The sequence below is a fragment of the Phyllobates terribilis genome, unplaced genomic scaffold (assembly GCF_046119375.1).
Source record: "Phyllobates terribilis strain yellow unplaced genomic scaffold, ASM4611937v1 Scaffold_42__1_contigs__length_11168841, whole genome shotgun sequence".
NCBI lineage: Eukaryota > Metazoa > Chordata > Amphibia > Anura > Dendrobatidae > Phyllobates > Phyllobates terribilis.
The window spans coordinates 5,311,564-5,383,652 of NW_027362802.1; positions in this window are offsets into that span (position 1 = coordinate 5,311,564).

Sequence of the window (72,089 nt, forward strand, 5' to 3'; positions counted from 1 at the left end):
TAACTATTTTTTTTTAAGTAAACTAAGAATTAAATAAAATGGTGTGTTTTATTTCAAATAAATTATTTTTTTCTGGGTGTAGTGTGTTTTTTCTTTTTAACACTTTGTAGGTTAGTAATGGGGGTGTGTTATAGATGCCCATCATTACTAACCTGGGCTTCATGGCAGCTGGCGCTGACATGAACCCCACCACTATTACCCCCTGCCACCGCTACAGGGCAGTGGGAAGAGCGAGGCTAAGTGCCAGAATTGGCGCATCCTATGGATGCGCCATTTCTGGGGCGGCTGACGGCTGGTGTTTCTAGCCTGGGAGGGAGCCAATATTCATGGCTCCCTTCCTGGGCTATTAATATCAGCCCCCAGCTGTCTGCCTAGCCTTTGCTAGCTATTAAATTAGGGGGAACCCCACATCATTTTTTGGGGGGGTCCCCCATTTTAATAGCTAGTAAAGGCTATGTATTCAGCTGGGGGCTGATATTAGTAGCCTGGGAAGCTCTGTGGGTATTACCCCCTTCCCAGGCTTCAAACATCTGCCCCAGCTGTCTGCTTAACCTCCGCTAGAGACTAAAATTAAGGGGAACCCCAAGCCAATTTTTTTTTAAATAAATCCTTTATTTTAACACTAAATAACGTTTGAGGAGTTAATAAAGATGCAGTCCCTAAATTATTATTTATTTTTTAATTAATTTTTCCCAAAAATTTTGACGTGGGCTTTGCCATATTTTTGTATGCCAGCCAGGTACAGCATCCAGCTTCTACGAACGTGCCTTTTTCTGGGGTGGCTGCGGACTGGAATTTGCAGCGGGGGGGGGGCAGAAAGCTTGGGTCTCCCTGCGCTGCAGATTCCATCCCCCAGCTGCCTAGTTGTACCTGGCTGGACACAAAAATAGGGAGAAGCCCCACGTATTTTTTTTTTAAATTATTTCATGAAATTCATGAAATAATAAAGAAAAAAAGGGCTTCCCTATATTGTTGTGTCCGGCCAGGCACAAATAGGCAGCTGGTGGTTGGGGGCAGCCCGTTCCTGCCTGCTGTACCTGGCTGGACACAAATATAGTGCGAAGCCCCACGTCAATTTTTTTAAAATTATTTCAGGAAATTCATGAAATAATTAAAAAAAAAATTGATGTGGGGCTTCGCCCTATATTTGTGTCCAGCCAGGTACAGCAGGCAGGAACGGGCTGCCCCCAACCACCAGCTGCCTATTTGTACCTGGTTGGACACAACAATATAGGGAAGCCCTTTTTTTAAAAAATGATTAAATGATATAATTTTAAAAAAATTGACGTGGAGCTTCGCACTATATTTGGGTCCAGCCAGGTACAGCAGGCAGGAACGGGCTGCCCCCAACCACCAGCTGCCTATTTGTTCCTGGCCGGACACAACAATATAGGGAAGCCCTTTTTTTCTTAATTATTTCATGAATTTCATGAAATAATTTAAAAAAAAAATACGTGGAGCTTCGCACTATTTTTGTGTCCAGCCAGGTACAACTAGGCAGCTGGGGGCTGGAATCCGCAGCGCAGGGAGGCGCAAGCTTTCTGGGCCCCATCCGCTGCAAATAATAATAAATCCTTTATTTTAACACTAAATGACAAGTACAGTAATCAATACTGTCACTGTACTTCATATATATGTGACTGACATGTTTCTATCTATCTAATCTATGTATGATTCTCTATTCCTTCTATTCTAAATTGTCGGGTACAGATGCTGAATTGCCGGCCGGCTTTCTTAAAGAGACGGTGCACGAAAACACTATTATTTTTTTAAAGAAATCCTTTACACTAAATGACAAGTACAGTAATCAACACTGTCACTGTACTTCATATATATGTGACTGACATGTTTCTATCTATCTAATCTATGTGTGAAGCTCTATTCTGTCAGTTATAAATTGTCGGGTACCGCTGCTGAATTGCCGGCCGGCTTTTTTAAAGAGACGGTGCACGAAAACACTATTATTTTTTAAAAAAATCCTTTACACTAAATGACAAGCACAGTAATCAACACTGTCACTGTACTTCATATATATGTGACTGACATGTTTCTATCTATCTAATCTATGTGTGAAGCTCTATTCTTTCTGTTGTAAATTGTCGGGTACCGGTGTATGCGCTGATGAATTGCCGGCTTTTCGCATAATACATTCTACATGATTCTTAGTTGTTTTACTTCATGTAGAATTAACCTACAAGGAAAGAAAGGGTTTATTTTCATTCCGATATTAGTGTCCCATTGACTTGCATTGGTTTCCGGTATCGGAATCGGCGATACCTGATACTTTTTGAGTATCGGTCCGATCCAATCCGATACGATATTTCCTGATATTGGAAGGTATCGCTCAACACTACTTATAACAACTAAATATCAAGGAGTCATGTGTCGAATTGCTCTGGAACTGAAATCGGAACGCTCACTGATATTTTCCCCTCTGAAAATCTCAAAAATGCCGGAAAAACGACTAAGTCCAAAAAAATTTTTCTTAAACTTTTTTCAATTTTACCTCGATGGGATATATATTCTACCCACACACATTTGGAACTCTCCTGGGGTACCCTCACACATATTTTTCCTTCATTTAATGGATGTTTTCACTTAAAAGTGAAATTTTCAAAAAGTCAGAAAATTGGCTGAAAACGACTAAATATCAAGGACTCATTGGGCGAATCGCTCTGAAACTGAAATCGGAAAGCTCACTGACATTTTCCCCTCTCTGAAAGGCTGAAAAATGCGGAAAAATGACTAAGTTCAAAACATTTTTTTTTCAAATTTTCAATTTTAGGCCCATGGGATATATATTCTACCCACACACATTTGGAACTCTCCTGGGGTACCCTCACACATATTTTTCCCTCATTTAGTGGATATTTTCACAAAATAAATGAAATTTTCAAAAAGTCAGAAAATTGGCTGAAAATGACTAAATATTGAGTACTATTCGGGCGAATCGCTCTGGAACTGATATCGGAACGATCACTGATATTTTCCCCTTTCTGAAAGTCTTGACAAATGCAGAAAAAAGACTAAGTCCAAAAAAAAATTTTTCAACTTTTTTCAATTTTACCCCCGCGGGATACATATTCTACCCACACACATTTGGATCTCTCCTGGGGTACCCTCACACATATTTTTCCCTCATTTAGTGGATATTTTAAAAAAAAAAGTGAAATTTTCAAAAAGTCAGAAAATTGGCAGAAAACGACTAAATATCAAGGACTCATCGGGCGAATCACTCTGGAACTGAAATGGAAATGCTCACTGACATTTTCCCCTCTCTGAAAGTCTGAAAAATGCCAGAAAAATGACTAAGTCCCCAAAAAAAATTTTTCAACTTTTTTCAATTTTACCCGCGTGGGATATATTCTTCCCACACACATTTGGAACTCTCCTGAGGTACCATCAAACATATTTTTCCCTCATTTAGTGGAAATTTTCACAAAAAAAGTGAAAGTTTCAAAAAGTTAGAAAATTGGTTAAAAACGACCAAATATCAAGGACTCATCAAGCGAATTGCTCTGGAACTGAAATCGGAACGCTCACTGACATTTTCCCCTCTCTGAAAGTCTCAAAAATGAGGGAAAAATGACTTTGTCCCAAAAATTTTTTTTTACATTTTTTCAATTTTACCCCCATTTTATATATATTCTACTCACACACATTTGGAACTCTCCTGGGGTACCCTCACACATATTATTCCCTCATTTTGTGGATATTTTCACCAAATAGTAAAATTTTCAAAAAGTCAGAAAATTGGCTAAAAACGATAAAATATCAAGGACTCATCGGGCGAATCGCTCTGGAACTGAAATCAGAACCCTCAATGACATTTTCCCCTCTCTGAAAGTCTAAAAAATGGTGGAAAAATGACTACGTGCAAAAAAAATTTTTTTCAACTTTTTTCAATTTTACCCCAGTGGGATATATATTCTACCCACACACATTTGGAACTCTCTTGAGGTACCCTCACACATATTATTCCCTCATTTAATGGATATTTTCACCAAAAAGTGAAAATTTCAAAAAGTCAGAAATTTGGCTGAAAATGACTAAATATCAAGGACTCATCGGGCTAATCACACTCGAACTCAGAGAGGGGAAAATGTCTTTTAGCTTTCCGATTTCAAAGTCTGAAAAATGCCGGAAAAATGACTAAGTTCAAAAAAAAGTTTTTTAAACTTTTTTAAATTTTACCCACGTGGGATATATATTCTACCTACACACATTTGGAACTCTCCTGGGGTACCCTCACACACATTTTTCCCTCATTTAGTGGATATTTTTACAAAAAAGTGAAATTTTCAAAAAGTCAAAAATTGGCTGAAAACGACTAAATATCAAGGACTCATCGGGCGAATCACTCTGGAACTGAAATCAGAATACTCACTGATGTTTTCCCCATTTTGAAAGTCTGACAAATGCCGGAAAAATGACTAAGTGCAAAAACATTTTTTTTCAACTTTTTTCAATTTTACCCCCGTGGGATAGATATTCTACCCACACACATTTGGAACTCTCTTGGGGCACCCTCACACATATTATTCTCTCAATTAATGGATATTTTCAACAAAAAGTGAAATTTTCAAAAAGTCAGAAAATTGGCTGAAAACGACTAAATATCAAGGACTCATCGGGCGAATCACTCTGGAACTGAAATTGGAATGTTCACTGATATTTTCCCCTCTCTGAAAGTCGGAAAAATGACTGTCCAAAAAAAAATTTTTTTCAACGTTTTTCAATTTTACCCCCGTTATACATATATTCTACCCATACACATTTGGAACTCTCCAAGGGTACCCTCACACATATTATTCCCTCATTTAGTGGATATTTTCACCAATAAGTAAAATTTTGAAAAAGTCAGAAAATTGGCTGAAAACGATGAAATATCAAGGACTCATCATGCAAATCGCTCTGGAACTGAAATCGGAACGCTCACTGACATTTTCCTCTCTCTGACAGTCTCAAAAATGCCGGAAAAATGACTTAAGTTAAAAAAAAAAAATGTTAAAACTTTTTTCAATTTTACCCCCGTGGGAGATATATTCTACCCACACACATTTGTAACTCTCCTGGGGTACCCTCACACATATATTTCCCTCATATAGTCGATATTTTCACAAAAAAAGAGAAACTTTCAAAAAGTCAGAAAATTGGCTGAAAACAACTAAATATCAAGGACTCATCAGGCGAATTGCTCTGGAACTGAAATCGGAACGCTCACTGACATTTTCCCCTCTCTGAAAGTCAGAAATATGCCGGAAAAATGACTATGTCCAAAAAAAAGTTTTTTAACCTTTTTTCAATTTTACCCCCGTAGGATATATTTTCTACCCACACACATTTGGAACTCTCCTGGGGTACCCTCACACATATTATTGCCTCATTTAATGGATATTTTCACCAAAAAGTGACATTTTCGAAAAGTCAGAAAATTGACTGAAAACGAATATATATCAAGGACTCATCAGGCAAATTGCTCTGGAACTGAAATCAGAACGCTCACTGACATTTTCCCTTCTCTGAAAGTCAAAAAAAACTTTTTTCAACTTTTTTCAATTTTACCCCCGTGGAATAGATATTCTACGCACACACATTTGTAACTTTCCTGGGGTACCCTCACACATATTTTACTTTCATTTAGTGGATATTTTCACAAAATAAGTGAAATTTTCAAAAAGTCAGAAAATTGGCTGAAAACAGCTAAATATCAAGGACTCATCGGGCGTATCGCTCTGGATCTGAAATCGGAACGCTCACTGACATTTTCCCCTCTCTGAAAGTCTCAAAAATGCCGGAAAAATGACTTGGTCCAAAAAAAATTTTTTTAAACTTTTTTCAATTTTACCCCCGTTATATATATATTCTACCCACACACATTTGGAACTCTCTTGGGGTACCCTCACACATATTATTCCCTCATTTAGTGAATATTTTCACCAAAAAGTAAAATTTTCAAAAAGTCAGAAAATTGGCTGAAAACAATAAAATATCAAGGACTCATTGGGCGAATCGCTCTGGAACTGAAATCGGAACGCTCACTGACATTTTCCCGTCTCTGAAAGTCTGAAAAATGCCGTAAAAATGACTAATTCCAAAAAAATTATTTTTAATTTTTTTAAACTTTTTTCAATTTTACATCCGTGGGGTATATATTCTACCCACACATATTTGTAACTCTCCTGGGGTACCCTCACACATATTATTCACTCATTTAATGGATATTTTCACCAAAAAGTGAAATTTTCAAATAGTCAGAAAATTGGCTGAAAACGATTAAATATCAAGGACTCATCAGGCGTATCGCTCTGGATCTGAAATCGGGACGCTCACTGACATTTTCCCCTCTCTGAAAGTCTCAAAATGCCGGAAAAATGACTTTGTCCAAAAAAATTTTTTTTCAACTTTTTTCAATTTTACCCCCGTGGGATATATATTCTACCCACACACATGTGGAACTCTCCTGGGGTACCCTCACACATATTTTCCCTCATTTAGTGCATATTTTCCCCTCTCTGAAAGTCTGACAAATGGCGGAAAAATGACTTTGTCCATAAAAAATTTTTTTTTCTTTTTTTCCTTTTTTCAATTTTACCCCCGTTATATATATATTCTACCCACACACATTTGCAACTCTCCTGTGGTACTCTCACACATATTATTCCCTCATTTAGTGGACATTTTAACCAAAAAGTGAAATTTTCAAAAAGTCAGAAAATTGGCTGAAAACGACTAAATATCAAGGACTCATCGAGTGAATCGCTCTGGAACTGAAATCGGAACGCTCACTGACATTTTCCCCTCTCTGAAAGTCTCAAAATGCCGGAAAAATGACTTTGTCCAAAAAAAAATGTTTTAAACTTTTTTCAATTTTACCCCCTTGGGATATATATTCTACCCACACACATTTGGAACTCTCCTGGGGTACCCTCACACATATTATTCCCTCATTTAATGGATATTTTCACCAAAAGCTAAATTTTCAAAAAGTCAGAAAATTGGCTAAAAACGACTAAATATCAAGAACTCATCAGGCAAATTTCTCTGGAACTGAAAGCGAAATGCTCACTGACATTTTCCCCTCTCTGAAAATGTGAAAAATGCCGGAAAAATGACGAAGTCCAAAAAAAATTTTTCAACTTTTTTCAATTTTACCCCCGTGGGATATATAGTCTACCCACACACATTTGGAACTCTCGTGGGGTACCCTCACACATTATATTCCCTCATTTAATAGATATTTTCACCAAAAAGTGAAATTATCAAAAAGTCAGAAAATTGGCTGAAAATGTCTAAATATCAAGGACTCATTGAGTGAATTGCTCTGGAACTGAAATTGGAAAGCTCACTGACATGTTCCCCTCTCTGAAAGTCTGACAAACGCCAGAAGAATGACGAAGTCCAAAAAAAAAATTTTTAAACTTTTTTCAATTTTTCCCCGTGGGATATATATTCTACCCACACACATTTGGAACTCTCCTCAGGTACCCTCACACATATTTTTCCCTCATTTAGTGGATATTTTCCCAAAAGAGAGAAATTTTCAAAAAGTCAGAAAATTGGCTTTAAACTAGTAAATATCAAGTCATCAGGCGAATTGCTCTGGAACTGAAATCGTAATGCTCACTGACATGTTCCCCTCTCTGAAAGTCTGACAAACGCCAGAAGAATGACGAAGTCAAAAAAATTTTGTTTTCAACTTTTTTCAATTTTACCCCCGTGGGATATATATTCTACCCACACACACTTGGAACTCTCGTGGTGTACCCTCACACATATTATTCCCTCATTTAATGGATATTTTCACCAAAAAGTGAAATTTTCAAAAAGTCGGAAAATTGGCTGAAAAGGACTAAATATCAAGGACTCATCGGGCGAATCGCTCTGTAACTGAAATCGGAACACTCAATGACATTTTCCACTCTCTGAAAGTCTGAAAAATGCGGGAAAAATGACTAAGTCCCAAAAAAAATTTTTTCAACTTTTTTCAATTTTACCCCCATGTGATAGATATTCTACCCACACACATTTGGAACTCTCCTGGGGTACACTCACACATTTTATTCCCTCATTTAATGGATATTTTCACCAAAAAGAGAAATTTTCAAAAAGTCAGAAAATTTGGCTGAAAACTACTAAATATCAAGGACTCATCGGGCGAGTCGCTCTGGAACTGAAATCGGAATGCTCAGTGACATTTTTCCCTCTCTGACAGTATGAAAAACGCCAGAAAAATGCGGAAATCCCCAAAAAAATTGTTTTAACTTTTTTCAGTTTAATCCCCGTTATATATATATTCTATTCACACACATTTGGAACTCTCCTGGGGTACCCTCACACATATTATTCCCTCATTTAATGAAAAGTTTCACCAAAAAGTGAAATTTTCAAAAAGTCAGAAAATTGGCTGAAAATGACGAAATATCACGGACTCATCATGCAAATTGCTCTGGAACTGAAATCAGAACACTCACTGACATTTTCCCCTCTCTGAAAGTTTGACAAACGCCGGCAAAATGACTAACTCCAAAAAAAATTTTTTCAACTTTTTTCAATTTAACCCCCATGGGATATATATTCTACCCACACACATTTGGAACTCTCCTGGGGTACCCTCACACATATTATTCCCTCATTTAATGAAAAGTTTCACCAAAAAGTGAAATTTTCAAAAAGTCAGAAAATTGGCTGAAAATGACTAAATATCAAGGACTCATCGGGCGAATCGCTCTGGAACTGAAATCCTAATGCTCACTGACATTTTCCCCTCTCTGAAAGTATGAAAAACGCAGGAAAAATTACTAAGTTCAAAAAAATTTTTTTAAAGGTTTTTAAATCTTACCCCCGTGGTATATACATTCTACCCACACACATTTGGAATTCTCCTGGGGTGGCCTCACACATATTTTTCCCTCATTTAATGGATATTTTCACCAAAAAGTGAAATTTTCAAAAAGTCAGAAAATCGGCTGTAAACGACTAAATATCAAGGAATCATCGGGCGAGTCGTTCTGGAACTGAAATCGGAACGCTCACTGACATTTTTCCCTCTCTGACAGTCTGAAAAATCCCGGAGAAATTACTAAGTGCTAAAAAAAATTTTCAACTTTTTTCAATTTTACCCCCGTGGGATATATATTCTACCCACACACATTTGGAACACTCCTGGGGTACCCTCACACATATTTTTCCCTCATTTAATGGATATTTTCACCAAAAAGTGAAATTTTCAAAACGTCAGAAAATTGGCTAAAACCGACTAAATATCAAGAACTCATCATGCAAATTGCTTTGTTAATTGAAATTGGAACACTCACTGACATTTTCCCCTCTCTGAAAGTATGAAAAACGCCGGAAAAGTGACTAAATCCAAAAAAATTTTTTCAACTTTTTTCAATTTTACCCCCGTGGGATATATATTCTACCCACACACATTTGGAACTCTCCTGGGGTACCCTCACACATATTATTACCTCATTTAATGGATATTTTGACCAAAAAGTGAAATTTTCAAAAAGTCAGAAAATTGACTGAAAATGACTAAATATCAAGGAGTCATCAGGAGAAACTCTCTGGAACTGAAATGGGAATGCTCACTGATATTTTCCCCTCTCTGAAAATCTGAAAAACGGCGGAAAAATGACTAAGTCCAAAAAAAATTTTTTCAACTTTTTTAATTTTAGCCCCGTGTGATATATATTCTACCCACACACATTTGGAACTCTCCTGGTGTGCCCTCACACAAATTATTCCCTCATTTAATGGATATTTTCACCAAAAAGTGAAATTTTCAAAAAGTCAGAAAATTGGCTGAAAACGACTAAATAACAAGGACTCATCAGGCGAGTCGCTCTGGTTCTGAAATTGGAACGCTCACTGACATTTTCCCCTCTCTGAAAGTCTGAAAAATGTCAGAATAATTACTAAGTCCAAAAAAAATTTTTTCAACTTTTTTCAATTTTATCCCCGTTATATATATATTCTACCCACGCACATCTGGAACTCTCCTGGGGTACCCTCACACATATTATTCCCTCATTTAATGGATATTTTCACCAAAAAGTAAACTTTTCAAAAAGTCAGAAAATTGGCTGAAAACGACAAAATATCAATGACTCAATGGGCGAATCGCTCTGGAACTGAAATCGGCAGGCTCACTCACATTTTCCCCTCTCTGAAAGTCTGACAAATACCGGAAAAATGACTAAGTCCAAAAATTTTTTTTACCCCTGTGGGATATATATTCAACCCACACACATTTGGAACTCTTGTGGGGTACCCTCACACATATTATTCCCTCTATTAATAGATATTTTCACAAAAAAGTGACATTTTCAAAATGTCAAAAAATTGGCTGAAAATGACTAAATATCAAGGTCTCATCGGGAGAATCGCTCTGGAACTGAAATCAGAACGCTCACTTACATTTTCCCCTCTCTGAAAGTCTGAAAAATGGCGGAAAAATGACGAAGTACCTCCAAAAAATGTTTCAACTTTTTTCAATTTTACCCCCGTTAAATATATATTCTACCCACACACATTTGGAACTCTCCTGGGGTACCCTCACACATATTATTCCCTCATTTAATAGATATTTTCACAAAAAAAGTGAAATTTTCAAAATGTTAGAAAATTGGCTGAAAACGACTAAATAACAAGGTCTCATCGGGAGAATCGCTCTGGAACTGAAATCAGAATGCTCACTGATATTTTCCACTCTCTGAAAGTCTGAAAAATGCCGGAAAAATGACTAAGTCCAAAAAAAAATTTTTTCAACTTTTTTCAATTTTACCCCCGTGTGATATACATTCTACCCAAACATTTGGAACTCTCCTGGGGTACCCTCACACATATTAATCCCTCATTTAATGGATATTTTCACCAAAAAGTGACATTTTCAAAAAGTCAGAAAATTGGCTAAAAATGACTAAATATCAAGAACTCATCAAGTGAATTGCTCTGGAGCTGAAATCGGAACACTCACTGACATTTTCACCTCTCTGAAAGTCTGATAAATGCCGGAAAAATGACTAAGCCCCAAAAAAATGTTTTTCACCTTTTTTAATTTTAGCCCCGTGTGATATATATTCTACCCACACACATTTGGAACTCTCCTGGGGTACCCTCACACATATTATTCCCTCATTTAATAGATGTTTTCACCAAAAAGTTGAATTTTAAAAAAGTCAGAAAATTGGCTGAAAATGATTAAATATCAAGGGCTCATTGGGCGAATCACTCTGGAACTGAAATCAGAAAGCTCACTGACATGTTCCCCTCTCTGAAAGTCTGACAAACGCATGAAAAATGACGAAGTACAAAAAAAATTGTTTTCAACTTTTTTCAATTTTACCCCCGTTATATATACATATTCTACCAACACACATTTGGAACTCTCCTGGGGTACCCTCGCACATATTATTCCCTCATTTAATGGATATTTTCACCAAAAAGTGAAATTTTCAAAAAGTCAGAAAATTGGCTAAAAATGACTAAATATCAAGAACTCATCAGGCGAATTGCTCTGGAACTGAAATCGGAATGCTCAGTGACATTTTCCTCTCTCTGAAAGTCTGACAAATGCCGGAAAAATGACTAAGTCCAAAAAAATTTTGTTTTCAACTTTTTTCAATTTTACCCCGTGGGATATATATTCTACCCACACACATTTGGAACTCTCCTGGGGTACCCTCACACATATTATTCCCTCATTTAATAGATATTTTCACCAAAAAGTGAAATTTTCAAAAAGTCAGAAAATTGGCTTTAAACAACTAAACATCAATGACGCATCAGGCGAGTCGCTCTGGTACTGAAATCAGAATGCTCACTGACATTTTTCCCTCTCTGACAGTCTGAAAAATCCCGGAGAAATTACTAAGTCTCAAAAAATTTTTTCAACTTTTTTCAATTTTAACCCCGTGGAATATTTATTCTACCCACACACATTTGGAACTCTCCTGGGGTACCCTCACACATATTATTCCCTCATTTAATGGGTATTTTCACCAAAAAGTGAAATTTTCAAAAAGTCAGAAAATTGACTGAAAATGACTAAATATCAAGGACTCATTGGGCGAATTGCTCTGGAACTGAAATCGGAAAGCTCACTGACATGTTCCCCTCTCTGAAAGTCTGACAAACGCCAGAAGAATGACGAAGTCCAAAAAAATTTTTTTTAAACTTTTTTCAATTTTTCCCCGTGGGATATATATTCTACCCACACACATTTGGAACTCTCATCAGGTACCCTCACACATATTTTTCCCTCATTTAGTGGATATTTTCCCAAAAAAGAGAAATTTTCAAAAAGTCAGAAAATTGGCTTTAAACTACTGAATATCAAGGACTCATCGGGCGAGTCGCTCTGGAACTGAAATCGGAACGCTCACAGACATTTTTCCCTCTCTGACAGTCTGAAAAATCACGGAAAAATTACTAAGTCCCAAAAAAAATTTTCAACTTTTTTCAATTTTACCCCCGTGGGATATATATTCTACCCACACACATTTGGACCTCTCCTGGGGTACCCTCACACGTATTATTCCCTCATTTAATGGATATTTTCTCCAAAAAGTGAAATTTTCAAAAAGTCAGAAAATTGACTGAAAACGACTAAATATCAAGAACTCATCAGGCGAATTGCTCTGGAACTGAAATCGGAACGCTCACTGACATTTTCCCCTCTCTGAAAGTATGAAAAACGCCGGAAAAATGACGAAGTACAAAAAAAATTGTTTTAAACTTTTTTCAATTTTACCCCCGTTATATATGTATTCTACCGACACACATTTGGAACTCTCCTGGGGTACCCTCACACATATTATTCCCTCATTTAATGGATATTTTCACCAAAAAGTGAAATTTTCAAAAAGTCAGAAAATTGGCTGTAAACAACTAAACATCAAGGACTCATCAGGCGAGTCGCTCTGGTTCTGAAATCAGAACGCTCACTGACATTTTTCCCTCTCTGACAGTCTGAAAAATCCTGGAGAAATTACTAAGTCCCAAAAAATGTTTTCAACTTTTTTCAATTTTACCCCCGTGGGATATTTATTCTACCCACACACATTTGGAACTCTCCTGGGGTACCCTCACACATATTATTCCCTCATTTAATGGATATTTTCACCAAAAAGTGAAATTTTCAAAAAGTCAGAAAATTGACTGAAAATGACTAAATATCAAGGAGTCATCAGGAGAATCTCTCTGGAACTGAAATCGGAATGCTCACTGATATTTTCCCCTATCTGAAAATCTGAAAAACGGCGGAAAAATGACTAAGTCCAAAAAAAATTTTTTCAACTTTTTTAATTTTAGCCCCGTGTGATATATATTCTACCCACACACATTTGGAACTCTCCTGGGATACCCTCACACATATTATTCCCTCATTGAATGGATATTTTTACCAAAAAGTGAAATTTTCAAAAAGTCAGAAAATTGGTTGAATACGACAAAATATCAAGGACTCATCGGGCGAATCGCTCTGGAACTGAAATCTGAATGCTACTGACATTTTCCTCTCTTTGAAAGTCTGAAAAATGGCAGAAAAATGATTAAGTCCAAAAAAAATTTTTTTTCAACTTTTTTCAATTTTACCCACGTGGGATATATGTTCTACCCACACACATTTGGAACTATCCTAGGGGTACCATCACACATATTATTCCCTCATTTATTGGATATTTTCACCAAAAAGTGAAATTTTCAAAAAGTCAGAAAATTGGCTGAAAACTATTAAATTTCAAGGACTCATCGGTAGTGTTGTGCATTCCGATACTGAAATATCGGGTATCGGCCGATATTCGCGGTATCGGAATTCCAATACTTAATTCCGATACTTTTGCATTATCGTATACCGGAATCGGAAGTTCCCATAATGCAATGAGCCATTTTCATTTTATTCAGCCAATGAGGATCCTAAGAAGTGTGGGCACATCCTGTTAGGCATGTAGGCATCTTAACTAATGGCATGGCTGTGATTGGCTGCTGAAATGATGTCATGATGCACTATAAAAGTCGCCGCCGCCATTTTGAGCTCACTCTGCTGTGAATTCAGTTAGGGATAGGACGCTGTTGTTCTGAGGGACAGTTTTAGCTACCTATTTGGTCTATTCTGCTTTACCCAAGCTACTTTATAAATCGCTGTGCCTTGCAGTTGCTGTTCACCGCTTTCTGCAAGGTCTCTGTGTGTGAGTGCAGCTCACCCTGTAGTGTGTGCTTCAACCACGTCTGGCTGTAGTGCACTCAGTGTGTGTCACTGCCTCATACATTGTCCTTTTTTGCCAATTCATAATTTTTCCTGATTTCTCCTATTAGTGTGGTGGTTCCATCCGTATTCAGCTAAATTGGTTCCAAACACACTATATAGGAGTAGTTAGAGGAGCCTTTCTGCAGCATTGGGCCCTGCAGCCCCAGCCAGATTAGTATTAGCCTATTTTTTGCAGCCTCATCTATTGCATTGTAGGTTACCTTCCTACATTGTAATAGATACAAAAAGTTTGTGATACTATCGTTATTACATCTTTAGGCACATCCAGTGTCTTTTTGTGACAAAAAAAACCTAAATAAAGTTCACCAAACACTCCACTTTACAGTTGTGTAGGCCACATTAGCTCATATTAAAGTCTAGTCCACACTTTATAAAATTAGTGTTTCTTATACCTGTTAGCAGCTGTTCAGGAATAAGCACACTAAGCCCTTAGTACTTTTCTGCCTAACTTTATCAGTCTACCAAGATGAAGAAGGCAGGGAGTAAGGCATGTGGTCGTGGGCGTGGGCGTGAAGTTTCTGCAGGGAGAGGACGTGAGGATTCTGTGCCTGCAGGGAGAGGACGTGGGGATTCTGTTCCTGCTGCGGGCACCAGTGACTCAGCATCCCCCAGTTTTACCAGGGAACAGTCCTTTATGCGCAGCTTTGTAGGAGCTAGCCGTACCCCACTGCTGCGCGAGGACAAAATTGAAGCCGTTGTCGGATGGAAGGCAGCTAACGCATCGACTTCAATTAGTTCCAGATTAGTTCCAGATGCAAAATAGGAGTTAAAAAGTTCGGCTTTCTCAACATCCTTTCTTAACATTTCTCCATTTTCATCCTGTAAAAATCCTATAGCATCTTTGACATTTCTTTTACTTTTTACATACCCCCAAAATCCTTTTTTATTGCTTTTGACATCTCTTGCAAGCCTTAATTCATTGTCAGCTTTAGCTAACCTGATACGTGCCCTGCAGGATCTGCAGACTGCATTATAATCTTCTTTAGATATGCCTCCCTCTTTCCATTTAATAAACATTTCTTTCTTTCTTTTTAGCATGTGTTTAAGTTCTGTGTTCATCCATCCTGGTTTCATTAAATGCTTCCCATTCTTCCTACTTTTCGGGATTGTTAACGATTGTGCTTTGAGAATCTCATTTTTAAAAATTTCCCATCCTTCCTGGACATTTTTGTCCTTAAGGACATCCAGCCATTGGATCCCTCCTATTCTCTTTCTGAGTCTCTTAAAATCTGCCTTTCTAAAATCTAACCTTGAAGTTTGAGTCTTCACATGTCTTCCTCCTCTAGTTATCCAAAATTCTATAATAGCATGATCGCTGTCTCCTAGGGTCCCAGCCACCTTTACCTCCTCAACCATTTCCTCCCTGTTTATAAGGATTAGATCCAAAGTAGCAGATCCCCTTGTTTTCTCCCCTACCTTTTGGAAGATAAAGTTGTCAGCAAGAGAGGATAAGAATTTGCTTGACCTGTTAGTTTTACTTGAGAGAGATTCCCAACAAATGTCTGGATAGTTGAAATCGCCCATGACCACTACGTCATTTTTTTGGAGAACTTGGTAATTTGATACATAAAGAGTTCATCCATATCTTCAGCTTGCCCAGGTGGCCTGTAGTAAATGCCTACAATGGTGTCCTTTCCGTTGTTCTCTCCTTGTATTCTTACCCAAACAGTTTCCACAGAACTCCCAGTCTCTGAAGCTTCAATCTCTGTGCAGATATACGCTTTTCTAACATACAATGCGACACCTCCTCCTCGTTTATCAAGTCTGTTTCTTGCAAATAAGTTGTATCCTTTTAGCCTTTTATTCCAATCATGTGTATTGTCCCACCAAGTTTCAGTGATTCCAATGACATCATATTTCTTTTCCTGCATTAGTAGTTCCAATTCTCCTTGTTTGTTGCCCATGCTTTGTGCATTTGTATAAAAACATTTTAGTTTGTGATTGGTTTCTCTTCCTCCCATATTTTTATTATTTAAATTGTTTTGTCTTTGTTCTTCCTTTCCACTTCCAGTAGCAGAGATCTCAATAGTATTTGTCAGCTGTATGGCTTTTTCTGGCCTTTTGCTTCCCTTCCCACATTGTTCTAGTTTAAAGCTCTCCTGATGAGTGTAGCAAGGCGACTTCCAAGTACATGTTTTCCAGTCTTCGTAAGGTGCACCCCATCTCTAGCAAGTAGTCCATCGTATAGGTAATTCATTCCATGATCCAGAAATCCAAATCCTTGTTGATGGTACCATCGACGTAGCCAGTTGTTCACCTGTAGAATCTTACTCCACCTCATTGTTCCATGGCCATCCATTGGGAGGATGGATGAGAAGACCACCTGCGCTCCCAATTCTTTCACTTTCTTGCCTCATTTAATAGATATTTTCATCAAAAAGTGACATTTTCAAAAAGTCAGAAAATTTGTTAAAAATTACTAAATATCAAGAAGTCATCATGAGAACTGAAATCAGAATGCTCACTGACATTTTCCCCTCTCTGAAAGTCTGACAAATGCCGGAAAAATGACTAACTCCCCAAAAAAATGTTTCAACTTTTTTCATGTTTACCCCCGTGGGATGTATATTCTACCCACACACATTTGGAACTCTCCTGGGGCACCCTCACACATATTATCCCTCATTTAATAGATATTATCACCAAAAAGTGAAATTTTCAAAAAGTCAGAAAATTGGCTGAAAACGACTAAATATCAAAGACTCATCGGGTGCACCGCTCTGGAACTGAAATCGTAAGGCTCACTGACATTTTCCCCTCTCTGAAAGTATGACAAATGGCAGAAAAATGACTAAGTCCCAAAAAAAATTTTTCAAGTTTTTTCAATTTTACCCCTGTGGGATACATATTCTACTCACACAAATTTGGGGTACCCTCACACATATTTTTCCCTCATTTAGTGGATATTTTCACAAAAAAATTTTCAAAAAGTCAGAAAATTGGCTAAAAATGACTAAGCATCAAGGACTCATCAGGCGAATTGCTCTGGAACTGAAATCAGAATGCTCACTGACATTTTCTCCTCTCTGAAAGTCTGAAAAATGCCGGAAAAATGACTTAAGTCGAAAAAATGTTTTTTTCAACTTTTTTCAATTTTACCCCCGTGGGACATATATTCTACCCACACACATTTGGAAATCTCCTGGGGTACCCTTACACATATTAGTCCCTCATTTAATGGATATTTCCACCAAAAAGTGAAATTTTCAAAAAGTCAGAAAATTGGCTGAAAATGACTAAATATCAAGGACTCATCGGGAGAATCACTCTGGAACTGAAATCGGCACACTCACTGACATTTTCCCTTCTCTGAAAGTCTGAAAAATGCCGGAAAAATTACTAAGTCCAAAATTTTTTTTTTAAACTTTTTTCAATTTTACCCCCGTGGTATATATATTCTACCCACACACATTTGGAACTCTCCTGGGGTACCCTCAAACATATTTTTCCCTCATTTAATGAATATTTTCACCATAAAGTGACATTTTCAAAAAGTCAGAAAATAAGCTGAAAACGACTAAATATCAAGGACCCATCGGGTTAATCACTCTGGAACTGAAATCGGAATGCTCACTGACATTTTCCCCTCTTTGAAAGTCTGACAAATGCCGGAAAACGACTAAGTCCCAAAAAAATTTTTCAACTCTTTTCAATTTTACCCCCGTGGATATAAACCCACACACATTTGGAACTCTCCTGGGGTACCCTCACACATATTATTCCCTCATTTAATGGATATTTTCACCAAAAAGTGAAATTTTCAAAAAGTTAGAAAATTGGCTGAAAACGACTAAATATCAAGGACTCATCGGGCGAGTCGCTTAGAAACTGAAATCGGAATGCTCACAGACATTTTCTCCTCTCTGAAAGTCTGAAAAATGCCGAAAAATTATTAAGTCCAAAAAAAAAATTTTTTTCAACTTTTTTCAATATTACACCCGTTATATATATATATATTCTATTCACACACATTTGGAACTCTACTGGGGTACCCTCACACATATTATTTCCTCATTTAATGGATATTTTCACCAAATAGAGAAATTTTCAAAAAGTCAGAAAGTTGTCTGAAAACGACTAAATATCAAGAACTCATCATGCGAATTGCGCTTAAACTGAAATCAGAACGCTCACTGACATTTTCCCCTCTCAGAAAGTTTGACAAACGACGGTAAAATGACTAACTCCAAAAAAAAATTTTTCAACTTTTTTTAATTTTACCCCTGTGGGATATATATTCTACCCACACACATTTGGAACTCTCCTGGCGTACCCTCCCACATATTATTCCCTCATTTAATGGATATTTTCACCAAAAAGTGAAATTTTCAAAAAGTCAGAAAATTGGCTGAAAATGACTAAATATCAAGGACCCATCTGGCGAATCGCTCTGGAACTAAATTCAGAAAGCCCACTGAGATGTTCCCCTCTCTAAAAGTCTGACAAATGCCGGAAAAATGACGAAGTCCCCAAAAAATTTTTTTAAACTTTTTTCAATTTAACCCCCGTTATAAATATATTCTATTCACACAAATTTGGAACTCTCCTGGTGTACCCTCACACATATTATTCCCTCATTTAATGGATATTTTCACCAAAAAGAGAAATTTTCAAAAAGTCAGAAAATTGTCTGAAAACGACTAAATATCAAGAACTCATCATGCGAATTGCTCTGGAACTGAAATCAGAACACTCACTGACATTTTCTCCTCTCTGAAAGTGTGAAAAACACAGGAAAAATTACTAAGTTCAAAAAATTTTTTTTAAAGTGTTTTAAATCTTACCCCCGTAGTATATACATTCTACCCACACACATTTGGAACTCTCCTGGGGTACCCTCACACATATTATTCCCTCATTTAATGGATATTTTCACAAAAAAGTGAAATTTTCAAAAAGTCAGAAAATTGGCTAAAAATGACTAAATATCAAGGACTCATCAGTCAAATTGCTCTGGAACTGAAATCAGAATACTCAGTGACATTTTCCCCTCTCTGAAAGTCTGAGAAATGCCGGAAAAATGACTAATTCCAAAAAAAAAATTTTTCACCTTTTTTCAATTTTACCCCCGTGGGATATATATTCTACCCACGCACATTTGGACCGCTCCTGGGGTACTCTCACACATATTATTCCCTCATTTAATGGATATTTTCACCAAAAAGTGAAATTATCAAAAAGTCAGAATATTGGCTAAAAATGACTAAACATCAAGAACTCATCAGGCGTATTGCTCTGGAACAGAAATCGGAATGCCCACTGACATTTTCCCCTATCTGACAGTCTGAAAAATGCCGGAAAAATTTTTTTTTCAACTTTTATTCAATTTTACCCCCGTGGAATTTATATTCTACCCACACACATTTGAAATGCTCCTGGGGTACCCTCACACATATGTTTCCCTCATTTAGTGGATATTCTCACAAAAAAATTGAAATGTTCAAAAAGTCAGAAAATTGGCTAAAAATGAATAAATATCAAGAGCTCATCATGCGAATTGCTCTGCAACTGAAATCCGAATGCTCACTGACATTTTCCCCTCTCTGAAAGTCTGACAAATGCCGGAAAAATGACTAAGTCCAAAAATAATTTTTTATCAACTTTTTTCAATTATACCCCCATTATATATTTATACTACACACATTTGGAACTCTCCTGGGGTACCCTCACACATATTATTCCCTCATTTAATGGATATTTTCATTAAAAAGTGAAATTTTCAAAAAGTCAGAAAATTGGCTGAAAACTATCAAATTTCAAGGACTCATCGGGCAAATCGCCCTGGAACTGTAATCGGAACACTCACTGACATTTTCCCCTCTCTGTAAGTCTGACAAATGCCAAAAAAATGAGTAAGTCCAAAAAATTTTTTTTTTTTACTTTTTTCAATTTTACCCCCGTAGGATATATATTCTACCCACACACATTTGGAACTCACCTAGAGGTACCCTCACACATATTATTCACTCATGTAATCGATATTTTCACCAAAAAGTGAAATTTTCAAAAAGTCAGAAAATTGGCTGAAAACTATCAAATTTCAAGGACTCATCGGGCAAATCGCCCTGGAACTGTAATCAGAACGCTCACTGACATTTTGCACTCTCTGAAAGACTGAAAAATGCCGGAAAAATGATTAAGTCCAAAAAAAAAATATTTAAACTTTTTTACATTTTACCCCATGGGATATATATTCTACCCACACACATTTGGAATTCTCCTGGGGTACCCTCACACATATTGTTCCCTCATTTAGTGGATATTTTCACCAAAAATTGAAATTTTCAAAAAGTCAGAAAATTGGCTTAAAGCGTCGAAATATCAAGGACTCATCGGGCAAACTGCTCTGGAACTGAAATTGGAACACTCACTGACGTTTTCCTCTCCCTGACAGTCTGAAAAAGGCCGGAAAAATTATTAAGTGCAAAAAAAATTTTTTTAAACTCTTTTCAATTTTACCCCCGTTATATATTTATTCTACCCACACACATTTGGAACTCTACTTGGGTACCCTCACACATATTATTCCCTCATTTATTGGATATTTTCACCAAAAAGTGAAATTTTCAAAAAGTCAGAAAATTGGCTTAACATGACGAAATATCAAGGACTCATCGAGCAAATTGCTCTGGAACTGAAATTGGAATGCTCACTGACATTTTCCCCTCTCTGAAAGACTGACAAACGCCGGAAAAATGACTAAGTCCCCAAAAATTTTTTTAAACTATTTTCAATTTAACTCCCTTGGGATATATATTCTACCCACACACATTTGGAACTCTCCTGGTGTACCTTCACACATATTATTCCTTCATTCAGTGGATATTTTCACAAAAAAAGTGAAATTTTCAAAAAGTCAGAAAATTGGTTAAAAACGACTAAATATCAAGGACTCATCAGGCGCATTGCTCTGGAACTGAAATTGGAATGCTCACTGACATTTCCCCCTTTCTGAAATTCTGACAAACGCTGGAAAAATGACTAAGTCCCCCCCAAAATTTTTTCAACTCTTTTCAAATTTACCCCAGTTATATATATATTCTACCCACACACATTTGGAACTCTTCTGGGGTACTCTCACACATGTTATTCCCTGATTTAATGGATATTTTCACCAAAAAGTGAAATTTTCAAAAAGTCATAAAATTGGTTGAAAATGACTATATATCAAGGACTCATCGGGCGAATGGCTCTGGAACTGAAATCGAAGCGCTCACTGACATTTTTCCCTTTCTGAAAGTCTGACAAATGCCGGAAAAATAACTAAGTTCCAAAAAAAATTTTTCAACTTTTTTCAATTTTACCCCCATTATATATATATTCTATCCACACACATTTGGAACTCTCCTGGGGTACCCTCACACATATTTTTCCCTCGTGTAGTGGATATTGTCACCAAAAAGTGAAATTTTCAAAAAGTCAGAAAACTGTCTGAAAGCGCCTAAAAAGCAAGGACTCATTGGGCGAATCGCTCTGGAACTGAAACCGGAACGCTCACTGACATTTTCCTCCCTCTGAAAGTCTGACAAACGCCGGAAAAATGACTAAGTTCAAAAAAAAAAATTTCAACTTTTTTCAATTTTACCCCCTTTATATATATATTCTCACTACAAACATTTGGAACCCTAACCCTAACCCTAATGAATATTTTCACCCAAAAGTGAAATTTTCTAAAAGTCAGAAAATTGGCTAAAAACGACAAAATATCAAGGACTCATCAGGCGAATTGCTCTGGAACTGAAATTGGAATTCTCACTGACATTTTCTCCTCTCTGAAAGTCTGACAAACACGGGAAAAATGACTAAGTCCAAAAAAAAAAATTTTCAACTTCTTTCACTTTTACCCCCCGTTATATATATTCTACCCACAAACATTTGGAACTCTAACCCTAACCCAACCCTAACCCTATCCCTAATGGATATTTTCACCAAAAACTGAAATTTTCAAAAAGTCAGAAAATTGGCTGAAAATGACTAAATATCAAGGACTCAGCGGGCGAATCACTCTGTTACTGAAATCGGTATGTTCACTGACATTTTCCACTCTGTGAAAGTCTGACAAACACCGTAAAAATGACTAAGTCCAAAAATAATTTTTTTCAACTTTTTTCAATTTTACTACCGTTATATATATATTCTACCCACAAACATTTGGAGCCCTAACCCCAACCCTAACCCTAATGGATATTTTCACCAAAAAGTGAAATTTTCAAAAAGTCAGAAAATTGGCTGAAAATGACTAAATATCAAGGATTCATCAGGCAAATCGCTCTGGAACTGAAATCGGAATGCTCACTGACATTTTCCACTCTCTGAAAGTCTGACAAACACCGGAAAAATGACTAAGTGCAAAAATAATTTTTTTCAACTTTTTTCAATTTTACTACCGTTATATATATATTCTACCAACAAACATTTGGAACCCTAACCCTAACCCAACCCTAACCCTAATGGATATTTTCACCAAAAAGTGAAATTTTCAAAAAGTCAGAAAATTGGCTGAAAACGACTAATTATCAAGGACTCATCGTGCGAATCGCTCTGTTACTGAGATCGGTATGTTCACTGACATTTTCTCCTCTCTGAAAATCTGACAAATTCCGGAATAATAACTTAGTCCCAAAAAAATTTTTTTCAACTTTTTTCAATTTTACCCCCATTATATATATATTCTACCCACAAACATTTGGAACCCTAACCCTAACCCTAATGGATAATTTCACCAAAAAGTGAAATTTTCAAAAAGTCAGAAAATTGGCTGAAAACAACTAAATATCAAGGACTCATCGGGCGTATCGCTCTGTTACTGAAATCGGTATGTTCACTGACATTTTCCACTCTCTGAAAGTCTGACAAACACCGGAAAAATGACTAAGTCCCCAAAAAATTTTTTGCAACTTTTTTCAATTTTACTACCGTTATATATATATTATACCCACAAACATTTGTAACCCTAACCCTAACTCTAATGGATATTTTCACCAAAAAGTGAAATTTTTCAAAAAGTCAAAAACTTGGCTGAAAACGACTAAGTAACAAGGACTCATCGGTCAAATAGCTCTGGAACTGAAATTGGAATTCTCTCTGACATTGTCCCCTCTCTGAAAGTCTGACAAACGCGGGAAAAATGACTAAGTCCAAAAAAAAATTTTTCACCTTTTTTCACGTTTACCCCCGTTATATATATATTCTACCCACAAACATTTGGAACCCTAACCCTAACCCTAACCCTAATGGAAATTTTCACCAAAAAGTGAAATTTTCAAAAAGTCTGAAAATTGCCTGAAAACGACTAAATATCAAGGACTCATCTGGCGAATCTCTCTGGAACTGATTTCGGAACGCTAGCTGACATTTTCCACTCTCTGAAAGTCTGACAAACACCGGAAAAATGACTAAGTGCAAAAATATTTTTTTTCAACTTTATTCAATTTTACTACCGTTATATATATATTCTAGCCACAAACGTTTGGAACCCTAACCCTAACCCAACCCTAACCCTAACCCTAATGGATATTTTCACCAAAAAGTGAAATTTTCTAAAAGTCAGAAAATTGGCTGAAAACGACTAAATATCAAGGACTCATCGTGCAAATCGCTCTGTTACTGAAATCGGTATGTTCACTGACATTTTCTCCTCTCTGAAAATCTGACAAATTCCGGAAAAATAACTTAGTCCCAAAAAATTTTTTTCAACTTTTTTCAATTTTACCCCCATTATATATATATTCTACCCACAAACATTTGGAACCCTAACCCTAACCCAACCCTAACACTAACCGTAATGGATAATTTCACCAAAAAGTGAAATTTTCAAACAGTCAGAAAATTGGCTGAAATGACTAAATATCAAGGACTCATCGGGCGAATCGCTCTGGACCTGAATTCGGAACGCTCACTGACATTTTCCCTTCTCTGAAAGTCTGACAAACACTGGAAAAATGACTAAGTCCAAAAAAAAAATTTTTTCAACTTTTCTCACTTTTACCCCCGTTATATATATATTCTACCCACAAACATTTGGAACCCTAGCCCTAGCCCTAACCCTAACCCTAATGGATATTTTCACCAAAAAGTGAAATTTTCAAAAAGTCAGAAAATTGGCTGAAAACGACTAAATAACAAGGACTCATCGGTCAAATAGCTCTGGAACTGAAATTGGAATTCTCACTGACATTGTCCCCTCTCTGAAAGTCTGACAAACACGGGAAAAATGACTAAGTCCAAAAAAAAAATTTTTTAAACTTTTTTCACTTTTACCCCCGTTATATATATATTCTACCCACAAACATTTGGAACCCTATCCCTTGCCCTAACCCTAACCCTAATGGATATTTTCACCAAAAAGTGAAATTTTCAAAAAGTCAGAAAATTGGCTGAAAATGACTAAATATCAAGGACTCATCGGGCGAATCGCTCTGGACCTGAATTCGGAACTCTCCCTGACATTTTCCACTCTCTGAAAGTCTGACAAACGTGGGAAAAATGACTAAGTACAATAAAACAATTTTTCAACTTTTTTCATTTTTACCCCCGTTATATATATATTCTACCCACAAACATTTGGAACTCTTACCCTAACTGTAACCCTAACCCTAAACCTAATGGATATTTTCACCAAAAAGTGACATTTTCAAAAAGTCAGAAAATTGGCTGAAAACGACTAAATATCAAGGACTCATTGGGCAAATAGCTCGGGAACTGAAATCGAAATTCTCACTGACATTTTCCACTCTCTGAAAGTCTGACAAACACGGGAAAAATGACTAAGTCCAAAAAAACAATTTTTCAACTTTTTTCACTTTTATCCCCGTTATATATATATTCTACCCACAAACATTTGGAACTCTAACCCTAACCCTAACCCTAATGGATATTTTCACCATAAAGTGAAATTTTCAAAAAGTCAGAAAATTGGCTGAAAACTACTAAATATCAAGGATTCATCAGGCAAATCGTTCTGGAACTGATTTCGGAACGCTCACTGACTTTTTCCACTCTCTGAAAGTCTGACAAACTCCAGAAAAATGACTAAGTGCAAAAATAATTTTTTTCAACTTTTTTCAATTTTTCTACCGTTATATATATATTCTACCCACAGACATTTGGAACCCTAACCCTAACCCAACCCTAACCCTAACCCAAATGGATATTTTCACCAAAAAGTGAAATTTTCAAAAAGTCAGAAAATTGGCTGAAAATGACTAAATATCAAGGATTCATCAGGCAAATCGCTCTGGAACTGAAATCGGAATGCTCACTGACATTTTCCACTCTCTGAAAGTCTGACAAACACTGGAAAAATGACTAAGTCCCCAAAAAATTTTTTGCAACTTTTTTCAATTTTACTACCGTTATAAATATATTCTACCCACAAACATTTGGAACCCTAACTCTAACCCTAATGGATATTTTCATCAAAAAGTGAAATTTTCAAAAAGACAGAAAATTGGCTGAAAATGACTAAATATCAAGGACTCATCGGGCGAATCGCTCTGGACCTGAATTCGGAAATCTCCCTGACATTTTCCCCTTTCTGAAAGTCTGACAAACACGGGAAAAATGACTAAGTCCAAAAAAAAAATGTTTTCAACTTTTTTCACTTTTACCCCCGTTATATATATATATTCTACCCACAAACATTTGGAACCCTATCACTAGCCCTAACCCTAACCCTAATGGATATTTTCACCAAAAAGTGAAATTTTCAAAAAGTCAAAAACTTGGCTGAAAATGACTAAATAACAAGGACTCATTGGTCAAATAGCTCTGGAACTGAAATCGGATTGCTCACTGACATTGTCCCCTCTCTGAAAGTCTGACAAAAACGGGAAAAATGACTAAGTCCAAAAAAAAATTTTTCACCTTTTTTCACGTTTACCCCCGTTATATATATATTCTACCCACAAACATTTGGAACCCTAACCCTAGCCCTAACCCTAATGGATATTTTCACCAAAAAGTGAAATTTTCAAAAAGTCTGAAAATTGGCTGAAAACGACTAAATATCAAGGACTCATCTGGCGAATCTCTCTGGAACTGATTTCGGAATGCTCACTGACATTTTCCACTCTCTGAAAGTCTGACAAACACCGGAAAAATGACTAAGTGCAAAAAAATTTTTTTTCAACTTTATTCAATTTTACTACCGTTATATATATATTCTAGCCACAAACGTTTGGAACCCTAACCCTAACCCTAACCCAACCCTAACCTTAATGGATATTTTCACCAAAAAGTGAAATTTTCAAAAAGTCAGAAAATTGGCTGAAAACGACTAAATATCAAGGACTCATCGTGCAAATCGCTCTGTTACTGAAATCGGTATGTTCACTGACATTTTCTCCTCTCTGAAATACTGACAAATTCCGGAAAAATAACTTAGTTCCAAAAAATTTTTTTTCAACTTTTTTCAATTTTACCCCCATTATATATATCTTCTACCCACAAACATTTGGAACCCTAACCCTAACCCTAACCGTAATGGATAATTTCACCAAAAAGTGAAATTTTCAAACAGTCAGAAAATTGGCTGAAAATGACTAAATATCAAGGACTCATCGGGCGAATCGCTCTGGACCTGAATTCGGAACGCTCACTGACATTTTCCCTTCTCTGAAAGACTGACAAACACAGGAAAAATGACTAAGTCCCCAAAAAAAATGTTTCAACTTTTTTCAATTTTACCCCCGTTATATATATATTCTACCCACAAACATTTGGAACCCTAACCCTAATGGATATTTTCACCAAAAAGCAAAATTTTCAAAAAGTCAGAAAATTGGCTGAAAATGACTAAATATCAAGTACTCATCGGGCGAATCGCTTTGGAACTGAAATCGGAACTCTTCCTGACATTTTCCAGTCTCTGAAAGTCTGACAAATGTGGGAAAAATGACTAAGTCCCAAAAAAATTTTTTTCCACTTTGCAATTTTACCCCCGTTATATATATATTCTACCCACAAACATTTGGTACCCTAACCCTAACCCCAACCCTAACCCTAATGGATATTTTCACCAAAAAGTGAAATTTTCAAAAAGTCAGAAAATCGGCTGAAAATGACTAAATATCAAGGACTCATCGGGCGAATCGCTCTGGACCTGAATTCGGAACTCTCCCTGACATTTTCCACTCTCTGAAAGTCTGACAAACACCGGAAAAATGACTAAGTCCCAAAAAAAATTTTTTCAACTTTTTTCATTTTTACCCCCGTTATATATATATTCTACCCACAAACATTTGGAACTCTAACCCTAACCCTAACCCTAATGGATATTTTCACCATAAAGTGAAATTTTCAAAAAGTCAGAAAATTGGCTGAAAACTACTAAATATCAAGGATTCATTAGGCAAATCGCTCTGGAATAGTGTTGAGCCACCCCCGTAGTGTTCAAGTTCGGTTCGTCGAACACCCGTGTGTTCGCCGAACTGTTCGTCGAACACCTTCGAACACCGTTAAAACCAATGGCAGGCAAACAAAAACACATAGAAACACATAGAAAACACCTTCAAAGGTGTCCAAAAGCTGACAAACTGCTCAGAAGACACAACTAACACATGGAAAAGTGACAAGTACATATAGTCATGCGAAAAGAAAAGAGGTGGAGGAGTAAAAGGAGGGGGAGACACAGATATAGGCATGTCATGCCCTTCTAAAATCCAAAAAGTGAGAAGCCGACACGGCCAGTCCGCTCCTGCCCGTGCCACCTCCGGGTCGCCGGGTTTGTGCCAGAGCCGCGGTGAACCCTGACGGCCAGCCCCCCTCTCCCAATACTGGTGCCTGTCCGCTGGTGGGTCGAGCGAGCCCCCCTGTGGTGGAGGCAGCTCTAAGCTTTTTAATTTAAATTGTCTCTCTAATTTGAATGAATACACTTTAAATCCATTTACAAGGATCTATTGGAGGGCAAGTCTCATGCCTGCAGCCGCGTAATTCCAGCTCCAGTAGCATCCACTAAAGCTGCTGCAGTTAAAAAGCTTTTATAAGGATCGAGCTCGGCTGTCCACTGCAAGGCATCCTGCTGCCAGTCCCAGCCCCTATGCCTTGGGGTGCCTCCTGATGCTCTTCACTGAGTATCCCGTGGTCCCGAAGCATTTCCTTTGAAAAAATTAAGTGTCCAAACTACAGGTGGTGTAGCTTGCTTAACAGCCGGGATAATCCGCTGACTAGCAGACACTGCTACTAGGCACAAAGTATTTCCTGGGCTAGATGCAGTTAAAAATTTGTAAGTAGATACTCTTGTTGGATGCTGAGAAAGCATTCCATAGAGTCTCCTGGCACGCCATATATGATTCTCTTAAAAAGCTTGGGGTAGGGGTCTAGGGGACCCTTTTATAGCCAAAATCACGGCCCTGTATCACAATACGTCACCTAGGCTGAAGATAAATGGAACTGTAGCACCCTGAGGGCTCGGTTGCTACAGACGTATTGCACCTCACCCAGAGGTGTGATATCTCACTCTCAGATAAGGATGGAGTGTGGATCAGGACCCGACACCTGCATGCATTACACCACATTGCCGTGGGGCAGGGCGACCAATATGCCCCTGAGATGGGCACGACAGTCCCTGTCCCTGGCTGGAGTGGGGGGAGGGAACACTGAGGAAGGCGAACCCTGCAGTGCAGGAGCAGGGAGGAAGCAGTTCCTGGGTGCATTGAGAAGGGAGTATAAAAGGTGGGCACCATCTTAGTTCAGTGCAGAGAAGTCTGAGCAGAAGTGGCAGGGAGCAGGGGCTCTGCATGAGCTCTGCTCCGGAGGCAGGCCTAGTAACAGAGGCCCAGGCCTGCAAGAGGGAGAAGGAAGGAAGAGGAGCGGAGAAGGCTCCAGGAACGAGGAATGAAGGGATCCCAGGGGTGCGGACGGGCGAGTCGCCACCGCACGCCCGAATCCACCTGCGTGGAGGGGTCAGGCCAAAGGGGGAGACCGGTCCCCGAACTAGTGGAGGCAGGAAATGACCCTCAGCTAGAAACCGGAGGCTCTGACATTTTATGTGGCGCAGCCCCTTGCTACACCCGCTAGGAAGGCACCACATAGGGTCAGGGAAACTGGCGCCAAGTTTACCAAGAGGAGGCCCGAGGCAGCCGGACAGAAGTGTTGGTAAGAAAGGCCAGACAAAGGACACACAAAGGGGGTCCTGTGAAGCGCTCCAAAGTTATCTGGGAGTCCCTCACCTGGTGAGCACAGTACGACGTGGGCAGCCGTTACCTGCAGACGTGGTCTGGATAATAAGAACTGTGAGTAAAGGCCCTGAACTGCATCACTGACTCCGTGTCGTTACTGCTGCTGCCCTGCACCATCACCCCCATCCTCCGCATACACTGCCCTGAGGCTATACTCCTCCCATGGGGAGTTATGCTACGCTCTGCTGCACCCACAACACCAGCCTTAGCGGTCTGCCCTGTAGCGGCGGTTCACTCTGACCGCAATCCACGGGTGGCGTAGTCGGACATTTAAGCATCAAAACCACATAAATAGTTCCGCCACTGGTTTGACCACCCTGAGCCACGGAACCGGATCGCCGCCACGAAGACTACAACCACCAGCATCCACCAAAAAGGATCCGGCTCCGGGTGTCCCAAGGCCCAGGGGGTGCGTCAGAACATTTTCATCACCTTTCACAATCACCAATGGGACAAGGCAGGGATGTCCTCTGTCCCCTCTCTTATACATCCTAGTGATGGAGCACCTGCTCTCATCAATTCGCCATAACCCCAATATTAGGTGGATTGAGGTGGGAGGCACCGAGTACAATTGCTCTCTATTTGCTGATGATGTCCTAGTATATATCACTCAATCACATATATCCATCCATGCTGTTATGGCTGAAATAGATCACTTTGTTACATGGTCAAATTTTAAAATCAATGCAGCGAAGTCTGAGGCCCTTGATGTCTCCCTCCCCAAATCCATATAGGATTCCATCCAGTCCAACTTTCCCTTTGCCTGGCCCTCACAGGGTATCAAATACTTAGGAATTCCTATTCATAGAGACCTCTCCCATCTATGTTATCTTAATTTTGGGCCCTTTATTGAACAACTCCATACAGACCACGGTTGGCAAGTTAGAACTGTAACATTCACTACGTGAACCACTGGTGTTTTGTGGAAAAGCACATGTACACTGCGTTCCAAATTATTATGCAAAAAGTGTTTAGGAGTGATAAGGGAAGAATTTGTTTGTTTGTCAGTTAAACTCATTGATGGTGATGTGTGTCAGGGCTCTTTATATCACTGTAAGCAATTGCAGACACCTGTGCTAATTAGTTTGGCAGGTGTGTCCAATGAAAGGCAAGACTACTTAAGAAGGCTGTCTCACATTATTAAGCAGCCTACATTTTCTGCCAAAATGGGAAAGAAAAAGGATGTGTCGGCTGCTGAGAAGCAACAAATTGTGGAGTGTTTAGGTCAAGGCATGACTACAATCAACATTGTGCGATGATCAGGATGAAGTGTCTTGGCAATCAAGAAGTATGTAGCTGATTCACAGTACACACGTGTGCGTGCTGATAAGGGCAAATTGAGGACTCTTTCCTACAGGCAATTACGTCAGGTTGAAAGAGCAGCGGCAAAAAAGCCTTGTCATAGCAGCAGACAAGTTTTTGAAGCTGCTTGTGCCTCCAACGTCCCCCGAACAACAAGATGCAGGGTGCTTCAGAGGTTTGCAGCTGTGCATACGCCATCCTGTCGACCTCCTCTATCCACTTCACACAAGCAGAAACGGCTCCAGTGGGCCAAACATTACATGAAGACTGATTTCAAAACTGTTTTGTTCACGGATGAGTGCCGTGCAGCGCTCGATGGTCCAGATGGATGGAGTGGAGGATGGCTGGTTGATGGACACCCCACGCAAGCACGACTACAGCGCCAACAAGGAGGAGGTGGAGTAATATTTTGGCCTGGAATCATGGGGAGAGAGATTGTCGGCCCCTTTAGGATCCCTGAAGGCGCTAAAGATGAACTCCATAATGTTTGTGGATTTTCTCAAACAGCACTTCCTGCCATGGTTTAAGAAGAAGAACCGTGTATTTCACAGCAAGATCATTTTTCTGCATGATAATGCACCATCTCATGCTGCACATAAAACATCTGCATCTCTGGCTGATATGGGCATAAAAGGTGACAAACTTATGGTGTGACCCCCATGCTCCCCTGACCTGTACCCCATTCAGAACCTTTGGAGCATCATTAAAAGGAGTGTCTATGATGGCGGGAGGCAGTTCACATCTAAGCAACAGCTCTGGGAGGGTATTCTGTCCTCATGCAAAACAATTGAAGCAGAAACCATCCAAAACCTGACAAATTCAATGGACGAGAGAGTTCAGAAGCTCCTTTCGAACAAGGGGTCCTATGTGAAAATGTAACATCACCTAGAATAAAGTTTTGAGTTGAAAACTGTTTGATTTCAGTTTCTAACAACCTGCTAATGCTTATAATTTCAAAAATGACCATTTTTTTGGTCTTTATTAAAATGAAAAGGTTGATCGAAAAGTTTGGGGGATCTAAGAGTGTGGCAACCCAGTAGTCATGATTACTTCGAATTCTGACAATATGAGGGTCATGCTGCAGGTAGTGCAGCAAGAAGGCACTTATGTGTCTTGCGCATCTCGGAGCCCCAAAATTATTTTCCGGGCTAGATGCAGCTGAAAATTATTATTAATTTTAAATCTGGTGAAGCTTTAGTATAGATGGCCTAATAGGATCAGTGCTGCACACTGCTACAAAGCCCAAATTATTTTCCAGCCAAGATACAGATAAACATGATTAGTAATTTGAAAGCTTAAAACGGTTGGTAGGGTGATTTTAACCAATCATCTAGCTTTTACTCTCCCCAGGATGACACAGGGGTAGAAAAGTCATTTCGGATCCATGATTTGTTCATCTTTATGAACGTGAGTCTGTCTACATTATCAGTGGAGAGCCGCGTGCGCTTATCTGTCAGCACACCACCAGCAGCGCTGAACACACGTTCAGACAGAACGCTGGCTGCGGGGCATGACAAGATCTCCAAGGCGTAAGTGGCTAGCTCCGGCCATTTATCCAGATTGGAAGCCCAAAAAGAGCAAGGGTCCAGTGACACAGTCGTGGCTTCAATGTTTACTTGGAGATACTACTGTACCATCGTCTCTAGGCATTGACTATGTGTCAGACTTCTTGTCTCCTGTGGCCTTGCAAATGATGGGCTAAAAAAGTGGTGAAATGATTCCGCAAAATTGATGTTACCAGCAGATACTGTGGTTCTGTTACGGTTTGAGTGCTGAACACTTGACGGTCCCACGGTTGGCAAGTTGGAACTGTGAGATTCACTACATGCACCACTGGTATTTTGTGGAAAAGCACATGTAAGATTCTGCAACAGTCTCTGCTGATACTCCTGCATGTGTGCATCCCTTTCTATGGCAGGAATAATTTCTGCAAATTTACTTTTGTACCGGGGATCTAACAGTGTGGCAACCGAGTAGTCAGGATTATTTCTAATTCTCACAATTCGAGGGTCATGTTGCAGGTAGTGTAGCAAGAAGGCACTCATGTGTGTTGCGCATCCAGGAGCACCAAGTCCCTGTTGTGTTGGTGGCGAGGTAACAATCATGCTTCCTTCCTCTGTCCTCTCCCCCCAACCTCGCACAACAGAAATGTGATCAAGGTCTCCCTCATCTGATGAGTCTTCCATCAGTTCGTCCTCCACTTCTTCCTGGGCTCCTGCACCTTCCTCACTAGTTTGGCTGCTACCATGCGCCCTGGTAAAATCATCTCCCCCACCCTCACATGCCTGCTGCCTTGGTGCTGCCGACCGTCTGGACCTTGCAGATGTTAGCCCTTCCGCATACAACTCCTCCTCCTCTACTTCCTCCACCTCCTCTTGTGCCACCACCTGACTCCGAATTCTGTTTAACATGTGCTCCAGCATGTAAATCACCGGAATAGTCATGCTGATAATGGCATCGTCAGCACTAAACATCTTCGTCGCCATTTCAAAACTGTGCAGAAGGGTGCATAGGTCCCTGATCTGAGACCACTCCTCCAGCGTGATTTGCCCCACCTCTGAATCTCGTTGGCCCAGGCTATACATCAGAACGTATTGCACCAGGGCTTGTCGGTGCTGCCACAGTCGCTGCAACATGTGCAGAGTTGAATTCCACCGGGTAGGCACATCACATTTTAGCCGGTGAAGTGGCAGGCCCAACGACTTCTGTAGAGATGTAAGTCGCTGAGCTGCGGGATGCGAACGGTGGAAGTGAGCACACAGTGACCGTGCCCTATGCAGAAGGCCATCTAGTCTGGTTCAACACGTGAGCCATACAAGGCACGTGTGTGACATTGCCCCGGCGAAGGGCCGCACCCAGGTTTGCAGCATTGTCGCACACGGCCTTCCCTGGTTTAAGGTCCAGTGGAGACAACCATTCATGAAATTGGTTCTCCAGAGCTGACCACAACTCCTCAGCTGTGTGACTCACATTTCCCAGACATTTCAATGTAAAAACCGCCTTATGACATTGAGCCCTACTGCCAGCATAGTAAGGAGGTGTGCAGGATCCCTTCTGCGCAGTTAGAAAGCTTGTGGCATGACCAGACAGGCTTTGGGTGCAGGTGGAAGACCGAGAGGAGGTTGAGGAGGCAGAAGCAGTGGAGGAACTTTGACATAAAGAGGATTGACGCACAACTCGTGGGGACGGCAAGACTTGGACAGCAGCCCCTTGTCCTGCTGTCACCATAGTTACCCAGTGCCCAGTCAGCGACATGTAACGCCCCTGTCCATGCCTACTCGTCCAAGTGTCTGTGGTGAAATGCACCCTGTCACACACAGAGTTTCTCAAAGAAGCGGTGATGTTGTGTGCGACATGCTGGTGGAGCGCAGGCACACCTTTCTTTGAGAAGTAGTGCCGACTGGGCATCTGGTACTGGGGCACTGCGACGGACATAAGGTCTCAAAAATCCTCTGTGTCCACCAGGCAGAAAGGCAGCATTTCTGTAGCCAAGAGCTTGCAGATGGTGAAATTCAACCTCTTAGCTTTCTCATGGCTAGGAGGAAATGGTCTTTTACTTGTCCACATCTGAGGGACCGAGGGCTGGCTATTGTGCTTAGACGGGGTTGATAAGGGTGTCCCCGGCAAACTGCCGGTCTGTGAGGAAGATGCAGGCGGACATGTTAGGTTGCCTTGATCCAAAGGTGGTGCTATCGATGTCGGACAGCGCTCAACACCAGCTGGTGTTACCACCTCCAAAGAAAATGATGACCTGCCAATCACGCTGGCTGTTGCAGGTAAAGAGGTGGCAGGTCTGTGCCCCAAAACAGGTGTGACTGCTGTCCCCCCAGTCACAGAGGATGAAGAGGCCGCGGATGCACAAGATATGGCAGACGGTGGTTGGCCCGGCCGGCTAGGCCGCATTGTAGCACACTGAGCTTCCCACTGCAACTTATGCTTCATGTCCATGTGCCGGTTCATGCATGAAGTACTCAAACTATGTATTTTTTGGCCTCTACTTAGCTTTTGCTGACAAATGTTACAGATAACACGAGTTGGGTCATCTTTATCGATCTGAAAAAATGCCCAGGCTATGCAAGGCTTAGCACCCATGCGACCTGAAGAGCCACCACGACTTGTGGCGAGAGGCAGAGTTGTGTTTGAGGATGCAGTTGTTGACGTGCTTCCAGTACTACGTCTCTGTCCAGGAATGCGCAACCTGACCTCGTCGTCACTAGCATCTTCCTCCACCTCCTCTGCTGACCTCATCTCTTGGCTGACTGTGGGTTGACAGTAAGTGGGATCTCCGACCTCATCATCATCACCCTGTGCGTTATCACACCCGTCGTCCTCAGAGCCAACCTGTTCCTGCCCTGACAAAAAACTAAAGTTGTCGCTCCAATCAGGTATTTGAGTCTTATCATCGTCTTCCTCATTGTCTCCACCAACAGGAGTTACAGTTTGGGAATGAGGGTGTACATTATGGTCAGAACCTTCTGCGTCTGGTCCTGGATCCGACTCATAAAGATTCTGGGCATCAGTGCAGATCATTTCCTCGTCTGGATTCACAGAAGCGCTGGAGTCGACCTCTGATTCCCAGGCTATAGTATGAGTAAACAGCTCTGCAGACTCAACCATCTGTTCTACCTCATACTCAGACGGGCAGCTGGAGATTTGGGAGCTGTGAGGAAGCAAGTGCGATTTGGGTGACACCTTTGAGGACTGGAGCATTTGAAATGTTGAAGTTGATGTGGAGGAGAGCCCACTTAAAGGAGCACTTGATATCCGTTGAAGCACCTGCTGTTTTTGTGCCTCATCTGGAATTTGTAGCGATTGGCGTGGCCGTAAGAAAGGGATCTTATTACATTGTCCGCTAAAAGAAGTAGACATTTTAGTTTGGCTGGAAGATGGTCTTTCTTCTGCACCTACCCCACGGACACAACCTTTTTTCCCCTTCCCAACACGCCTATTCCCCTTTCCACCAGCAGCAGGTTTTTTTCCACTCATTTTGGTGGTTAACTAATTCACAACTATGGAATTGTTTGCACAAAAAAACAATGGATGGTAACCGAGCAGAGCTGAGTGGCCAAACTGTGGTATTAGGCCAAAACTATTGGCTGGGTTAGATGCAGAAAAAAATTATTTTGAATTTGCAACCTGATGGAGGTCAGTATAGATGGACTAATACAACAAGTCCCACACACAGCTAGAAGCCGAATATTTTTTCAGAGGTAGATGCAGAAAAAAATATATTCAGTTTGCAACCTGATGGAGGTCAGTATAGATGGACTAATACAACAAGACCCACACACAGCTAGAAGCCCAAATATTTTTTCAGAGGTACTGTAGATGCAGATAAAAATTAGTTTTAATTTGCAACCTGATGGAGGTCAGTATAGATGGACTAATAGACCAAGTCCCACACACTGCTAGAAGCCCAAATATTTTTTCAGAGCTAGATGCAGAAAAAAATTATTTTTAATTTGCAACCAGATGGAGGTCAGTATAGATGGACTAATAGACCAAGTCCCACACACCGCTAGAAGCCCAAATATTTTTTCAGAGCTAGATGCAGAAAAAAATTATATTCAGTTTGCAACCTGATGGAGGTCAGTATAGATGGATTAATAGAACAAGACCCACACACAGCTAGAAGCCCAATATTTTTTCAGAGGTAGATGCAGAAAAAAATATATTCAGTTTGCAACCTGATGGAGGTCAGTATAGATGGACTAATACAACAAGTCCCACACACAGCTAGAAGCCGAATATTTTTTCAGAGGTAGATGCAGAAAAAAATATATTCGGTTTGCAACCTGATGGAGGTCAGTATAGATGGACTAATAGACCAAGTCCCACACACTGCTAGAAGCCCAAATATTTTTTCAGAGCTAGATGCAGAAAAAAATTATATTCAATTTGCAACCTGCTGGAGGTCAGTATAGAAGGACTAATAGAACAAGTCCCACACACTGCTAGAAGCCCAAATATTTTTTCAGAGCTAAATGAAGAAAAAAATTATTTTTAATTTGCAACCTGATGGAGGTCAGTATAGATGGACTAATAGACCAAGTCCCACACACTGCTAGAAGCCCAAATATTTTTTCAGAGCTAGATGCAGAAAAAAAATATTTTTAATTTGCAACCTGATGGAGGTCAGTATAGATGGACTAATAGACCAAGTCCCACACACCGCTAGAAGCCCAAATATTTTTTCAGAGCTAGATGCAGAAAAAAATTATATTCAGTTTGCAACCTGATGGAGGTCAGTATAGATGGATTAATAGAACAAGACCCACACACAGCTAGAAGCCCAATATTTTTTCAGAGGTACTGTAGATGCAGATAAAAATTAGTTTTAATTTGCAACCTGATGGAGGTCAGTATAGATGGACTAATAGACCAAGTCCCACACACTGCTAGAAGCCCAAATATTTTTTCAGAGCTATATGCAGAAAAAAATTATTTTTAATTTGCAACCTGATGGAGGTCAGTATAGATGGACTAATAGACCAAGTCCCACACACCGCTAGAAGCCCAAATATTTTTTCAGAGCTAGATGCAGAAAAAAATTATATTCAGTTTGCAACCTGATGGAGGTCAGTATAGATGGATTAATAGAACAAGACCCACACACAGCTAGAAGCCCAATATTTTTTCAGAGGTAGATGCAGAAAAAAATATATTCAGTTTGCAACCTGATGGAGGTCAGTATAGATGGACTAATACAACAAGTCCCACACACAGCTAGAAGCCGAATATTTTTTCAGAGGTAGATGCAGAAAAAAATATATTCAGTTTGCAACCTGATGGAGGTCAGTATAGATGGACTAATAGACCAAGTCCCACACACTGCTAGAAGCCCAAATATTTTTTCAGAGCTAGATGCAGAAAAAAATTATATTCAATTTGCAACCTGCTGGAGGTCAGTATAGAAGGACTAATAGAACAAGTCCCACACACTGCTAGAAGCCCAAATATTTTTTCAGAGCTAAATGAAGAAAAAAATTATTTTTAATTTGCAACCTGATGGAGGTCAGTATAGATGGACTAATAGACCAAGTCCCACACACTGCTAGAAGCCCAAATATTTTTTCAGAGCTAGATGCAGAAAAAAAATATTTTTAATTTGCAACCTGATGGAGGTCAGTATAGATGGACTAATAGACCAAGTCCCACACACCACTAGAAGCCCAAATATTTTTTCAGAGCTAGATGCAGAAAATAATTATATTCAGTTTGCAACCTGATGGAGGTCAGTATAGATGGATTAATAGAACAAGACCCACACACAGCTAGAAGCCCAATATTTTTTCAGAGGTACTGTAGATGCAGATAAAAATTATTTTTAATTTGCAACCTGATGGAGGTCAGTATAGATGGACTAATAGACCAAGTCCCACACACTGCTAGAAGCCCAAATATTTTTTCAGAGCTAGATGCAGAAAAAAATTATTTTTAATTTGCAACCTGATGGAGGTCAGTATAGATGGACTAATAGACCAAGTCCCACACACCGCTAGAAGCCCAAATTTTTTTTCAGAGCTAGATGCAGAAAAAAATTATATTCAGTTTGCAACCTGATGGAGGTCAGTATAGATGGATTAATAGAACAAGACCCACACACAGCTAGAAGCCCAATATTTTTTCAGAGGTAGATGCAGAAAAAAATATATTCAGTTTGCAACCTGATGGAGGTCAGAATAGATGGACTAATAGAATGATGCTATGCCCAAAAGATTTTACTTCACTAGGTGCAGTAAAAAAATTGGTTTTCTATACACAGGTGGTATATCTTGCAACACAGATAGGCTACTCCACTGACTAACACACTCTGCAATAGGCCAAAAAGGATTAGCTTTGCTAGATTCAGCGAAATGCTGTGAAAAAAACTTGCACAGCACTGGCACAGACCTGCCTGGCAAAAACTGATAGGAACTCATGTAACCTAGTCCTGAAAAGGACTCCAATTACAATTAGTCTTTACTCCCACAACCTATCTATTTAAGAGCACAGACCTCCCTGATAAAAGTCGTAGGAAATGCTGTAACCTAGTCCTTAAAAGGACTGCAATCACAACTATTCCCTACTCCCAAGCTATCTGTATATTTGTGCGAAAATTGGCTTGAAATTAACAAGGTATAGCGCACACAGCAACAGCGGTGCCGTCTAACACGCAGCTGCAGCAGTGAGAAAATGGTGGCGACGGGGAAAATGGCTTGGTCTTATAGGGCAAGGACATGTGACATACACTGCCAATGACACATGCCCTTGCTTGTGTGAAAAAAAGCACTTCGCTCCGTGTGTGCGCTGCTGATAGGCTGACAGGTTGCACCTCCCCACTGCAAATGCGGGAAAGAGAAAAAAAAATGGAGATCTTCATTGTTCCTGCAGAGATCCATCCCCTGCCCCTCACCCCACCCCGCTGTACACTCAAACTGCGTATTAACATTAATTTTCATCATTACTGAGAAAAAATCCAGTTATGATTTTAATGCACGAACAGTTATCGAACATAACCTCGAACAGCCGAATTTTTCTCAAATTGTTCGTGTTTGCCGAACGGCTCGAACACCGCCCAAAACAGCTCGAATTTGAGATTGGCGAACAGTTCAAGTAGAACAACGCTCATCTCTACTCTGGAACTGAAATCGAAATTCTCACTGACATTTTCCCCTCTCTGAAAGTCTGACAAACACGGGAAAAATGACTAAGTCCAAAAAAACAATTTTTCAACTTTTTTCACTTTTACCCCCGTTATATATATATTCTACCCACAAACATTTGGAACTCTAACCCTAACCCTATCCCTAATGGATATTTTCACCATAAAGTGAAATTTTCAAAAAGTCAGAAAATTGGTTGAAAACTACTAAATATCAAGGATTCATCAGGCAAATTGCTCTGGAACTGAAATCGGAATGCTCACTGACATTTTCCACTCTCTGAAAGTCTGACAAACACCGGAAAAATGACTAAGTCCAACAATAATTTTTTTCAACTTTTTTCAATTTTACTACCGTTATATATATATTCTACCCACAAACATTTGGAACCCTAACCCTAACCCTAACCCAACCCTAACCCTAACCCTAATGGATATTTTCACCAAAAAGTGAAATTTTCAAAAAGTCAGAAAATTGGCTGAAAACGACTAAATATCAAGGACTCATCGGGCGAATCGCTCTGTTACTGAAATCGGTAAGTTCACAGACATTTTGCACTCTCTGAAAGTCTGACAAACACCGGAAAAATGATTAAGTCCAAAAAAAATATTTTTCAATTTTTTTTCAATTTTACCCCAGTTATATATATATTCTACACACAAACATTTGTAACCCTAACCCTAACCCCAACCCTAACCCTAATGGATATTTTCACCAAAAAATGAAATTTTCAAAAAGTCTGAAAATTGGCTGAAAACGACTAAATATCAAGGACTCATCGGGCGAATCGCTGTGTTACTGAAATCGGTATGTTCACTGACATTTTGCACTATCTGAAAGTCTGACAAACACCGGAAAAATGACTAAGTCCAAAAAAAAAATTTTTCAATTTTTTTTCAATTTTACCCCAGTTATATATATATTCTACCCACAAACATTTGGAACCCTAACCCCAACCCTAACCCTAATGGATATTTTCACCAAAAAGTGAAATTTTCAAAAAGTCAGAAAATTGGCTGAAAACGACTAAATATCAAGGACTCATCGGGCGAATCGCTCTGTTACTGAAATTGGTATGTTCACTGACATTTTCTGATCTCTGAAAATCTGACAAATTCCAGAAAAATAACTTAGTCCAAAAAAATTTTTTTTCAACTTTTTTCAATTTTACCCACATTATATATATATATATTCTACCCACAAATATTTTGAACCCTAACCCTAACCCTAATGGATAATTTCACCAAAAAGTGAAATTTTCAAACAGTCAGAAAATTTGCTGAAAATGACTAAATATCAAGGACTCATCGGGCGAATCGTTCTGGACCTGAATTCGGAACGCTCACTCACATTTTCCCCTTTCTGAAAGTCTGACAAACACGGGAAAAATGACTAAGTACAAAAAAAAAATTTTTCAAATTTTTCACTTTTACCCCCGTTATATATATATTCTACCCACAAACATTTGGAACCCTATCCCTAGCCCTAACCCTAACCCTAATGGATATTTTCACCAAAAAGTGAAATTTTCAAAAAGTCAGAAAATTGGCTGAAAACGAATATCAAGGACTCATCGGGCGAATCGCTTTGGAACTGAAATCGGAACTCTCCCTGACACTTTCCAGTCTCTGAACGTCTGAGAAACGCCAGAAAAATGACTAAGTCCCAAAAATTTTTTTTTCTACTTTTCAATTTTTCCCCCGTTATAAATATATTCTACCAACAAACATTTGGTACCCTAACCCTAACCCTAACCCTAATGGATATTTTCACCAAAAAGTGAAATTTTCAAAAAGTCAGAAAATTGGCTGAAAACGACTAAATATCAAGGACTCATCGGGCGAATTGCTCTGTTACTGAAATCGGTATGTTCACTGACATTTTCTATTCTCTGAAAGTCTGACAAACACCGGGAAAATGACTAAGTCCCAAAAAAATATTTTTCAATTTTTTTTCAATTTTACCCCCGTTATATATATATTCTACCCACAAACATTTGATACCCTAACCCTAACCCTAACCCTAACCCTAATGGATATTTTCACCAAAAAGTGAAATTTTCAAAAAGTCAGAAAATTGGCTGAAAACGACTAAATATCAAGGACTCATCGGGCGAATCGCTCTGGAACAGAATTCAGAAAGCTCACTGACATTTTCCCCTCTCTGAAAGTCTGACAAACGCAGGAAAAATGACTAAGTCCCAAAAAATTTTTTTGCAACTGTTTTCAATTTTACCCCCGTTATAAATATACTTTACCCACAAACATTTGGAACCCTAACCCTAACCCTAACCTTAACCCTAACCCTAATGGATATTTTCACCAAAAAGTGAAATTTTCAAAAAGTCAGAAAATTGGCTGAAAATGACTAAATATCAAGGACTCATCGGGCGAATCGCTCTCGTACTGAAATTGGAATGCTCACTAACATGTTCCCCTCTCTGAAAGTCTGACAAATGCGGGAAAAATGACTAAGTTCAAAAAACCTTTTTTCAACTTTTTTCAATTTTACCCCCTTTATATATATATTCTACCCAAAAACATTTGGAACCCTAACCCTAACCCTAATGGATAATTTCACCAAAAAGTGAAATTTTCAAAAAGTCAGAAAATTGGCTGAAAACTACTAAATATCAAGGATTCATCAGGCAAATCGCTCTGGAACTGAAATCGGAATGCTCACTGACATTTTCCCCTCTCTGAAAGTCTGACAAACACGGGAAAAATGACTAAGTTCAAAAATAATTTTTTTCAACTTTTTTCAATTTTACTACCGTTATATATATATTCTACCCACAAACATTTGGAATCCTAACCCTAATCCTAACCCAACCCTAACCCTAATGGATATTTTCACCAAAAAGTGAAATTTTCAAAAAGTCAGAAAATTGGCTGAAAATGACTAAATATCAAGGACTCATCGGGCGAATCGCTCTGTTACTGAAATTGGTATGTTCACTGACATTTTCTCCTCTCTGAAAATCTGACAAATTCCAGAAAAATGACTTAGTCCCAAAAAAATTTTTTTCAACTTTTTTCAATTTTACCCACATTATATATATATTCTACCCACAAACATTTGGAACCCTAACCCTAACCCTAATGGATAATTTCACCAAAAAGTGAAATTTTCAAAAAGTCAGAAAATTTGCTGAAAATGACTAAATATCAAGGACTCATCGGGTGAATCGCTCTGGACCTGAATTCGGAACGCTCACTGACATTTTCCCCTTTCTGAAAGTCTGACAAACACGGGAAAAATGACTAAGTCCAAAAAAAAAATGTTTTAAACTTTTTTCACTTTTACCCCCGTTATATATATATTCTACCCACAAACATTTGGAACCCTATCCCTAGCAATAACCCTAACCCTAATGGATATTTTCACCAAAAAGTGAAATTTTCAAAAAGTCTGAAAATTGGCTGAAAACGACTAAATATCAAGGACTCATCGGGCGAATCGCTCTGTTGCTGAAATCGGTATGTTCACTGACATTTTGCACTCTCTGAAAGTCTGACAAATAGTGTTGAGCGATACCTTCCGATATCAGGAAATATCGTATCGGATTGGATCGGGCCGATACCCAAAAAGTATCGGATATCGCCGATTCCGATACCGGAAACCAATGCAAGTCAATGGGACACAAATATCGGAATGAAAATAAACCCTTTCTTTCCTTGTAGGTTAATTCTACATGAAGTAAAACAACTAAGAATAATGTAGAATGACATGAAAAGCCGGCAATTCATCAGCGGCATTCACCGGTACCCGACAATTTACAACAGAAAGAATAGAGCTTCACACATAGATTAGATAGATAGAACCATGTCAGTCACATATATATGAAGTACAGTGACAGTGTTGCTTACAGAACATGTCATTTAGTGTAAAGGATTTATTTAAAAAAATATTAGTGTTTTCGAGCACCGTCTCTTTAAAAAAGCCGGCCGGCAATTCAGCATCTGTACCCGACAATTTATAACAGACAGAATAGAGCTTCACACATAGATTAGATAGATAGAAACATGTCAGTCACATATATATGAAGTACAGTGACAGTGTTGCTTATTGTACTTGTCATTTAGTGTAAAGGATTTATTTAAAAAAATAATAGTGTTTTCATGCACCGTCTCTTTAAGAAAGCCGGCCGGCAATTCAGCAGCGGTACCCGACAATTTATAACAGACAGAATAGAGCTTCACACATAGATTAGATACATAGAAACATGTCAGTCACATATATATGAAGTACAGTGATAGTGTTGGTTACTGTACTTGTCATTTAGTGTTAAAATAAAGGATTTATTTAAAAAAAAATTGGCGTGGGGTTCCCCTTAATTTTAGGCTCTAGCGGAGGTTAAGCAGACAGCTGGGGCAAATGTTTGAAGCCTGGAAGGGGGTAATACCCACGGAGCTTCCCAGGCTACTAATATCAGCCCCCAGCTGAATACCTAGCCTTTACTAGCTATTAAAATGGGGGAACCCCCCCAAAAAAATAACGTGGGGTCCCCCCTAACTTAATAGGTAGCAAAGGCTAGGCAGACAGCTGGGGGCTGATTTTAATAGCCCAGGAAGGGTGCCATGAATATTGGCCCCCTCCAAGGCTAGAAACACCAGCCGTCAGCCACCCCAGAAATGGCGCATCCATAGGATGTGCCAATTCTGGCACTTAGCCTCGCTCTTCCCACTGCCCTGTAGCGGTGGCAGTGGGGTAATAGGGCTGGGGTTGATGTCAGCTTATAATGCCAGCTGACATCAAGCCCAGGTTATTAATGGAAAGGCGTCTATAAGACACCCCCATTACTAACCCCATAGTCAAAGTTAAAGAAAAACACAAACACCCAGAATAAAGTCCTTTAATTGAAATAAACACACAATTCTTTATTGTTCTAAATTAAACCATACTTACAGTCACGCCCATTCCAGCTGAAGCCAACGATCTCCTGCAATAAAAGAAAAATAATAAAGCAACATCATCCTTACCTTTCCATGGTTCCCACGACAGCTTCAGCTCTGCTACATCGAGATGACAGGCTGGACCGCAGCAGAACGCTGCCATCCAGCCTGTCATCCCGCGGACACTGAGAAGCGCAGGCATGCATGCGCTCCTCAGTGTCTGGCTGTGACGGCATAAAGATGAGCCGAGGTCATGTCCAATGAACTCAGCTCACCTCATGCACGTCACTGACAGCGTGGGAAAATTCTCACGCTGAAGTGCTGAGTGCAGGAGAAGTTTCCCACGCTGTCAGTGACGTGCATGAGGTGAGCTGAGTTCATTGGACATGACCTCACCTCATGCACGTCACTGACAGCGTGGGAAAATTCTCCTGCACTCAGCGCTTCAGCGTGAGAATTTTCCCACGCTGTCAGTGACATACATGAGGTGAGGTCATGTCAAATGAACTCAGCTCACCTCATGCACGTCATTGACAGCGTGGGAAAATTCTCACGCTGAAGCGCTGAGTGCAGGAGAATTTTCCCACGCTGTCAGTGACGTGCATGAGGTGAGCTGAGTTCATTGGACATGACCTCACCTCATGCACGTCACTGACAGCGTGGGAAAATTCTCCTGCACTCAGCGCTTCAGCGTGAGAATTTTCCCACGCTGTCAGGGACGTGCATGAGGTGGGCTGAGTTCATTGGACATGACCTCGGCTCATCTTTATGCCGTCACAGCCAGACACAGAGGAGTGCAAGTATGCCTGCGCTTCTCAGTGTCTGCGGGATGACAGGCTGGATGGCAGCGTTCTGCTGCGGTCCAGCCTGTCATCTCGATGTAGCAGAGCTGAAGCTGTCGTGGGAGCCATGGAAAGGTAAGGATGAGGTTGCTTTATTATTTTACTTTTATTGCAGGAGATCGTTGGCTTCAGCTGGAATGGGCGTGATGGTAAGTATGGTTTAATTTAGAACAATAAAGAATTGTGTGTTTATTTCAATTAAAGGACTTTTTTCTGGGTGTTGTGTTTTTTTAAATACTTTACTAGAAATTCATGGTGGTCATGTCTAATATTGGCGTGACCCCATGAATTTCGGGCATAGGGCCAGCTGATAATGCCAAGCTGGCCTTAACCCCTTTATTACCCAGTGAGCCACCGCACCAGGGCCCTGGATGAGTTGGGTACAGCGCCAGAAGATGGCGCTTCTATGGACGCGCCATTTTCTGGGGTGGCTGCGGACTGCAATTTGCAGCGGGGGTGGCCCAGAAAGCTTGGGTCTCCCTGCGCTGCGGATTCCAGCCCCAAGCTGCCTAGTTGTACCTGGCTGGGCACAAAAATAGGGCGAAGCCCCACGCATTTTTTTTTTAAATTATTTCATGAAATTCATGGAATAATTAAGAAAAAAAGGGCTTCCCTATATTGTTGTGTCCAACCAGGTACAAATAGGCAGCTGGTGGTTGGGGGCAGCCCGTTCCTGCCTGCTGTACCTGGCTGGACACAAATATAGTGCGAAGCCCCACGTCAATTTTTTTTTAATTCTTTCATGAAATAATTTTTTTAAAAAAGGGCTTCCCTATATTGTTGTGTCCGGCCAGGTACAAATAGGCAGCTGGTGGTTGGGGGCAGCCCGTTCCTGCCTGCTGTACCTGGCTGGACACAAATATAGGGCGAAGCCCCACATCAATTTTTTTTAAAATAAATCCTTTATTTTAACACTAAATGACATTTGAGGAGTTAATAAAGATGCAGTCCCTAAATTATTATTTATTTTTTAATTAATTTTTCCCAAAACTTTTGACGTGGGCTTCGCCATATTTTTGTATGCCAGCCAGGTACAGCATCCAGCTTCTATGAACGCGCCATTTTCCGGGGTGGCTGCAGACTGCAATTTTCAGCGGGGGGGGGCAGAAAGCTTGGGCCTCCCTGCGCTGCAGATTCCATCCCCCAGCTGCCTAGTTGTACCTGGCTGGACACAAAAATAGGGAGAAGCTTCACATATTTTTTTTTTTTAATTATTTCATGAAATTCATGAAATAATTAAGAAAAAAAGGGCTTCCCTATATTGTTGTGTCCAACCAGGTACAAATAGGCAGCTGGTGGTTGGGGGCAGCCCGTTCCTGCCTGCTGTACCTGGCTGGACACAAATATAGTGCGAAGCCCCACGTCAATTTTTTTTTAATTATTTCAGGAAATTCATGAAATAATTAAAAAAAATTGATGTGGGGCTTCGCCCTATATTTGTGTCCAGTCAGGTACAGCAGGCAGGAACGGGCTGCCCCCAACCACCAGCAGCCTATTTGTACCTAGCCGGACACAACAATATAGGGAAACCCTTTTTTTCTTAATTATTCCATGAATTTCATGAATTTAAATAAAAAAATCCGTGGAGCTTCGCCCTATTTTTGTGTCCAGCCAGGTACAACTAGGCAGCTGGGGGCTGGAATCTGCTGCGCAGGGAGGCCCAAGCTTTCTGGGCCCCACCCGCTGCAAATTTCAGTCCGCAGCCGCCCCGGAAAATGGCGCGTTCATAGAAGCGCCATCTTCTGGCGCTGTACCCAACTCATCCAGGGCCCTGGTGCGGTGGCTCACTGGGTAATAAAGGGGTTAAGGCCAGCTTGGCATTATCAGCTGGCCCTAAGCCCGAAATTCATGGGGTCACGCCAATATTAGACATGACCACCATGAATTTCTAGTAAAGTATTTAAAAAAAACACAAACACCCAGAAAAAAGTCCTTTAATTGAAATAAACACACAATTCTTTATTGTTCTAAATTAAACCATACTTACAGTCACGCCCATTCCAGCTGAAGCCAACGATCTTCTGCAATAAAAGTAAAATAATAAAGCAACATCATCCTTACCTTTCCATGGTTCCCACGACAGCTTCAGCTCTGCTACATCGAGATGACAGGCTGGACCGCAGCAGAAGGCTGCCATCCAGCCTGTCATCCCACAGACACTGAGAAGCGCAGGCATGCTTGCGCTCCTCAGTGTCTGGCTGTGACGGCATAAAGATGAGCCGAGGTCATGTCCAATGAACTCAGCTCACTTAATGTACGTCACTGACAGCGTGGGAGAATTCTCACACTGAAGCGCTGAGTGCAGGAGAATTTTCCCACGCTGTCAGTGACGTGCATGAGGTGAGCTGAGTTCATTGGACATGACCTCACCTCATGCACGTCACTGACAGCGTGGGAGAATTCTCACGCTGAAGCGCTGAATGCAGGAGAATTTTCCCACGGTGTCAGTGACGTGCATGAGGTGAGCTGAGTTCATTGGACATGACCTCGGCTCATCTTTATGCCGTCACAGCCTGACACTGAGGAGCGCAAGCAAGCTTGCGCTTCTCAGTGTCTGCGAGATGACAGGCTGGATGGCAGCCTTCTGCTGCGGTCCAGCCTGTCATCTCGATGTAGCAGAGCTGAAGCTGTCGTGGGAACCATGGAAAGGTAAGGATGAGGTTGCTTTATTATTTTACTTTTATTGCAGGAGATCGTTGGCTTCAGCTGGAATGGGCGTGACTGTAAGTATGGTTTAATTTAGAACAATAAAGAATTGTGTCTTTATTTCAATTAAAGGACTTTTTTCTGGGTGTTTGTGTTTTTTTTAAATACTTTACTAGAAATTCATGGTGGTCATGTCTAATATTGGCGTGACCCCATGAATTTCGGGCTTAGGGCCAGCTGATAATGCCAAGCTGGCCTTAACCCCTTTATTACCCAGTGAGCCACCGCACCAGGGCCCTGGATGAGTTGGGTACAGCGCCAGAATATGGCGCTTCTATGAACGCGCCATTTTCCGGGGCGGCTGCGGACTGCAATTTGCAGCGGGTGGGGCCCAGAAAGCTTGGGCCTCCCTGCGCTGCAGATTCCAGCCCCCAGCTGCCTAGTTGTACCTGGCTGGACACAAAAATAGGGCGAAGCCCCACGTATTTTTTTTTTTAATTATTTCATGAAATTCATGGAATAATTAAGAAAAAAAGGGCTTCCCTATATTGTTGTGTCCGGCCAGGTACAAATAGGCAGCTGGTGGTTGGGGGCAGCCCGTTCCTGCCTGCTGTACCTGACTGGACACAAATATAGGGCGAAGCCCCACATAAATTTTTTTTAATTATTTCATGAACTTCCTGAAATAATTAAAAAAAAATTGACGTGGGGCTTTGCACTATATTTGTGTCCAGCCAGGTACAGCAGGCAGGAACGGGCTGCCCCCAACCACCAGCAGCCTATTTGTACCTGGTTGGACACAACAATATAGGCCCTTTTTTTCTTAATTATTCTATGAATTTCATGAAATAATTAAAAAAAATAAAACGTGAAGCTTCTCCCTATTTTTGTGTCCAGCCAGGTACAACTAGGCAGCTGGGGGCTGGAATCTGCAGCGCAGCGAGGCCCAAGCTTTCTGCCCCCCCCCTTCCCCGCTGAAAATTGCAGTCTGCAGCCGCCCCGGAAAATGGCGCGTTCATAGAAGCTGGATGCTGTACCTGGCTGGCATACAAAAATATGGCGAAGCCCACGTCAAAAGTTTTGGGAAAAATTAATTAAAAAATAAATAATAATTTAGGGACTGCATCTTTATTAACTCCTCAAATGTCATTTAGTGTTAAAATAAAGGATTTATTAAAAAAAAAAATGGCGTGGGATCCCCCATAATTTTAGTCTCTAGCGGATGTTAAGCAGACGGCTGGGGCAGATGTTTGAAGCCTGGGAAGGGGGTAAAACCCACGGAGCTTCCCAGGCTACTAATATCAGCCCCCAGCTGAATACCTAGCCTTTACTAGCTATTAAAATGGGGGACCCCCCAAAAAAATGACGTGGGGTTCCCCCTATTTTAATAGCTAGCAAAGGCTAGGCAGACAGCTGGGGGCTGATATTAATAGCCCAGGAAGGGTGCCATGAATATTGGCCCCCTCCCAGGCTAGAAACACCAGCCGTCAGCCGCCCCAGAAATGGCGCATCCATATGATGCGCCAATTCTGGCACTTAGCCTCGCTCTTCCACGCTGCCCTGGTGCGGTGGCAGGGGGTAATAGTGGTGGGGTTCATGTCAGCGCCAGCTGCCATGAAGCCCAGGTTAGTAATGATGTGCGTCTATAAGACACCCCCATTACTAACCTACAAAGTGTTAAAAAGAAAACACACTACACCCAGAAAAAAATAATTTATTTGAAATAAAACACACAATTTTATTTAATTCTTAGTTTACTAAAAATAATAGTTACCTGTCCACGTTCCTGCGCTGATCTCCCATGCACAGCTGTCACATCTGGAGATGGTGACAGCTGTGCATGGCTGCTGTAAGATCACGCTGCCGGGAACACGTGCGCTCCCGGCAGCGTGAGCCACTGACTGAGGTCACCGGAGTGCATTCAGGCAGCGCAGCTCCGGAGACCTCCTTTACGGCAGTGCTGTACCGTGGGAATTTCTCACGATACAGCAGGGCCGTAAAGGAGCTAACCGGAGCAGCGCTGCCTGAACTCCGGCGAACCCTTACGGCCCCGTCATTCTAGCGGCGGCAGCGGTTCAGAGCGGTCACATTCTATGTGGCTGCTCTGAACTGGAGATCTTCGTGGGACACTCGTGGACTGCTACGGAGGGGTAAGGATAAGGTTGTGGTTTATTATTTTATATTTTATTACAGGAGATCGATGGCTTCGGGGAATTAGGTGTCTAGGTGAGTATAGGTGTAGTTTTTAATTTTTTACTTTATTTTAGGTGGCGATCGGCGGGGACAGGTAATGTATGAACTAATTTATTGTAGGCAACCACTGGCCACCAATGACATGTATTTAACATTTATTGGGGACACAGTAGGGCAATTTAAATAGCAGGATCAGGCTGATGGGAACTACTGCTCCCATCGAGCTGATCCTGCTGGCAGGAGTGGACGGGGGACAGACATAGGCCGATGGGAGTAGTAGTGTCACATCGGCCTATGTCTGCCTGCACACACAGACACCACGCACACCCGTACAAACATCGCACAGACACCCCGCACACACACGCAGACATCGCACAGACACATCGCACAGACACCGCGCACACCCGCACACACTCGCAGACATCTCACAGACACCGCACACACTCGCAGACATCTCACAGACACCGCACACACTCGCAGACATCGCACAGACACCGCACACACCCGCAGACACACGCACAGACACCCGCACACACACTAATCATGACGGGTCTGGGAGGTGAGGCTGACCTGTGCGACCGTGGGAAAGTTCATGTGAGTTCATGCAATGCAGTCAAGCATGAACTCACATGAACCCTCTGAGGACACCGCAGCGACTTCAAATGAACAGCTGATCAGCATCACCTGATACCTCAGCTGTTCATTTGAAATAACCGGCGGGAAAGCGCAGCACAGAACGGGAAAGCCGGCGGTGAAGTCTTTTCACTGCCGGCTTCCCCGCCCGGGTCCTTCGCTCCCCGCTCCTTGGTGTTGCACTTCCCGCCCTGTCCTAATTTACGATTGGGATTGGAGGTGGCGAGGGGAGCGGAGGATCGGGGTAGGAGGCTGCGGGGAAGCAGTATGGGGCTGTGTGATTGTTTAAAAGCCGGCGGCTTTTTACCGCGCGCCGGCTTTTAAACAATCAGGAGAATTCTCCCCCGCTGGGATGGCATTCTGATGACAGGCTGGATCGCGCTGCCATCCAACTTGTCATCCTTCACAGACACTGCAGAGCGCAGGCTTTATGGGAACTTCCGATTCTGGTATTCGATATTGTAAAAGTATCGGAATTAAGTATCGGAATTCCGATACCGCGAATATCGGCCGATACCCGATATTTCAGTATCGGAATGCTCAACATTACTGACAAACACCGGAAAAATGACTAAGTCCAAAAAAAATATTTTTCAATTTTTTTTCAATTTTACCCCAGTTATATATATATTCTACCCACAAACATTTGGAACTCTAACCCTAACTGTAACCCTAACCCTAAACCTAATGGATATTTTCACCAAAAAGTGAAATTTTCAAAAAGTCAGAAAATTGGCTGAAAACTACTAAATATCAAGGATTCATCAGGCAAATCGCTCTGGAACTGAAATCGGAATGCTCACTGACATTTTCCACTCTCTGAAAGTCTGACAAACACCGGAAAAATGACTAAGTTGATAAATAATTTTTTTCAACTTTTTTCAATTTTACCCCCATTATATATATATTCTACCCAAAAACATTTGGAACCCTAACCCTAACCCTAATGGATAATTTCACCAAAAAGTGAAATTTTCAAACAGTCAGAAAATTTGCTGAAAATGACTAAATATCAAGGACTCATCGGGGAATCGCTCTGGAAGTGAAATCGGAACGCTCACTGACATTTTCCAATCTCTGAAATTCTGAAAAATGCCGGAAAAATGACTAAGTCCCCCAAAAAATTTTTGCAACTTTTTTCAATTTTACGCCCGTTATATATATATTCTACCCACAAACATTTGAAACCCTAACCCTAACACTAACCCTAATTGATATTTTCACTAAAAAGTGAAATTTTCAAAAAGTCAAAAAATTGGCAGAAAACGACTAAATATCAAGTACTTATCGGGTGAATCGCTCTGGAACTGAAAACGGCTTGCTCACTGACATTTTCCCCTCTCTGAAAGTCTGACAAACGCGGGAAAAATGACTAAGTCCAAAAAAAACTTTTTTAAACTTTTTTCAATTTTACCCCTGTTATATATTTATTCTACCCACAAACATTTGATACCCTAACCCTAATGGATATTTTCACCAAAAAGTGAAATTTTCAAAAAGTCAGAAAATTGGCTGAAAACGACTAAATATCAAGGACTCATCTGACGAATCGCTCTGGAACTGAATTCAGAAAGCTCACTGACTAGTGTTGAGCATTCCGATACTGAAATATCGGGTATCAGCCGATATTCGTGGTATCGGAATTCCGATACTTTTACAATATCGAATACCGGAATTGGAAGTTCCCATAATGCCTGCGCTCTGCAGTGTCTCTGAAGTATGACAACCTGGATGGCAGCGCTCAGCTGCGATCCAGCCTGTCATCAGAATGCCATCCCAGCGTGGGAGATTACTCCTGATTGTTTAAAAGCCGGCGGGCGGTAAAAAGCCGCCGGCTTTTAAACAATCACACAGCCCCATACTGCTTCCCCGCAGCCTCCCACCCCGATCCTCCGCTCCCCTCGCCACCTCCCATCCCGTTCGTAAGTTAGGACCGGGCGGGGAGCGCAGCCCCAAGCAGCGGGGAGCGAAGGACCCAGGCGGGGAAGCCGGCAGTGAAAAGACTTCACCGCCGGCTTTCCCGTTCTGTGCTGCGCTTTCCCGCCGGTTATTTCAAATGAACAGCTGAGGTATCAGGTGATGCCGATCAGCTGTTCATTTGAAGTCGCCGCGGTGCCATGGGAGGGTTCATGTGAGTTCATGCTTGACTGCATTGCATGAACTCACATGAACTTTCCCACGGTCGCACAGGTCAGCCTCTCCTCGCAGACCCGTCATGATTGGTGTGTGTGGGTGTCTGTGCGGGTGTGTGCGGTGTCTGTGCGATGTCTGCGGGTGTGCGCGATGTCTGCGAGTGTGTGCGGGTGTGCGCGGTGTCTGTGCGATGTCTGCGGGGGTGTGCGCGGTGCATGTGCGATGTCTGCGAGTGTGTGCGGGTGTGCGCGGTGTCTGTGCGATGTCTGCGGGTGTGTGTGCGCGGTGTCTGTGCGATGTCTGGGGGTGTGTGCGTGCAGGCAGACATAGGCCGATGTGACATTACTACTCCCATCGGCCTATGTCTATTCCCCGTCCACTCGTGCCAGCAGGATCAGCTCGATGGGAGCAGTAGTTCCCATCAGCCTGATCCTGCTATTTAAATTGCCCCATGGTCCCCAATAAATGTTAAATACATGTCATTGGTGGCCAGTGGTTACCTACAATAAATTAGTTCATACATTACCTGTCCCCGCCGATCGCCACCTAAAATAAAGTAAAATATAAAAAACTACACCTATACTCACCTAGACACCTAATTCCCCGAAGCCATCGATCTCCTGTAATAAAATATAAAATAATAAACCACAAACTTATCCTTACCCCTCCGTAGTAGTCCACAAGTGTCCCACGATGATCTCCAGTTCAGAGCAGCCACATAGAATGTGACCGCTCTGAACCGCTGCCGCCGCTAGAATGACGGGGCCATAAAGCAGCCCCGTCATTGCATAAGCGGGTTCACCGGAGTTCAGGCAGCGCTGCTCCGGTTAGCTGCTTTACGGCCCTGCTGTATCGTGAGAAATTCCCACGGTACAGCAGTGCCGTAAAGGAGGTCTCCGGAGCTGCGCTGCCTGAATGCACTCCGGTGACCTCAGTCAGGGGCTCACGCTGCCGGGAGCGGACGTGTTCCCGGCTGTGTGAGCTGACAGCAGCCATGCACAGCTGTCACCATCTCCAGATGTGACAGCTGTGCATGGGAGATCAGCGCAGGAACGTGGACAGGTAACTATTCTTTTTTTGTAATCTACGAATTAAATAAAATGGTGTGTTTTAGTTCAAATAAATTATTTTTTTCTGGGTGTAGTGTGTTTTTTCTTTTTAACACTTTGTAGGTTAGTAATGGGGGTGTCTTATAGACGCCCATCATTACTAACCTGGGCTTCATGGCAGCTGGCGCTGACATGAACCCCACCACTATTACCCCCTGCCACCGCACCAGGGCAGCGTGGAAGAGCGAGGCTAAGTGCCAGAATTGGCGCATCCTATGGATGCGCCATTTCTGGGGCGGTTGACGGCTGGTGTTTCTAGCCTGGGAGGGGGCCAATATTCATGGCTCCCTTCCTGGGCTATTAATATCAGCCCCCAGCTGTCTGCCTAGCCTTTGCTAGCTATTAAAATAGGGGGGACCCCACGTCATTTTTTTGGGGGGGTCCCCCATTTTAATAGCTAGTAAAGGCTAGGTATTCAGCTGGGGGCTGATATTAGTAGTCTGGGAAGCTCCGTGGGTATTACCCCCTTCCCAGGCTTCAAACATCTGCCCCAGCCATCTGCTTAACCTCCGCTAGAGACTAAAATTATGGGGGATCCCACGCCAATTTTTTTTTTAAATAAATCCTTTATTTTAACACTAAATGACATTTGAGGAGTTAATAAAGATGCAGTCCCTAAATTATTATTTATTTTTTAATTAATTTTTCCCAAAAATTTTGACGTGGGCTTCGCCATATTTTTGTATGCCAGCCAGGTACAGCATCCATCTTCTATGAACGCAACATTTTACGGGGCGGCTGTGGATTGCAATTTGCAGCAGGTGGGGCCCAGAAAGCTTGGGCCTCCCTGCGCTGCGGATTCCATCCCCCAGCTGCCTAGTTGTACCTGGCTGGACACAAAAATAGGGCGAAGCTCCACGTATTTTTTTTTGTTAATTATTTCATGAAATTCATGAAATAATTAAGAAAAAAAGGGCTTCCCTATATTGTTGTGTCCGGCCAGGTACAAATAGGCAGCTGGTGGTTGGGGGCAGCCCGTTCCTGCCTGCTGTACCTGGCTGGACACAAATACAGTGCAAAGCCCCACGTCAATTTTTTTTTAATTATTTCAGGAAATTCATGAAATAATTTAAAAAAAATTGATGTGGGGCTTCGTCCTATATTTGTGTCCAGCCAGGTACAGCAGGCAGGAACGGGCTGCCCCCAACCACCAGCTGCCTATTTGTACCTGGCCGGACACAACAATATAGCGAAGCCCTTTTTTTCTTAATTATTTCCTGAATTTCATGAAATAATTAAAAAAAAAAATACGTGGAGCTTCGCCCTATTTTTGTGTCCAGCCAGGTACAACTAGGCAGCTGGGGCCTGGAATCCGCAGCGCAGGGAGGCCCAAGCTTTCTGGGCCCCATCCGCTGCAAATTGCAGTCCGCAGCCGCCCCGGAAAATGGCGCGTTCATAGAAGCGCCATCTTCTGGCGCTGTACCCAACTCATCCAGGGCCCTGGTGCGGTGGCTCACTGGGTAATAAAGGGGTTAAGGCCAGCTTGGCATTATCAGCTGGCCCTAAGCCTGAAATTCATTGGGTCACCCCAATATTAGACATGACCACCATGAATTTCTAGTAAAATATTTAAAAAAAACACAACACCCAGAATAAAGTCCTTTAATTGAAATAAAGACACAATTCTTTAAATTAAACTATACTTACCATCACGCCCATTCCAGCTGAAGCCAACGATCTCCTGCAATAAAAGAAAAATAATAAACCAACATCATCCTTACCTTCCCATGGTTCCCACGATGGCTCCAGCTCTGCTACATCGAGATGACAGGTTGGACCGCAGCAGAACACTGCCATCCAGCCTGTCATCCCGCGGACACTGAGAAGTGCAGGCATGCTTGCGCTCCACAGTGTCTCTCTGTGACGGCATCCAGATGAGCCGAGTTCATGTCCAATGAACTCAGCTCACCTCATGCACGTCACTGACAGCGTGGGAAAATTCTCACGCTGAAGCGCTGAGTGCAGGAGAATTTTCCCACGCTGTCAGTGATGTGAATGAGGTGAGGTCATGTCCAATGAACTCGGCTCACCTCATGCACGTCACTGACAGCGTGGGAAAATTCTCCTGCACTCAGCGCTTCAGCGTGAGAATTCTCCCACGCTGTCAGTGACGTGCATGAGGTGAGCTGAGTTCATTGGACATGAACTCACCTCATGCACGTCACTGACAGCGTGGGAAAATTCTCACGCTGAAGCGCTGAGTGCAGGAGAATTATGCCACGCTGTCAGTGACGTGCATGAGGTGAGCTGAGTTCATTGTCGGCTCATCTGGATGACGTCACAGAGAGACACTGAGGAGCGCAAGCATACCTGCGCTTCTCAGTGTCCGCGGGATGACAGGCTGGATGGCAGCGTTCTGCTGCGGTCCAGCCTGTCATCTCGATGTAGCAGAGCTGGAGCCATCGTGGGAACCATGGAAAGGTAAGGATGATGTTGGTTTATTATTTTTCTTTTATTGCAGGAGATCTTTGGCTTCAGCTGGAATGGGCGTGACGGTAAGTATGGTTTAATTTAGAACAATAAAGAATTGTGTGTTTATTTCAATTAAAGGACTTTATTCTGGGTGTTTGGTTTTTTTTTAACTTTGACTATGGGGTTAGTAATGGGGGTGTCTTATAGACGCCTCTCCATTACCAACCTGGGCTTGATGTCAGCTGGCATTATAAGCTGACATCAACCCCAGCCCTATTACCCCACTGCCACCGCTACAGGGCAGTGGGAAGAGCGAGGCTAAGTGCCAGAATTGGCGCATCATATGGATGTGCCATTTCTGGGGCGGCTGATGGCTGGTGTTTCTAGCCTGGGAGGGGGCCAATATTCATGGCTCCCTTCCTGGGCTATTAATATCAGCCCCCAGCTGTCTGCCAAGCCTTTGCTAGCTATTAAATTAGGGGGGACCCCACGTCATTTTTTTGGGGTGGTCCCCCATTTTAATAGCTAGTAAAGGCTATGTATTCAGCTGGGGGCTGATATTAGTAGCCTGGGAAGCTCCGTGGGTATTACCCCCTTCCCAGGCTTCAAACATCTGCCCCAGCTGTCTGCTTAACCTCCGCTAGAGACTAAAATTAAGGGGAACCCCAAGCCAATTTTTTTTTAAATAAATCCTTTATTTTAACACTAAATGACAAGTACAGTAATCAACACTGTCACTGTACTTCATATATATGTGACTGACATGTTTCTATCTATCTAATCTATGTATGATTCTCTATTCCTTCTATTCTAAATTGTCGGGTACAGATCCTGAATTGCCGGCTGGCTTTTTTAAAGAGACGGTGCATGAAAACACTATTATTTTTTTAAAGAAATCCTTTACACTAAATGACAAGTACAGTAACCAACACTGTCACAGTACTTCATATATATGTGACTGACATGTTTCTATCTATCTAATCTATGTGTGAAGCTCTATTCTGTCTGTTATAAATTGTCGGTTACCGCTGCTGAATTGCCGGCCGGCTTTTTTAAAGAGACGGTGCATGAAAACACTATTATTTTTTTAAATAAATCCTTTACACTAAATAACAAGTACAGTAAGCAACACTGTCACTGTACTTCATATATATGTGACTGACATGTTTCTATCTATCTAATCTATGTATGATTCTCTATTCCTTCTATTCTAAATTGTCGGGTACAGATCCTGAATTGCCGGCCGGCTTTTTTAAAGAGACGGTGCATGAAAACACTATTATTTTTTTAAAGAAATCCTTTACACTAAATGACAAGTACAGTAACCAACACTGTCACAGTACTTCATATATATGTGACTGACATGTTTCTATCTATCTAATCTATGTGTGAAGCTCTATTCTGTCTGTTATAAATTGTCGGGTACCGCTGCTGAATTGCCGGCTGGCTTTTTTAAAGAGACGGTGCATGAAAACACTATTATTTTTTTTAATAAATCCTTTACACTAAATAACAAGTAGAGTAAGCAACACTGTCACTGTACTTCATATATATGTGACTGACATGTTTCTATCTATCTAATCTATGTGTGAAGCTCTATTCTTTCTGTTGTAAATTGTCGGGTACCGGTGTATGCGCTGATGAATTGCCGGCTTTTCGCATAATACATTCTACATTATTCTTAGTTGTTTTACTTCATATAGAATTAACCTACAAGGAAAGAAAGGGTTTATTTTCATTCCGATATTAGTGTCCCATTGACTTGCATTTTTTTCCGGTATCGGAATCGGCGATACCCGATACTTTTTCAGTATCGGTCTGATCCAATCTGATGCGATATTTCCTGATATCAGAAGGTATAGCTCAACACTATCGCTGACATTTTCCCCTCTATGAAAGTCTGACGAACGCCGGAAAAATGACTAAGTCCCAAAAAAATTTTTTGCAACTTTTTTCAATTTTACCCCCGTTATATATATATTCTACCCACAAACATTTGGAACCCTAACACTAACCCTAACCCTAACTCTAATGGATATTTTCACTAAAAAGTGAAATTTTCAAAAAGTCAGAAAATTGGCTGAAAACGACTAAATATCAAGTACTCATCGGGCGTATCGCTCTGGAACTGAAATCGGAACTCTCCCTCACTTTTTCCACTCTCTGAAAGTGTGACAAACGTGGGAAAAATGACTAAGTCCCAAAAAAAAAAAATTCAACTTTTTTCAATTTTACCCGTTATATATATATTCTACCCACAAACATTTGGAACTCTAACCCTAACCCTAACCCTAACACTAACCCTAATGGATATTTTCACCAAAAAGTGACATTTTCAAAAAGTCTGAAAATTGGCTGAAAACGACTAAATATCAAGGACTCATCTGGCGAATCGCTTTGGAATTGAAATCGGAATGCTCACTGATATTTTCCTCTCTTTGAAAGTCTGAAAAAAGCCTGAAAAATTATTAAGTCCAAAAAAAAATGTTTGCAACTTTTTTCAATTTTACCCCCGTTATATATATATTTTACCCACAAACATTTGGAACCCTAACCCTAACCCTAATGGATATTTTCACCAAAAAGTGAAATTTTCAAAAAGTCAGAAAATTGGCTGAAAACGACTAAATATCAAGGACTCATCTGGCAAATCGCTCTGGAACTGAATTCAGAAAGCTCACTGACATTTTCCCCTCTCTGAAAGACTGACGAACGCCGGAAAAATGACTAAGTCCCAAAAAAATTTTTTGCAACTTTTTTCAATTTTACCGCCGTTATATATATATTCTACCTACAAACATTTGGAACCCTAACCCTAACCCTAACCTTAACCCTAACCCTAATGGATATTTTCACCAAAAAGTGAAATTTTCAAAAAGTCAGAAAATTGGCTGAAAACGACTAAATATCAAGTACTCATCAGGCGTATCGCTCTGGAACTGAAATCGGAACTCTCCCTCACTTTTTCCACTCTCTGAAATTGTGACAAGCGTGGGAAAAATGACTAAGTCCCAAAAAAAATTTTTTCAACTTTTTTCAATTTTACCCCTGTTATATATATATTCTACCCACGAACATTTGGAACTCTAACCCCAACCCTAACCCTAACACTAACCCTAATGGATATTTTCTCCAAAAAGTGACATTTTCAAAAAGTCTGAAAATTGGCTGAAAACGACTAAATATCAAGGACTAATCGGGCGACTCGCTCTGGAACAGAATTCGAAATGTTCACTGACATTTTCCCATCTCTGAAAATCTGAAGAACGCCGGATTAATGACTAGGTCTAAAAAAATTTTTTTTAAACTTTTTTCAATTTTACCACCGTTATATATATATTTTACCCACAAACATTTGGAACCCTAACCCTAACCCTAACCCTTACCCTCATGGATATTTTCACCAAAAAGTGAAATTTTCAAAAAGTCAGAAAATTGGCTGAAAACGACTAAATATCAAGGACACATCGGGCGAATTGCTCTGGTACTGACATCGGAATGCTCACTGACATTTTCCACTCTCTGAAATTCTGACAAACGCCGGAAAAATGACTAAGTCCAAAAAATATATTTTTCAATTGTTTTCAATTTTACCCCCGTTATATATATATTCTGCCCACAAACATTTGGAACCCTAACAATAACCCTAACCCTAACTCTAACCCCAACCCTAACCCTAATGGATATTTTCTCCAAAAAGTGAAATTTTCTAAAAGTCAGAAAATTGGCTGAAAACGACTAAATGTCAAGGACTCATCGGGCGAATCACTCTGGAACTGAAAACGGCTTGCTCACTGACATTTTCCCTTCTCTGAAAGTCTGACAAATGCGGGAAAAATGACGAAGTCCAAAAAAACTTTTTTAAACTTTTTTCAATTTTACCCCTGTTATATATATATTCTACCCACAAACATTTGGAACTCTAACCCTAACCATAACCCTAATGGATATTTTCACCAAAAAGTGAAATTTCAAAAAGTCAGAAAATTGGCTGAAAATGACTAAATGTCAAGGACTCATCAGGCGAATCGCTCTGTTACTGAAATCGGTATGTTCACTGACATTTTCCACTCTCTGAAAGTCTGACAAACACTAGAAAAATGACTAAGTCCCAAAAAAATTTTTTTCAACTATTTTCAATTTTACCACTGTTATATATATATTCTACCCACACGCATTTGGAACTCTAACCCTAACCCTAACCCTGATGGATATTTTCACCAAAAAGTGAAATTTTCAAAAAGTCAGAAAATGGCTGAAAACGACTAAATATCAAGGACTCATCGGGCGAATCGCTCTGTTACTGAAATCGGTATGTTCACTGACAGTTTCCACTCTCTGAAAGTCTGACAAACACCGGAAAAATGACTTAGTCCAAAAAAAATATTTTTCAATTTTTTTTCAATTTTACCCCCGTTATATATATATTCTACCCACAAACATTTGGAACACTAACCCTAACCCAACCCTAACCCTTATGGATATTTTCACCAAAAAGTGAAATTTTCAAAAAGTCAGAAAATTGGCTGAAAACGACTAAATATCAAGTACTCATCGGGCGAATCACTCTGGAACTGAAAAAGGAATGCTCACTGACATTTTCCCCTCTCTGTAAGTCTGACAAATGCCGGAAAAATGACTAAGTCCGAATAAAAAATTTTTCAACTTTTTTCAATTTTACCCCCGTTATATATATATTCTACCCACAAACATTTGGAACTCTAAACCTAACCCTAGCACTAACCCTAACCCTAATGGATATTTTCACCAAAAAGTGATATTTTCAAAAAGTCCAAAAATTGGCTGAAAACGACTAAATATCAAGGACTCATCGGGCTACTCGCTCTATAAGAGAATTCGAAATGTTCACTGACATTTTCCCCTCTCTGAAAATCTGAAGAACGCCAGATTAATGACTAGGTCCAAAAAAATTTTTTTAAAACTTTTTTCAATTTTACCACCGTTATATATATATTTTACTCACAAACATTTGGAACACTAACCCTAACCCTAACACTAACCCTAATGGATATTTTCACCAAAAAGTGAAATTTTCAAAAAGTTAGAAAATTGGCTGAAAATGACTAAATATCAAGTACTCATCGGGCGTATCGCTCTGGAACTGTAATCGGAACGCTCCCTGACTTTTTCCACTCTCTGAAAGTCTGACAAACGTGGGAAAAATGACTAAGTCACAAAAAAAAGTGAAATTTTCAAAAAGCCAGAAAACTGGCTGAAAACTACTAAATATCAAGGACTCATCGGGCGAATCGCTCTGGAACTGAAGTCGGAACGCTCACAGACATTTTCCCTTCTCTGAAAGTCTGAAAAATGCCGGAAAAATTGAGTAAGTCCCCAAAGAATTATTTTCAACTTTTTTCAATTTTTCCCCTGTGGGATATATATTCTACTCACACACATTTGGAACTCTCCTGGGGTACCCTCAGACATATTATTCCCTCATTTTGTGGTTATTTTCACCAAAAAGTGAAACTTTCAAAAAGTCAGAAAAATGGCTGAAAACGACTACAGAGCAAGGACACATCGGGAGAATCGCCCTGGAACTGAAATCGGAACGCTCACTGACATTTTCCCCTCTCTGAAAGTCTAAAAAATGCCGTAAAAATGACTAAGTCCAAAAACACTTTTTTTTTATTTTTTCAATTTTACCCCCGTGGGATATGTATTCTACCCCAAACACATGTGGAACTCTCCTGGGGTACCCTCACACATATTATTCCATCATTTATTGGATATTTTCACCAAAAAGTGAAATTTTTAAAGAGTCAGAAAATTGGCTGAAAACGACTAAATATCAAGGACTCATCAGGTGAATCGCTCTGGAACTGAAATCGGAACACTCACTGACATTTTCCCCTCTCTGAAAGTCTGAAAAATGCCGGAAAAATGAGTAAGTCCAAAAAAATTTTTTTCAACTTTTTTCAATTTTACCCCATGGGATATATATTCTACCCACACACCTTTGGAACTCTCCTGGGGTACCCTCACACATATTATTCCCTCATTTAATGGATATTTTCACCAAAAAGTGAAATTTCCAAAAGTCAAAAAATTGCCTAAAAACGACTAAATATCAAGGACTCATCGGGCGAATCACTCTGGAGCTGAATTTAGAGCGCTCACTGACATTTTCCCCTCTCTGAAAGTCTGAAAAATGGCGGAAAAATTAATAAGTCAACAAAAATTTTTTTTTTAATTTTTTCAATTTTTCCCCTGTGGGATATACAGTATATTCTACTCACACACATTTGGAACTCTCCTGGGGGACCCTCACGCATATTATTCCTTCATTTAGTGGATATTTTCACCAAAAAGTGAAATTTTCAAAAAGTCTGAAAACTGGCTGAAGACTACTAAATATCAAGGACTCATCAGGTGAATCGCTCTGGAACTGAAGTCAGAACTAGTGTTGAGCCACCCCCGTAGTGTTCGGGTTCGGTTCGGTTCGTCGAACACCGGGATGTGCGAGGAACTGTTCGTCGAACTGTTCGTCGAACACCTTAGAACACCGTCGAACACCGTTAAAACCAATGGCAGGCAAACAAAAACACATAGAAACACATAGAAAACACCTGCAAAGGTGTCCAAAAGCTGACAAACTGCTCAGAAGACACTCTCTTTAAAAAAGCCGGCCGGCAAATTCAGCAGCGGCATACATCGGTACCCGACAATTTAGACAAGAAGGAATAGAGCATCACACATAGATTAGATAGATAGAAACATGTCAGTCACACATATAAGAAGCACAGTGACAGTGTTGGTTACTGCACTTGTCATTTAGTGTAAAGGATTTATTAAAAAAAATATTAGTGTTTTCATGCACCGTCTCTTTAAAAAAGCCGGCCGGCAATTCAGCATCTGTACCCGACAATTTAGAACAGAAAGAATAGAGCTTCACACAAAGATTAGATAGATAGAAACATGTCAGTCACATATATATGAAGTACAGTGACAGTGTTGCTTACTGTACTTGTCATTTAGTGTAAAGGATTTATTTAAAAAAATAATAGTGTTTTCATGCACTGTCTCTTTAAAAAAGCCGGCCGGCAATTCAGCAGCGGTACCCGACAATTTAGAACAGAAAGATAGAGCATCACACATAGATTAGATAGATAGAAACATGTCAGTCACATATATATGAAGTACAGTGATAGTGTTGGTTACTGTACTTGTCATTTAGTATTAAAATAAAGGATTTATTATTAAAAAAATTGGCGTGGGGTTCCCCTTAATTTTAGGCTCTAGCGGAGGTTAAGCAGACGGCTGGGGCAGATGTTTGAAGCCTGGGAAGGGGGTAATACCCACGGAGCTTCCCAGGCTACTAATATCAGCCCCCAGCTGAATACATAGCCTTTACTAGCTATTAAAATGGGGGACCCCCCAAAAAAAATGACGTGGGGTCCCCCCTAATGTAATAGCTAGCAAAGGCTAGGCAGACAGCTGGGGGCTGATATTAATAGCCCAGGAAGGGTCCCAGGCTAGAAACACCAGCCGTCAGCCGCCCCAGAAATGGCGCATTCATAGGATGCGCCAATTCTGGCACTTAGCCTCGCTCTTCCACGCTGCCCTGGTGCGGTGGCAGGGGGTAATAGGGTTGGGGTTGATGTCAGCTTATAATGCCAGCTGACATCAAGCCCAGGTTAGTAATGGAGAGGCGTCTATAAGACACCCCCATTACTAACCCCATAGTCAAAGTTAAAAAAAACACAAACACCCAGAATAAAGTCCTTTAATTGAAATAAAGACACAATCCTTTATTGTTCTAAATTAAACCATACTTACCATCACGCCCATTCCAGCTGAAGCCAACGATCTCCTGCAATAAAAGAAAAATAATAAAGCAACCTCATCCTTACCTTTCCATGGTTCCCACGACAGCTTCAGCTCTGCTACATCGAGATGACAGGCTGGACCGCAGCAGAACGCCGCCATCCAGCCTGTCATCCCGCAGACACTGAGAAGCGCAGGCTTGCTTGCGCTGCTCAGCGTCTCTCTGTGACGACATCCAGATGAGCCGAGTTCATGTCCAATGAACTCGGCTCACCTCATGCACGTCACTGACAGCGTGGGAAAATTCATTGGACATGAACTCGGCTCATCTGGATGTCGTCACAGAGAGACGCTGAGCAGCGCAAGCAAGCCTGCGCTTCTCAGTGTCTGCGGGATGAGAGGCTGGATGGCAACGTTCTGCTGCGGTCCAGCCTGTCATCTCGATGTAGCAGAGCTGAAGCTGTCGTGGGAACCATGGAAAGGTAAGGATGAGGTTGCTTTATTATTTTTCTTTTATTGCAGGAGATCGTTGGCTTCAGCTGGAATGGGCGTGATGGTAAGTATGGTTTAATTTAGAACAATAAAGGATTGTGTCTTTATTTCAATTAAAGGACTTTATTCTGGGTGTTTGTGTTTTTTTTAACTTTGACTATGGGGTTAGTAATGGGGGTGTCTTATAGACGCCTCTCCATTACTAACCTGGGCTTGATGTCAGCTGGCATTATAAGCTGACATCAACCCCAACCCTATTACCCCCTGCCACCGCACCAGGGCAGCGTGGAAGAGCGAGGCTAAGTGCCAGAATTGGCGCATCCTATGAATGCGCCATTTCTGGGGCGGCTGACGGCTGGTGTTTCTAGCCTGGGAGGGGGCCAATATTCATGGCTCCCTTCCTGGGCTATTAATATCAGCCCCCAGCTGTCTGCCTAGCCTTTGCTAGCTATTAAATTAGGGGGGACCCCACGTCATTTTTTTTGGGGGGTCCCCCATTTTAATAGCTAGTAAAGGCTATGTATTCAGCTGGGGGCTGATATTAGTAGCCTGGGAAGCTCCGTGGGTATTACCCCCTTCCCAGGCTTCAAACATCTGCCCCAGCCGTCTGCTTAACCTCCGCTAGAGACTAAAATTAAGGGGAACCCCACGCCAATTTTTTTAATAATAAATCCTTTATTTTAATACTAAATGACAAGTACAGTAACCAACACTATCACTGTACTTCATATATATGTGACTGACATGTTTCTATCTATCTAATCTATGTGTGAAGCTCTATTCTGTCTGTTATAAATTGTCGGGTACCGCTGCTGAATTGCCGGCCGGCTTTTTTAAAGAGACGGTGCATGAAAACACTATTATTTTTTTTAATAAATCCTTTACACTAAATGACAAGTACAGTAAGCAACACTGTCACTGTACTTCTTATATATGTGGCTGACATGTTTCTATCTATCTAATCTATGTGTGAAGCTCTATTCTTTCTGTTATAAATTGTCGGGTACCGGTGTATGCCGCTGCTGAATTGCCGGCTTTTCGTGTTTCACTGTGAGCACTGTTCCCATCGATTTGGGCAATCACTGTAATGCCACAACCACCATGGCTGTGGCATTACAGTGAGTGGCAGACAATCCCTGCATGATTGGTGCTCTAAATAGCGCCAGACATGCAGGACACGCTTTTGGTGCACGAACAGTTATCGAACATAACCTCGAACAGCCGAATTTTTTGCAAATCGTTCGGGTTCGTCGAACAACTCGAACACCGCCCAAAACAGCTCGAATTTGAGATTGGCGAACAGTTCTAGTCGAACACCGCTCATCTCTAGTCAGAACGCTCACTGACATTTTCCCCTCTCTGAAAGTCTGACAAATGCCAGAAAAATGACTAAGTTCAAAAAAAATTTTTTTTTAAATTTTTTCAATTTTACCCCCGTGGGATCTAAATTCTACCCCACACACATTTGGAACTCTCCTGGGGTACCCTCACACATATTATTCCCTCATTTAATGGATATTTTCACCAAAAAGTGAAATTTTCAAAGAGTTAGAAAATTGGATGAAAACGACTAAATATCAAGGACTCATTGGGTGAGTCGCTCTGGAACTGAAATCGTAACGCTCACTGACATTTTCCCCTCTCTGAAAGTCTGAAAAATGCTGGAAAAACAAGTAAGTCCAAAAAAATTTTTTTTCAAATTTTTCAATTTTACCCTTGTGGGATATAAATTCTACCTACACACAATTGGAACTATCATGGGGTTCCCTCACACATATTATTCCCTCATTTAATGGATATATTCACCATAAAGTGAAATTTTCAAAAAGTCAGAAAACTGGCTGAAAACAACTAAAGAGCAAGGACTCATCGGGCGAATCGCTCTGGAACTGAAATCGGAACGCTCACTGACATTTTCCCCTCTCTGAAAGTCTGAAAAATGCCGGAAAAATTAGTAAGTCCAAAAAAATTTTTTTTCAACTCTTTTCAATTTTACCCCTGTGGGATTCTACCCACACACATTTGGACCTCTCCTGGGGTACCCTCACATATATTATTCCCTCATTTACTGGATATTTTCACCAAAAAGTGAAATTTTCAAAAGGTCAGAAAACTGGCTGAAAACAACTAAAGAGCAAGGACTCATCAGGCGAATCACTCTGGAACTGAAATCGGAATGCTCACTGACTTTTTCCCCTCTCTGAAAGTCTGAAAAATGCCAGAAAAATTACTAAGTCCAAAAAAATTTTTTTTTACTTTTTCAATTTTACCCCCGTAGGATATGTATTCTACCCCACACACATTTGGAACTCTCCTGGGGTACCCTCACACATATTATTCCGTCAGTTAATGGATATTTTCACCAAAAAGTGAAATATTTAAAAAGTCAGAAAATTGGCTGAAAACTACTAAATATCAAGAACTCATCGGGCGAATCGCTCTGGGACTGAAATCGGTAACGCTCACTGACATTTTCCCCTCTCTGAAAGTCTGATAAACGCCATAAAAATGACTAAGTCCAAAAATAAATTTTATTCAACTTTTTTCAATTTTTCCCCCGTGGGATATAAATTCTACCCACACACATTTGGAACTCTCCTCGGGTACCCTCACACATATTATTCCCTCATTTAGTGGATATTTTCACAAAAAAGTGAAATTTCAAAAATTCAGAAAATTGGTTGAAAACGACTAAATATCAAGGACTCATCGGTCGAATCGCTCTGGAACTGAAATCGGAACACTCACTGACATTTACCCTATCTGAAAGTCTGATAAACGCCGGAAAAATGACGAAGTCCAAAAAAAAATGTTTTCAACTTTTTTCAATTTTACCTCCGTGGGATATAAATTCTACCCAAACACATTTGGAACTCTCCTGGGGTACCCTCACACATATTATTCCCTGAGTTAATGGATATTTTCACCAAAAAGTGAAATTTCCAAAAATTCAGAGAATTGGCTGAAAACTACAAAATATCAAGGACTCATCGGGCGAATCGCTCTGGGACTGAAATCGATAATGCTCACTGACATTTTCCCCTCTCTGAAAGTCTGACAAATGCCGGAAAAATGAATAAGTCCAAGAAAATTTTTTTTCAACTTTTTTCAATTTTACCCCTGTGTGATATATATTCTACCCACACACATTTGAACTCTCCTCGGGTAGCCTCACACATATTATTCCCTCATATTGTGGATATTTTCACCAAAAAGTGAAATTTTCAAAAAGTCAGAAAACTGGCTGAAAACGACTAAGGAGCAAGGACTCATAGCGCGAATCGCACTGGAACTGAAATAGGAACGCTCATTGATTTTTCCCCTCTCTGAAAGTCTGATAAATGGCAGAAAAATTACTAAGTCCAAAAAAAATTTTTTTTTCCTTTTTCAATTTTACCCCCGTGAGATATATATTGTACCCCACACACATTTGGAACTCTCCTGGGGTACCCTCACACATATTATTCCCTCATTTAATGGATATTTTCACCAAAAAGTGAAATTTTCAAAAAGTCAGAAAATTGTCTGAAAACGACTAAATATCAAGGACTCATCGGGCGAATCACTCTGGAGCTGAAATCAGAACACTCACTGACATTTTCCCCTCTCTGAAAGTCTGAAAAATGCCGGAAAAATGAGTAAGTCCAAAAAAATTTTTTCAACTTTTTTCAATTTTACCCCTGTGTGATATATATTCTACCCACAAAAATTTAGAACCCTAACCCTAACCCTAACCCTAGCCCAACCCTAACCCTAACCCTAATGGATATTTTCACCAAAAAGTGACATTTTCAAAAAGTCCGAAAACTGGTTGAAAACGACTAAATAACAAGGAGTCATCGGGCGAATCGCTCTGGTACTGAAATCGGAATGTTCACTGACATTTTCCCCTCTCTGAAAATCTGAAAAATGCCGGAAAAATTACTAAGTCCAAAAAAAATAGTTTTCAACTTTTGTCACTTTTACCCCCGTTATAAATATATTCTACAAACAGACATTTGGAACCCTAACCCTAACCCTAACCCTAATGGATATTTTCACCAAAAAGTGAAATTTTCAAAAAGTCAGAAAATTGTCTGAAAACAACTAAATATCAAGGACTCATCGGGCGAATCACTCTGGAGCTGAAATCAGAACACTCACTGACATTTTCCCCTCTCTGAAAGTCTGAAAAATGCCGGAAAAATGAGTAAGTCCAAAAAAATTTTTTCAACTTTTTTCAATTTTACCCCTGTGTGATATATATTCTACCCACAAAAATTTAGAACCCTAACCCTAACCCTAACCCTAGCCCAACCCTAACCCTAACCCTAATGGATATTTTCACCAAAAAGTGACATTTTCAAAAAGTCCAAAAACTGGTTGAAAACGACTAAATAACAAGGAGTCATCGGGCGAATCGCTCTGGTACTGAAATCGGAATGTTCACTGACATTTTCCCCTCTCTGAAAATCTGAAAAATGCCGGAAAAATTACTAAGTCCAAAAAAAATAGTTTTCAACTTTTGTCACTTTTACCCCCGTTATAAATATATTCTACAAACAGACATTTGGAACCCTAACCCTAACCCTAACCCTAATGGATATTTTCACCAAAAAGTGAAATTTTCAAAAAGTCAGAAAATTGGCTGAAAATTACTAAATATCAAGTACTCATCGGGCGAATGGCTCTGGAACTGAAATTGGAACGCTCACTGACATTTTCCCCTCTCTGAAAGTCTGATAAACGCTGTAAAAATGACTAAGTCCAAAAAAAATGTTTTCAACTTTTTTCAATTTTACCCCAGTTATATATATATTCTACCCACAAACATTTAGTACCCTAACCCTAACCCTAATGTATATTTTCACCAAACAGTAAAGTTTTCAAAAAGTCTGAAAATTGGCTGAAAACGACTAAATAACAATGACTCATCGGGCGAATCGCTCTACAACTGAAATCGGAACTCTCACTGACATTTTCCCCTCTCTGAAAGTCTGACACAAGCGGGAAAAATGACTATGCTAAAAAAAAAATTTTTTAAACTTTTTTCAATTTTACCCGCGTTATATATATATTCTACCCACACACATTTGGAATCCTAACCCTAAGCCTAACCCAACCCTAACCCTAACCCTAAGCCTAATGGATATTTTCATCAAAAAGTGAAATTTTCAAACAGTCAGAAAATTGGCTGAAAAAAACTAAATATCAAGGACTCATCAGTCGATTCGCTCTGGAACTGAAATCGGAACACTCACTGACATTTTCCCTTCTCTGAAAGTTTGACAAACGCCGGAAAAATGACTAAGTCCAAAAAAAAAATGTTCAACTTTTTTCAATTTTACCCCCATTATATATATATTCTACCCACAAACATTTGGAACCCTAACCCTAACCCTAATGGATATTTTCACCAAACAGTAAAGTTTTCAAAAAGTCAGAAAATTGGCTGAAAATGACTAAATTTCAAGGACTCATCGGGCGAATTGCTCTGTAACTGAAACCTGAACTCTCACTGACATTTTCCCATCTCTGACACAAGCGGGAAAAATGACTAAGCTAAAAAAATTTTTTTTTAAACTTATTTCAATTTTACCCCCGTTATATATATATTCTACCCACAAACATTTGGAATCCTAACCCTAACCCTAAGCCTAACCCAACCCTAACCCTAACCCTAATGGTTATTTTCACCAAAAAGTGAAATTTTCAAAAAGTCAGAAAATTGCCTGAAAACGACTAAATATCAAGGACTCATCGGGCGACTCACTCTGGAACAGATATCGAAATGTTCAATGACATTTTCCCCTCTCTGAAAATCTGAAAAACGCTGGAAAAATGACTAGTTCCAAAAAAAATTTTTTCAACTTTTTTCAATTTTACCACCATTATATATATATATTCTACCCACAAACATTTGGAACCCTAACCCTGACCCTAACCCTAATGGATATTTTCACCAAAAAGTGAAATTTTCAAAAAGTCAGAAAATTGGCTGAAAACGACTAAATATCAAGGAATCATTGGGCGAATCGCTCTGGAACTGAAATCGGAATGCTCACTGACATTTTCTCCTCTCTGAAAGTCTGACAAACGCCGGAAAAATGACTAAGTGCAAAAAAAAATTTTTGCAACTTTTTTCAATTTTACCCTCCGTTATATATATAGTCTACCTCCAAACATTTGGTACCCTAACCCTAACCATAACCCTAATGGATGTTTTCACCAAAAAGTAAAATTTTCAAAAAGTCAGAAAATTGGCTGAAAAAGACTAAATATCAAGGACTCATCTGGCGAATCGCTCTGGAACTGAATTCGGAATGCTCACTGACATTTTCCCCTGTCTGAAAGTCTGACAAATGCCGGAAAAATGACTAAGTCCAAAAAATTTTTTTTGCAACTTTTTTCAATTTTACCCCCGTTATATATATATTCTAACCACAAACATTTGGAACCCTAACCCTAACCTTAACCTTATCCCTAACCCTAATGGATATTTTCACCAAAAAGTGAAATTTTCAAAAAGTCATAAAATTGGCTGAAAACGACTAAATATCAAGGACTCATCGGGCGAATAGCTCTGGAACTGAAACCGGAATGCTCACTGACATTTTACCCTATCTGAAAGTCTGACAACACGGGAAAAATGACTAAGTCCAAAAAAAAAAATTTTCAGCTTTTTTCACTTTTACCACCGTTATATATATATATATTCTACCCACAAACATTTGGAACCCTAACACTAACCCTAACCCTAATTGATATTTTCACCAAAAAGTGAAATTTTCAAAAAGTCAGAAAATTGTCTGAAAATGACTAAATATCAAGGACTTATAGGGCGAATTGCTCTGGAACTGAAATCGGAATGCTCACTGACATTTTCCCCTCTCTGAAAGTCTGACAAACACGGGAGAAATGACTAAGTCCCAAAAAAAAAATTTTAAACTTTTTCAATTTTACCCCAGTTATACAGTACAGACCAAAAGTTTGGACACACCTTCTCATTTAAAGATATTTCTTTATTTTCATGACTATGAAAATTGTACATTCACACTGAAGGTATCAAAATTATGTATTAACACATGTGGAATTATATACTTAACAAAAAAGTGTGAAACAACTGAAAATATGTCTTATATTCTAGGTTCTTCAAAGTAGCCACCTTTTGCTTTGATGACTGCTTTGCACACTCTTGGCATTCTCTTGATGAGCTTCAAGAGGTAGTCGCCGGAAATGGTTTTCACTTCACAGGTGTTTCCTGTCAGGTTTAATAAGCGGGGTTTCTTGCCTTATAAATGGGGTTGGGACCATCAGTCGTGTTGTGCAGAAGTCTGGTGGATACACAGCTGATAGTCCTACTGAATAGACTGTTAGAATTTGTTTTATGGCAAGAAAAAAGCAGCTAAGTAAAGAAAAATGAGTGGCCATCATTACTTTATTAAATGAAGGTCAGTCAGTCTGAAAAATTGGGACAACTTTGAAAGTGTCCCCAAGTGCAGTTGCAAAAACTATCAAGCGCTACAAAGAAACTGGGTCACATAAGGACCGCCCCAGGAAAGG